Genomic DNA, 72,089 nt, shown 5'->3' with positions numbered 1-72,089 from the left:
GTGTTTCGAGGATGAGGCGTGCGGAGGCGTTCTGTATGCGTTGGTGTCTCTTCGAGTCAAGGGTTTTGTCGTGTAGTCCGGCGTCGCATAGGCATGTGCGTAGGGTGTGGTGGCAAACAGTGTTGAAGGCGGCCAAGAGGTCCAGGAGGATGAGGGCTGTGGTTTTGCCGTTGTCCAGTATGGTCCTGATGTCGTCTGTGGCAGCGATAAGGGCAGTTTCAGTGCTGTGGTTGCTGCGGAAGCCAGATTGGGACTGGTCCAGGATGTTATTCTCCTCGAGGAAGTGGGTCAGTTGCTTGTTGATGATCTTTTCAATGACTTTTGCCGGGAAAGGAGGCGGGAGATGGACCAGTAGTTCTTGAGGTCCTTTGGGTCCGCTGTGGGTTTCTTGAGTAGGGCGTTGATCTCGGTGTGCTTCCAGCTTTAGGGGAAGGTGGCGGCCTTGAAGGATCTGTTGATGATGTTCCGAAGTTGGGGGGCGATGATGCAGCTAGCTTTGTTGAAGATGTGATGAGGGCAGGGGTCGGTGAGTGAGCCGGAGTGGATGGTGCTCATGATCTTGATGGTATCATTGTCGTTGACGTGGGTCCAGGAGAGCAGGTGCTTGGTGGGACTGGGGGGCATTCGCCCTGCAGTGTTGGTGGTTGTTGGGGGGGGTCAGGGTGTTGAAGGTGTCGTGGATGTCTGCGATCTTGCGGTGAAAGAAGGTGGCTAGGGAGTCGCCGAGGTCTCGTGATGGCGGGATGTGGTTGGAGTTGGAGCTGGGGTTGGAGAGCTCCTTCACGATGTTGAAGAGCTCTTTGCTGTTCTGTGCGTTGTTGTCGATGTGTTCCTTTGAAGGCGGTCGTTTTGGTGGCTCGGATGAGTTGGTGGTGCTTGCAGATGGCGTTCTTAAGGGCTGTGTGGTTTTCCGGTATCTTTTTGTGGCGCCACCTTTTCTCGAGTCTTCGGCAGGTCCGCTTAGTTTCCTGGAGGTCATTGGTGAACCAGCCAGCTTTTTTGTCGGTGCGCCTGTTGGAGGGTTTTTTGAGCGGGCGAGAGTGTTGGCGCAGTCGTCGATCCATTGCCGGAGGTTGCTGGCGGCTGTATCTATGTCGACGTTGTTTGACGGTGAGTCCCGAGCAAGGGTGGTGATCAGCTGGTCTTCCGTGATCTTGTTCCAGCTGCGGTAGGGAATTCTTGGCAGGTGGTGGTGCGCGGTGGGTTTCTTGAAGGTGATGTGGATGCAGCGGTGGTCGGTCCAGTGAAGTTCGGTGGTGTGGCTGAAGAAGAAGTGGTTTCTGTCAGAGAGGATGGGGTTGAGGGTGTGATCGGTGGTGTGGGTAGGGGTTGTGATGAGCTGCTTGAGCGGAGGAATTGATGTTGTCTGCATTCCCAAGGTGGAAATTCAGGTCACTGAGGAGGATGTAGTCTGCGGATGCTAGGGCGTGCGTGCTGATGATATCGGAGATGGCGCCGATAAACTGTGGCCGAGTGGTCTGTAGACGAGTGTGCCTCTGAGGGTGGTGTAGGGGTCGGTATGGATCTGAAAGTGTAGGTGTTTGGCGGCGCTGGAGGTGTCTGTCGTGCAGGTTGAGACTCCTAGGGTACTTCTCTAGACAATGGCGATTCCTCCTGCTGGCTTGTTGGTGCGGTCCCTTCTGGTGATCTTGTATCCGTCTTGGATGGCTATGGCGATGTCGGGTGCCGAGGCGGGGTTCATCCAGGTCTCTGTTAGGAAGGCGACGTCCTTGTGGACGGAGCAGGTGTTGAGTAGTATGCATCTGAGGTGGTTGCGCTCTGCGCTGACTGGTGAGGTGGGACATGCCAGTGTATGGTGGCTGGTGAAGCTGTCAGGTGAAGGGTCCGTGGGTGAGTGACGGGCCGCTCCTGAGAGGAGTTTCCCGGTTACACAGCTTTTTCACGCTACAGGAGTAGCATTGCCTTGGGACCTGTTGAAGCACCTTTTGCCAGCGTGAGGAGGGAGGCGTGAGGCCGCAGAGGAGGTGAGAGGCGCGGCCCCGGGACTGCGAGGAACAGCTTCCAACACCTACAGCTGTGTCCTCTTCCCGGGGGAGCCGCGCCCCCTCCCAGTGCCCGCCCCCATCTGACTGCTCTTTACTCCTCGCGGCCCCCGCTTCGCGGGTGCCGCTCGTGAGAGGAGTTTCCCGGTTACACAGCTTTTTTGCGCTACAGGAGTAGCATTGCCTTGGGACCTGTTGAAGCACCTTTTGCCAGCGTGAGGAGGGAGGCGTGAGGCCGCAGAGGAGGCGAGAGGCGCGGCCCCGGGACTGCGAGGAACAGCTTCCAACACCTACAGCTGTGTCCTCTTCCCGGGGGAGCCGCGCCCCCTCCCAGTGCCACGCCCCCTTGGAAACCCTTTCTATATCAGTAGGGATTGGACCGCGGACCGCGGGACGCGCGCGGGACGCAGCCCGGGGAAAGGGCGGGCCCTCTGTGGCCCTCCGGGGACCGAGGGAGCCGAGCCGGGGCCATTTCCCCTGACAAGTTCTTTCCTCATTTTCCTTCAGTGCAAGTATTCATCAACATCGAACGGAAACTGTTCTGGAAACATCACTCACGCTTGTCCATCTAAAGCTCCTAATCATACCCCATAATGCCCTCCAAATTGGTCACCATGGACAATTTCCTAATTAAAAAGGTTGCCCAAATTAATAATAATAGAAGGGCGTCTCTGGGGTTGGACCTATCTTCTACAACTACTCTAGAGCAACCAGTTATTCCCATAGAGACTCCTGCATTAGAGGAACCCCCTGTCCCTGTATGCAAGAGAATTACTGCTGTTGCCCTAATACACGCGGGCCAGAATGAAGAGGATTCCATTGGCCCAGCATTCTTAGGATCAGGCATAGGCTCCGCTGGATTGCATGAGCTTGCAGTAAAGGAATCTCCACGCAGATTTAAAAAAGCTTGAGTGAGGCGCAGGGGGAAGCAAGGGAGAACGAGTTCTAAACATCCAGAAGGAGGGGGGGTTGAGTCTGTATCTTCATCAGTCCTCATAGGAAATAGATTAGGTGCTCCTGGTGAGACGGGAGACACTATTGTGCCGAAAGGGCTTGGTGTTTCTTGTCTCTTGATTGATTTTTCAGACACAGGGGTTGTTGCCAATGGCGAAAGTGCGGCCATTGAACCTGACATGACTAATAACCAGCCATTGTCCAGTACACCTACCAGTGTATTTGTACTGGACTTACTTACTGGGAACGATAGTACTAGGCTGTCAGGTTCCCCGAAGCTCCCTATTGAGTCACCTCCCATGTCCCCTACATCCCCCCTCATCAGGTCAAGCAATGTAAATAGGGAGGGGAAGTAACTGGGAAGTCAAGTACACAAAACACTGGAAGAGGTCGAGATTGTTTCCTTATTAGAAACTGGCGAAACCCTCGGCTGTGAGGAAGCTATGATGGCCAAAATTGTAGATCTAATCAGGGGAGTGATGCAACCTCTCCTTGACAGGACTTCTACGATGTGTGCACATCTAGACCTAATTGAAAAGAAGGTTGCACAGAATTCCCTCCTCCTATCAGATCTGCTAAAGGGGATAGGCAACACTAAGGAAAAGCCGCTATTAAAAGCGAATTTACCTGCGAAATCTTCAGTAATAGGTCCCCCCTCACCGCAAATAATAACGACACCAGTACAAATAATATCAAAGCCTAAGCAAAAATCAGTGAAAGAGGGAGTAAGTTCGGCCAGCCCGGCGATTAGATTAATCACCCCGACCCCACTGATAGCCACACCACAATCGGTGGCTCCAGTAACTAAGGAGCAACCGCCTAAGGCAGGGGGAGGTCAAATTAAAGATCTTAGTAAGGACATGGAAATTACCAAGGCGAAGATAGCTAACAATAATCCCATTGTCCCCCCAAAAACTAAAACTAAAACTAATCATAATATAGACCTAACCCCTGACTCAGCCCCTTATGTTATTGTATTGGCAGGGGTACCAGAATTACCTGCAGGTAAATGGGAAGATCACGGAGCGTTACGGAACAAGGTGGTGTTCTGGCTCCGTGATAATAGACCGTTACCTGCCTCAATAAACGGTGAAATTCTAAGCCTAAGGCGTGCTAACTGGGTAGGAGTGAGGCCAAAGGATAAGATTGGTGATGTAATAATCATCAATTTTAAGGATCATAGGGCTGTGAGGCACATTGGGGACTGGTTTGATGTCAGTAGTGGTGATTCAATTTCTACACATCTCCTTTCCTATTTTTATCCTTATGTACCCCCGAAAAGCGCTAACAACTGGGGCAGGGATAGGCAACATATTAGGAAGCCTGCCCAACAACACCGTAGGTTCGGAAATGCCAGATTATGGGACATGGCTGAGCCAGAGGGGGTACCGCCACTGTTGGGTAATCATGGCTATGTAAATGGTCAATGTTCCTCTCTTTACATCCAGAGACCAGAGGTCTATTATCCCAGAAATGGGTATCTATCCTACCAACACCCCGCCCTCAGTGACCATTACCCATTGCATCTGGAACCCAACCCTTACCAACCTAGATTAGGGAACACCAGAGAATTATTACCAAATATGTATAATTTACCAATCCAAAATCGATACCAGATTTTTTCTGGTTTGGATGGGGTAGATTGATAACAAGCTCAGTTCCCTATAGAATCTTTGGATGGGAATAAGCCCCTGTCTTCAGCTCCCAAAGAGTGCACTAAGGAGGGAGTTTCTTTTTCTAATATCATTTCTAATGGTATAGACGCCCCTAGTGAACCTTTACAAGAACCTCCCATATTAAATAAGATCTGCGCCTCCGATGGGCTGACACCTTGTGACAGTGTTTGTCTGGATCAGGTGAATTCCCTCGTAGGTGTTGATAATAATAATAATATTGGGAGCAGGGGAAAGATAGGTTCTGGTCTAGGGCAGGCGAAGAGTACTTTTTGCGAATTGCTCTTTTGGAATGTAGCTGGGCTGAAGCAAAAAATTATTAACCCAGCCTGGGAGTCTGTAATAGGAGGCAAGGATATAGTGGCCCTACAAGAAACATGGACCCAGGATCCAATCCATATAAATGGCTATAGAACCTTTTTTACTCCCGCGGTTGGAGGCCATTTCGGTAGGGCAAAAGGTGGTTTGACTACTTATGTTTCAAACCACCTTAAAATAAAACAGGCCCAATGTCACTCAAACTCCAAATACTTCCAGTTAATAATTCTTAGAGACTTTAAAAGAGCAAAGGTGATTATTATTAATTTTTACAATAATGTCCCGAGGGATGAAATCGTGGTTGCGATTAAGCTACTTAAGGAGGAAGTTCAATCAGAGGTTAACAAAAACGACAAAGAACTAGTAATTTTATGGGGGGGAGATTTTAACTGTTCGCTTTGTACCAAAGGGAGTCAGGGCCTATGCGGCCTAATGACCGAGAGAGATGTGAATCTGACCCACTTCGATCACACTCTAATGGGGGACTTGTTGAATGAAATATTGTTTATGTTTGACTTAGGGTTTGCCAATGAATTAGCATTAAAACCCACACCCTTTGTCCCGACATTTGTTGGTAGAGGTTTGACTATTATTGATTTTATCATCGCCTCCAGTAACCTTGGCCATAGAGTCGCGACGGTTACTAACATTCCATTGCCCATAAGTGATCATCTTCCCCAATGCCTTAAGATTGTAGATCTCTTCCCTGACCCATCTACGGCCGCGCCACTTGTTGAGGCAGCGGTTGATGTGGTTCTTGGGAGACAAAATGGCTATTCACTTAACTGGAGTAAAGTAATCCCCTCGTCTTTTTTCAAAGAACTGTGGGAGGCGTGCTCTACTAGTTTTTCGATCTGTCTGGGGCATAACTCAAGTGGCGAACAAATAATTGACCACTTTGGCATAATAGCCGAAAATATAAAAAGTAGTTTAAGGGTGGAGTCGAAGCGTAGAGGTAAGGGCCCTAGGAGCTGGTTTGATAATGCATGCACCAGGGCTCTGAAAAATCTAAAATATGCAGTGCATAGAAGCCCCAGGGATGCTGGCTAAATTAGATCATGTAGGATGGCATATAATCAGGCCCTTACAGCAAGGAAATCTGCATTAAATAAGGAGGCCATTGATTCACTCTGTGAGGCTTCAAAGTCAAAAAACCCCGCTGCTTTTTGGAAAGTAATCAACACCCCTCTTCCCTACGAAACCCATAAGGCGCGATTGGAGATTGCCATTACTGAAGACAATTGGGTGGACCATTTCTCCAATCTTTATAAAGCACAGGATGACACTCATAGTAGCGATTCACTGACTAGCTGGGCCTTGGAACCAGGTATAAACCTGGTTGTTTCACTTGACGAGGTAATGCTCGCCTTAAGAGCTACTAAAGGAGGAAAGGCAGCAGGTCCTGACGGGATCCCCGCGGATATTTTTAAAGAAAACCCTGAAATCTGGGGCCCTTTGCTGGTACAACTTTTTAATGCGGCCCTATCAAGGGGCCTAAAGGAGTCTTGGTTCACTTCAGTCATTGTTCCCATTTATAAGAAGGACGATAGGAACAGTTGTGCCTGCTATAGGCCCATCTCCCTTCTCGATTCCTCAATCAAAATTTTGGGTCGAATAGTGCTGGCAAGACTCCAAAGCTGGGCGGAGGAAAATGAAATCATGAGTGACCTCCAATTTGGTTTCCAAAAAGGGATTGGCACAATCGAACAAGGCTTAAATTTGATGTTATTGCAACACAAATATATAAGGATCAAGTCGGAACGATTGTATTTTACTTTTGTGGATCTCTCATCAGCGTTCGACTGTGTGTCGCACACCAAACTGTGGGCAGTTATGAAAACTCTGGGTGTGGATACGATCATCATCTCTTTCCTGAGGGAATTGTACAGTGGAGCCACAGCATCTGTCCGCTACGGCAGGGGGGGCGAATGCTCCAGACAATTTAGTGTGGGCCGTGGAGTGCGCCAAGGATGCGTTTTAGCACCTTTTCTTTTTCTGCTCTACATTAATGGGCTCGAGCACCACCTGCTGCATGAGTGCGGGGACATGCCCAGAGTGGGGAGGAGGGCAATCCCTGCACTAATGTATGCGGATGATGCCGTGCTTATGGCACGCACTCCCCGGGCTCTGCAAAAACTAGTAGTAAGCTTCGAGAATTTTATGCTTAACCTAGACCTGCTAGTTAATTGTAGCAAAACTTTTACAATGAACTGTGGCCCCAAATCAGGTAAACCGATGAAACGAATGATTTTAAACAACGTTCCACTAGACAATACCCCAACTTTTTCATATTTAGGTATTTTATTCCATGAGTCAGGTTCCTGGACAAGTGCCATCAAGGCAAGAACCCTTTTATTTATGAAAACTATCATGGCTTTAAAGAATTTTGTAAGAAAACTGGGCAGGAAGCCGATAAAAGAAATGATAACCATTTATAAAGCAACATGTGTATCGGTGGCTATGTACGGCTCGGGGTTGTGGGGCTACTCAAATGTTGATCCAATTCAGGTTGTGGAAAACAAATTTTTGAGGGAAGTCCTTGCTGTCCCACAGTGTGTGGCCACTTTTAATTGTCACGCTGAACTTGCCCTGTCTCACATAACTGATATTATTAAAATCCAACCCATTTTGTTGTGGCACAGGGTATGGACTACAAATGAATGCGTTATGAACCGGGCTTTATTACAGGACACCCTCAATTTGGACCACGTGGAGAGATCACAATGGCTTGCCTACGTTAAGAGCTTTTTGACTGAGATTGGGTGCTATTCTTATTATTCGGATCCACCAACATTGGATAGCATCTTAAGGCGCTCACTGAAGGTCCTCTGCTTGGCTCATCTTGAAGCTAAGAGGAGAAGAGCTGAATCTCTAAAACATTCAGTACAGTCACATCTCCTGACCTTATGTGAGGTTAAGTCTGTACAGCCATATCTATCCCTGCCTATGACAAACTATGATCGTTTTCTTTTAACACGATTCAGATTTTGTATATTTTTTAGATTGGTGTCACTTCCAAAAATGAACTCATGGACACGTACTTTACCCTTCTGCCCATGCGATGTCACTTCACAACAATCAGATATCCATATCCTTTTCTTTTGTAGATTTTATAGTGCCTTACGTAGAGAAATCATAATCCCTTTTTTAAAAGAAATGAATTTTACCAGATGTCGCCCAGCCTTCTTAGAGCTCCAGAGAATGGACACGGTTTTATCTGTATCTGTGGTCTTAAAATTTTTAAAATTTTTAAAGAGTGTTTTTAAATTACGGAAACATATGATAACAGAAATCTGATTAATGCCTAGTTCTCTTTCCGTTTTAAATATCTGTCTTTTTGGTCTTCGCTATTGAACTTACTCTAAAAGCTGTAGTTATTGTAATTTGTTTTGATGTTTGTCTCTTTCTTGGTTACTTGTTTTTAACCGAATAAAGATCATTGAATCTGAATCTGAATCTGAGTGACGGGCTGGCCTGGAAGCAGTTTGATGATCGGCCGGTGTCGAGTCCATGGAGGAAGTCATCATCGTAGCGTCTTCGGGAGTTGTGGCACTTGCGGGGGCCATGGGTTCTGTCGCCGGGCGCGGTCCAGGCGTGGGCGGGCGCAGACGGGCTTGCCGTAGGCTTGTCTTCGGCACGCCAGCGGCGTGTCCACGCAACGGTCTGTATTATGTAGGGGAGGGAGGCTCAGCTGGGAGGTTTGAGAATGGGCTTAGGAAGAGGGGGGGGGGCCGGGGTAGCAGTGGCAGGAACGGGGGGAGCGCTGGAGGTTGTGAGCACAAAAGGGCAGAATCAACAGTAGTTACTTGGACTAGGTCAAAATGAAGCGGGCATAAAATACAATAAGGTAACAGCGATATCACAATCACAGAAGCACGCGATACCAGAGCCTTGGAGGCAGCAACCTCGAACACCCAGGGCCGGGGCTCTGCAGACAGAGCTGGAGAGCAGGAGCTGCGGGGAGAGTGCAGACCTCTGACTGGAGTTAAGGTCTAACGAGCGCTCCCCCGCAGCGGTCTGCAATATGTAGGGGAGGGAGGCTCAGCTGGGAGGCGGGAGAACAGGCATAGGAAGAGGGGCGGGGCCAGGGTTGCAGTGGCGGGAATGGGGGAAGCGTTGGAGGTAGCGAACACAAAAGTGCAGAATCAACAGTAATTACACGGACTAGGCTGAAATGAAGCAGGCACAAAATACAATAAGGTAACGGCGATATCACAATCACAGAAACACACAACACCAGAGCCTTGGAGGCAGCAGCCTTGAACACCCAGGGCCGGGGCTCCACAGACAGAGACGGAGAGCAGGAGCTGCTGGGAGAGTGCAGACCTCTGACCGGAGTCAAGGTCTTACGAGCGCTCCCTGCAGCGGTCTGCAATATGTAGGGGAGGAAGGCTCAGCTGGGAGGCGGGAGAACGGGCATAGGAAGAGGGGCAGGGCCGGGGTAGCAGTGGTGGGAACGGGGGAAGCGTTGGAGGTAGCAAACACAAAAGGGCAGAATCAACAGTAATTACACGGACTAGGATGAAATGAAACGGGCACAAAATACAATAAGGAAACAACGATATCACAATCACAGAAGCACGCGATACCAGAGCCTTGGATGGCCATCAATTGCCTAAAACTTAATGGCAGCAAGACAGAGGTGCTGGTGGTAGGGAGAGCCCAGTCTGCCTGGTCGTCGGCTTGGTGGCCACCCTGTTTGCGACAAACTGCCTCCCCTTGTCAGGAGGCAAAAAACCTAGGAGTATGGTTTGATGCGAGCCTCACTTTTGGGCCCCAGATCAACCGGGTGGTTGGAGTGTGCTTTGGGGTCCTGAAAAAACTGAGGAAGGTTTTGGACTTACTGCCGATGGAAGCCCGTCAAACCCTGGTTCACGCTCTGGTGACCACAAGGTTAGATTATGCAAACCTGCTGTACTTGGGGGTACCGGAGAAAAGCATGGGGCGCCTTCAAGTTCTACAAAATGCGGCAGCGCGCCTGATCCTCAGACTGCCAAAAAGGGCATCCTCGAGGATGGCCCTGCAGAAGCTACATTGGTTCCCGGTGAGGAGCAGAGTCAAGTACAAGGCACTCTGCACCTGTCACAGGATCTTGAATGGGAAGGCACCCCGACCACTGCAGAGACTGATTGAAGTCTATGAGCCTGCTCGAGCGCTCAGATCTGCGGGGGGGGGAATGTTGAGGATCCCAAAGGTGAAGAAAGCCCGCATTGGAGGGAGATCCTTTAGGTATTTAGCGGCAACCTACTGGAACAAACTCCCAGCAGACCTGCGCCTGGAACCTGAAGAAAAGAGGTTTCGAGCGAAATTAAAAACCCACCTCTATGTTGGATAAATGTCTACCGGGCAGCTGTTCTTCCCTGTTTACCGCCTCTCCCACTTTTTAGCGCGGGGACACGCCGGTGTGCGTAACACAGCGCTCTATAAATGCCCCTATTATTATTATTATTGGAGACAGCAGCCTCGAACACCCAGGGCCGGTGCTCCGCAGACAGAGACAGAGAGCAGGAGCTGCGGGGAGAGTGCAGACCTCTCATTAAGTTTAGCTATATTTAGTTGTGTCTGCCTACTTGGAATCAGACTTATTCTGACCTGATTCTATCCTGACTCTCTTGAATTATTTTGACTTACTTTTGAGAAATGTATTGCTAATTCCCAAATTAACTTACTTTTTGTAATGATCTTAATTTCAATAAACCTTCATTTTTCCACACAATGGAAGAAATGTGCTATTTCAGGTACCAATTCAGGCAGGAGAGCCAACTATGATGCAGACAATGGGCTAGGTGAGTAGAGAGAGGAGCCAGCTACCAGACAGAAATAGACTTGAATCTGTAACTGTCCCAAGTGGTTAGCTGTCTAATGAGTTCAACTGAGGTGGAAGTGTCTGAGTCAGTCTAGGACCCAGAAATGTAATCAAAACAACCAACAATCTTCACAAGTTGCCTTTCCAACTGAAAGCGGCACATTCTTGTCCCCAATTGTTAAGCCTGTTTTAGTTGTTTATGACACACTGTAAAATGACAATATGGAATGTGTTGTGGCTTTAAAATATCAATGAATAAAGTTTCTACAAAAAAACTACCATACGGGGTAGATGCTTATGCATTGTGAACACAATCTTCTCTAATGTCAGATTACGGTGTAAGAAAACTCCAAAGAACATAGGACATAGTATATTCAGATGCCTCTACCCCATGCACTGGGTGTACTGAAAAGGTAGCAGACTTTTACTACTTTGACTGTAGCTGTGTCTGGCAGTATCCCAGTTTTGGAGAGAAGTGCTTCGGAGTGTGGGAGAAATAATCTCCTTCTCCACAGTAATTGGAGTGTTTTTTAGATGTGGAATCCATTACAAAAAAAGAGCAAACATTCACTCCAATTTCTGAGGTTGGCTATAGTTCTGGTGAAATGTCACATAGCCATGGCATGGAAATTCTCTACACCCCTAAGCTCGTCGAAGTGATTTGATTTACAAAATGCCCTATGTGGAAAAAGCCACTAGATTGAGCATTAGGGGTTTGGGATTGAGGGGACGGGAAACAATAATTAGGGTTTACATCTTGAAAAACTACAGGGTAAATAAGACAAACATCCACCATATTGTTCATTCGCACAGGGTCTCAGAATGACCAGTATAATATATATGATTTAGTCAGGTCACATTTTGACTCCCTGTCATTATATGTAAAAGCAGAGATGGAGGCCTACCTGGGGCAACAGATCTTAGTCCGTGTATTTGCATTCTCCATTAGGAAACATGTTAGACCTGGCACCTTGGCGTGAGTTTCCCTTCCACTTTTTGCTGATGTGCCTCAGATGTTTTGCTGGTGTCCGCTGCTCAGGGCACTGCGCCACGGCCAATCCGTGCCTCAGTGCAAGTGCTCCCAATGTAAAAGTGTGTATGTAATTGCTTTCCCTGATTGGCTTATTTGGTTTACTGTCAGTCCCCAGTAACATGCACCAGGAGTACCAGGGCTTGTAAATACAAATGCTGCTTGTGGGCCTTCGGCGCTAGTTGTGCCATCCACAGAAGCGGCCTCTTAAGATGTGTCTAAGGTCTGCCATTGCAGAACCTGCGTGCAGTCTGGTACTGTCCCGCTGACTGCACAAGTGCACACACTTGCCAGTCCCTAAACCTTCCCTTAACTTCATATCAGTCACCTCTATGGTAGGCCCACGGGCAGGGTGCATTGTAAGCATGAGGTAGGACAAACCCTGATGTGTGTGGCATGTCCTAATAGTGAATTACAGCCCTTTTTCGTTCTTCACTGTTGAAGGGCTACCTTGTCTCATAGGCCAGACTGAGCTGCCGGAATTATTACACGCTATAATCCCGGCAGGCTCAGGGAACACGGTGGCACGTCAAGTTTAGTATGCCTGAACTCAGAATAATAAAATACTTCCTTCCGTAAGGTTTATTTTAATATCCTGTGTTTGCAAATGCTACTTTTAGAAAGTTAGCATTTGCTCACCTGACTATTTCAGCCCGCCTCTGCTAGGATGTGTATCTGCTGTCTGGTTTGTGTAAGTGACAGGGCTGGGAAATTCCAGGGGACAGTCTGGGCTACCAGGTGGTGGATAGAGTGCTTACCCCAGGATGGGTGGGAGGAGCAGCCCTTGACTCTGAATAGGGTTGTGCTCCGCCACCACAATGCTGGCTCCACCTCCTGTGGAGCGTCTGATGTCCCTGCCCTGCCCCCTGAAAGAAGAAGGCAGCTTCCTGTAAACAGAGTGCTCCAAAACCGGGTTGAACCAGGCTCAGGCCACCTGGCCTGCAAAGACAAAAGAAACTGTGTATAAAAGTAGGAGCCCTGCTCCTAACAAATCAGATCCTGTTTTGACCACGATGAACATCTGCCCGACTAGAAGGACCACGAGAAGCTGAAGGAAGGAAACCCGTCCCTGACCTTGGGGACTGGCCTGCAGTTATGCCTTGCTGAGAACGGAGAGGAAAAGACCAGAGAGGACTTTGAAGACTTGTGCCTGAAACGATCTCCAAGGGCTTGATCTCGAGCTTGCCCCCTGACCTGAACCCCAGGACCAGTGGGTTCAATTCTGCCTGTGCCCGTCTGCTGCTGGGCCCTTAAGTTCTCTTCCCTCGCCGGAGTCGTTACTCGGGTGCCTTCGCCCCTCCTAAGGTCGTAACAGCTCGGAGCCTGGCCGCCCCGCCGCTGAGAGCCCCGCTCAAGCTTGAGTCGCTCTCCGCACCCTGTGCCGGGCCGCCCAATCTCCTGTCACCTCGCCTGCTAAGGAGCGTGTTGTGCGCCTCTCACACTCTCCCGCCGGAATCTGCACGGAGCGCATCTGATAGCCCCGGACGGTCCGTACGTCGATACGTACCTGACTTTCTCGATTTGCCCTCCTGCATACCAAGGCCCGTGCCGCACCTCAAGAAAGCCTCAAGTACGTTCGGTACCGGAGGCCCGGTGCTGCACCTGTCTGCCCGAGAATGCGACGCCCCACACAGATTTACAGGTACGACCCTGCAACTCGGACTGAGAAGAGTTTGCCGCGCATCTCCTGCGTGCTAAGAAGTAGTACACCCCCCAGGCCTGAACGGTGCCGCACCCCGTGAACTGCTCTAGACCCCGGATCGCCGCAACCCTCCACACCGTCCCGCTCACCTGCCTCGCACATCGAGGGGGCTTCGAGCCGGATAGATTCCTCGGAGAACCGCTGGCCCTGTCCCGGGTCCGCCCTCACCAGCGGCCACGCCTGAAACGCCTTGGACGCTCACAACGAGGTACACTTGAACTCGACCCAGAGTTCACATCGGATCCAGGGTCCACAACGTTTGTTTTCCCTGTCGTCCTTCATTCATCACCGGGTCGCTTCACCAGCACGAAGCGCGCATCGACCCCCAGCGTACCTTGCTGACAAGAACACTTAAGAACTTTTGCCTTTTTAAATCTGGTGGCCTCATTCGCTAAACGTTATATGGTCTTGTGATAATCCTGCATATGAAGTATATCTTTTACATAAAGTCTACGTATTTTTGATACAACTTTACGACTGGTGTCTGTCTGTGGTGGGTCATTGGGTTTACTGTATGTGATCATAAATGCTTAACTAACTATCACAAGTGCATACCTGTGCCAACCAGATACCTCCGATTCTAACAAAACATTTTTTTAAGTTATCAGTTTTCTATTAAAGGGACCATCACTGCTTTAAAAAAAAGTGCTTTCCATTTGGAAACACATAATGAGCAGCAAGCAGCAGTTGTTTGGATAATTGACTGCTACCCAAGAGGCAACTAACACAATTTCCATAGGAGATGTAGACGTCTGCGGACAGCTTCCCTTTTGAAAATTAGATACCACCCCGGTCAATATTTGGGACTTCAATTGTGGACGCCAACCACAAAATTCCTTCTGGAATAGCAAAATGTAGGGAGATGCTACTTTGACACCCTCACCCTCCCCCATTCCTATTGGCAATCTTCAAAGGGACACAAAGATCCTTTTACGAGTTTGAAAGAGTTTTCCAAATCATAATAGGGCTTTTGTAAATAGGAACAATTTATTATAGCTCTACACACCCTGCTTTTATTCAAATTTCAGGTTTGTGACTGTAAAATAACTTGGTACACAAGGCCCCAAGTGTTCATAGGTGTGACCTAGTATCCATTATTCATCATGTACTGATTTAATTCTGCCACGCCAAAGTCATATTTATTTTTCTGATTTGTCCTCGGGCTATTCGCCTAGATCATGGGTACTGACAAACGTTCTCTCGGGGGCCAAATTTACATTGTGGTTTGTGGCCGAGGGCCGCACCGGTGGTGGCGGGGTCAGTGGGGGAGAGGTGCGGGGCTAGAGAGAAGAAAAACTGTGACCATGAGGTTGAACACAGGCCCCTGCAGTGGACGCCTTTGTCCACTGAGCCACCAGACCTGGCATACACACATCTCTCTCTCTATCTCTCTCTCTGTCTTCCTCCCTCACTCTATCTCTCCCTCCCTCTCTCTATCTCCCTCACTCCCTCTCTCTATGTCTCCCTCACTCTCTATCTGTCTACCTCCCTCTCTCTCTCTCCCTCTCTCTCTCTCCCTCTGTCTCACTCACTCTGTCTAGCTCCCTCTCTCTGTCTCCCTCCCTCTCTCGCACTCCCTCTCTCTCTATCTGTCTGTCTCTGTCTGTCTCCCTCTATCTACCTCCCTCTGTCTCCCTCTATCTATCTCGCTTCCTGTTAGACCTGGCACCTTGGCGTGAGTTTCCCTTCCACTTTTTGCTGATGTGCCTCAGATGTTTTTGCTGGTGTCCGCTGCTCAGGGCACTGCGCCACGGCCAATCCGTGCCGCAGTGCAAGTGCTCCCTATGTAAAGTGTAACTGTGATTGATATTCCTGATTGGTTCATTGGATTTACCGTCAGACCCCAGTAAAGTGCACCTGGAGTGCCAGGGCTTGTGAATGCCAATACTGCTAGTGGGCCTGCAGCGCTGGTTGCGCCACCCACAGAAGCAGCCTTTTAAAATGTGTCTAGGGTCTGCCATTGCAGAACCTGCGTGCGGTCTGGGACTCTCATGCTGGCTGGGCAAGTGCAAACACTTGCCAGCTCCTAAACCTTCCCTTAACTTCCTATTAGTCACCCCTATGGTAGGCCCCAGGGCAGGGTGCATTGTGAGTGTAAGGTAGGACATGCTCTGATGTGTATAGCATGTCCTAATAGTGAATTACAGCCAAATTCGTTTTTCACTATTGTAAGGCTACCTGTTCTCTTAGGCCAGATGGGCTGCTGGAATCATTACACTATAATCCCAGCAGGCTCAGGGAACATGGTAGAAAAAAAAGTTTAGTATGCCTGAACTCAGAATAATAAAATACTTATTTTAGTAAAGTTTATTTTAATATCCTGTGTTTGCAAATGCTACTTTTAGAAAGTTAGCATTTGCTTGCCTAACCATTTCAGCCCGCCTCTGCTTGGATGTGTATCTGGCTGTCTGGGATATGTGAGTGACAGGGCTGGGGGATGACAGGTGGTGAATGCAAGAATTACACCTTAGTGGGAGGTGGGAGTGCCCCTGGACTCTTAATAGGGCTGTGCTCTGCCACCACAATGCTGGCTCCTGGCCCAGGAGAGGCGAAGCACTGTCAACAAGGTACTCCTGGCTGCCCCTGTCCACACAATGCTGGCTCCACCTCCTGTGGAGCGTCTGATGTGCCTGCCCCTCACACTGAAAGCAGAAGCCAGAGTACACCCAACAAAGTGCTCAGAGACTGAATGAAGTTATGCAGAGGCCCCCTGGCCTGTGAGAACAAAGAAAATGCTGTATAAAAGTAGGAGCCCTGCTCCTTGTAAATCAGAATTCTGTTTCCCACAACGAACCTCTGCCCAACTAGAAGGAGAAGAAGACGCTGGAAGGACTGGCCTGCTGCTTGCCTTGCTGAGGAAGGAGAGGAGAAGACTTATTGAAAAGACTTTGCTGACTTGTGCTAGAAACTTTCTCCAAGGGCTTGATTGAGTTTGCCCCCTGAACTGAACCCCAGGACCAGTGGGATCTCCTGTGCTTTGGCTCGTCTGCTATCTGAGGCCGAGTATTTCCTCCCGCCGGAGGTGAAGTCTTCCCCCTCTCGCCCCCTCCTAGGGCCGTGGTACCCGGGAGTCAGCCTGCCCTCTTGCCCTTGAGAGCCTCGTTCTGTTCGGAGTCGCTCTCTGCCCCCGGGCTAAGGCTGGCCGCTCCTCTACCCCCGCCTGTTATTTGGAGTGCCTGAGCGCGTCTTCAGCCCCTCCCGCCGGAATTCAGGAGACGCGAGCAGCCTGCAGCCTGGACGGCGGCCCGTGCATATCGTTGCACCCGGCCGCCCCGCTTTGCTCAGTCGTCTCAGGAGAGGTCGCGCCGCATTTTGAAGGGACCCCCCTCGGTACCGTCCATACTGAGGGCTCCCGTGCTTCACCCCGCCTCACGGAGATCCTCCGCCTCGTGAAGAGACCCCAAGCACTCTCCGGAACCGCCGCACCATCGAGTGCGCCGTGAGACCCGGAAAACACCACCAGCGGTACCATCCACGTAATAGGCACAGGGCTGTCTCGGGCTCGGGGCCCACAACGTTGTTCTTTCCCCGTTTGCCCTGTGCGTCTCTGCGAAAGGCCAGGTACTTCTCTCCCCATCAGCGCGACTGAGCGCTTCCCGTGACTGCAACCGAAGCCGGCTCAGCCTGACGTGCCCCGCAGCGCCTCTCCCAAGCGCCCTCGAGCCAGGAACCTCTGGGCGGCAGCGGGCCTACCTTTTGTGAACGGCCCTGTACGCTTCATTGCCAGAAGCAGTACGTCGCGAACCTCGGCTCACGCGAGAAGAATGAGAGTTGGAAGGAGGCCGGGATTCCCCCCGTCCGAGGCGCCGCGAAGCGCTACGAAGGGCAGGATCGAGTCCCTAAGGTCCTAGAGGGGTGGAAAAGTGCATCATCTGGTTAGAAATTACCCAGGTACTGAGAGAACTGTGTTGAAGGGAAAAGAGACTAAGAAGAGACATTTTTGAACAATAAGTTAAAAGAACCCTTACCTATTTACAACCTTGTGGCTAAGAAAACCGTTATATTGGTTTTGTGATAAGTCTACCTGCATATATATATTTTTACATAAAGAAGAACGTATTTTTATATATCCAAAGCCTGGTGTCCATTTGTGGGGGGATCGGTACATTTACTGTGTGTGTTATTACAAATGCTTAACCCAATAACGCCTGAAGAATAGCCTTGGCTGCTCACGCCACGCACCTAGAGGGTGAGCAAGGGTAATTCTAAGGGGTCATCCTTCGCTCTGACTTAGAGGAGAGGGTCCCTGCTTGTCACAAGTGAAAACTTGCGCCAACCAGACACCCCTAATTCTAACATTGGACGCAGCGGTGTGGATTTGCGAATTTGCATTTGTGGTTTACATACAGTGAATTATTGATCACCACATAGTGAGAGCAGACCTATAATGCAGCCACAGATTTCCATTTTTTAAAATTTTGTTGAGACATCTGCCATTATTGAAGCCATGCCTGGCTCACTCCCTGCTGGAAGAGCACCCTCTGAGATCTCTGGAATTGAAGATGTAGATTGGGAACACGGAGGACTGGAGGGCTACAAAGTAGAGCAATTGAGAGGCTACTGTGTAAAGTTCAGAGTTGCACACACTGGGTGCAAAAAGAAAGGCCAATACATCAAGGCGCTGAGAGCTTGGAAGGAGTCAAGAGAGCCACAGAATGCGGTGGAAGTCATACAACCAGATGACATTGTGAATCCCAGCAGAGGCCTGTCACCAGAGGAGCTGGCAGACAGGGCAGCAGACAGGGCACATGCAATGGAGATGGCAAAGTTAGCTGGACAAATGGAGATGGACAAGCAAAGATTGGCCATGGAGGCGCAGCAACGCCAAATGGATCATGACATGAGATTGAAGGAGTTGGAGCTGAGAGGTTTGGGAACAAGTCCTTCTGGTGGCAGCACAACGCCGGTGCAGGTAGAGTCCAGGGTGTACATACCCAAAGATGTAGTTAAGGAGTTCTTTAAGGGGGATGACATAGGACAGTGGTTTAGGGCTTATGAGGTAGCCATGTCCTCCCACCGGGTCCCTGACAAGGATTGGGGAGCGGGGTTGTGGGGGAGGTTCCTTAGCGAAGGGCGGGACACCCTGCTAGATTTTGCCCACTGAAGAACAGAATTCCTATCCCCACATGAAAGAGGCCTTAATGACCAGGTATGGGCTTACCCCTGAAATGTACAGACAGAAGTTCAGGGGGTATGAAAAGCGTCCTGGGAATACATATGTGGAGTATGTGACCGGTTTCTGCAGAGCACTGGATGGTTGGGTGACGGGTAGCAAAGTGAATGATTTTCAGGGGTTTCTTGATTTAATGGCATGGGAGCACTTGTCGGAACATTGTTTTTCTGAGCTACGCCAGCACCTGATTGATAGCAAGCTGTCCAACCCGAGGAAGCTTGCTGAGGAGGCGGACCGCTGGCTCAGCACCAGGGTCCACAAGGGTCCAACGGGAGACTCCGCCAAGGGTGGGCAGGGTCCCCAGCAGAAGAGTGGGGGGGACAGGGGTAAACCAAGAGGGTTCCAGCGAGGCCCCCAAAGTAATCCCCAAGGGAACCAGCAGAGAGGTTCTCAGCCTCCCCCACCCCCAAAGCAGACCGGGGCCCCGACAGGTAGGCCTGTTGCAAAGGGGCCCTTCAATTGTTTCAGGTGTGGTAACCCAGGTCACATTGCCTCTGACCCCAAGTGTCGCCTGTTTGGTAAACCGGCACCCACTGGTGCTCCACCCCGGCAAGTAGCTAGTGTTAATTTGGGGGAAGAAGTAGTAGTCCCCGGGGTTGGAGATCCTGTCCAGATGACCCTAGTCTCTTTAGGAGACAGTGAGATGGTCCCTGAGAACTACCTGCCCTCTAACACTAAGAAATATGGGCAGGTGGTGACCATCAATGGTAAGAAAGCTGAGGCTCTTAGAGATACAGGAGCCAGTGTGACTGCAGTGAGGCAGCACCTGGTGTCTCAAGAGCAGGTTGTACCCCATGCCTACTGTAGGGTTATCAATGCTGATAATTCAGAGAGCCAGTGTCCGATGGCTCAAGTTCCCTTCGAGTGGGGGGGGTCTCTGGTACTCCGCAGGTCTGTGTGAGGAAAGCCATGCCTGTAGACTGTTTGCTAGGGAATGACTTGGAAGACTCCCCTTGGGAAAAGGTGGAGAAGACGACTCACCTGAGGATGGTGGGTCTTCCTGACTGGGCGTGCATGACCACCCGGTCAATGGCAGCCAGTAGGGGTGCTCAAGAGATGAAGGCGAGGCCCAGGAACCGGCCTTAGGGAGAAGGCGCAGGGGGCGCGGGAAACCGGCCCCTGAAGTTCCCATGGTCCAGGAAGAAGCAGAGCTTGAGGGGGATGCCCTGGAGCCTACAGGGAACAGATTGCTGAACTGGGGGAGCTGCCTGAGCTGACCCATTGGCAGCAAGAAGGAGGCCCCTCCAGGGAGGAATCCTGCAGGGAGCAGAAAGAATGCCCTTCTCTCGTGGGTATGCGGCAGCAGGCTGCAGACCAGGCCAATGGTGTTCAGGCCAAGACACATTATGTGTACTGGGAGAATGACCTCCTGTATTCAGAGCCTAAGGCTGCTGAACCTGCGTGAGCCCGTGTGCTGGTGGTACCCCAGAAGTTCAGAGCCTTCCTACTGGGACTGGCTCATGATGTGCCGTTAGCAGGACATTTGGGGATGGACAAGACCTATGACAGGCTTCTCACCCACTTTTACTGGCCCCAAATGCACAAGAGCTCAGATGCTCACTGTAGATCTTGTCAGACTTGCCAGGCAAGTGGTAAGAGCGGAGGGAGGCACAAGGCTCCTCTGCAACCCTTCCCCGTGGCCGGTACTCCATTCCAGCGAGTGGGTATTGACATTGTTGGGCCTCTGGACCCCAAGACAGCCATGGGCAACAGGTTCATCCTGGTCTTGGTGGACCATGCCACCAGGTACCCTGAAGCCATCCCTCTGAGGACAGTGATGGCCCCCGTGGTGGGACGGGCACTGATGGGAATTTTCTCCCGAGTGGGATTCCCTCTAGAGGTGGTGAGTGACAGGGGGACCAATTTCATATCCAAGTATATGAAATCCCTTTGGCAAGAGTGTGGTGTCACATACAAGTTCACCACCCCTTACCATCCCCAAGGAAATGGGTTGGTTGAGAGATTCAACCGAACCTTAAAAGGCATGATCATGGGCCTGGAAGGTCCAATGAGGCGTAAGTGGGACGTCCTCTTACCATGCCTTCTCTTTGCATACCGTGAGGTGCCACAGAAGTCCCTAGGGTTCAGCCCCTTTGAACTGCTGTATGGGCACCCAGTAAGAGGACCTCTGAGGTTGGTAAAAGAAGGCTGGGAGCAATCTCCCAGGAAACCTCCCCAGAATGTATAAAGTTACAGGCTGGCCTTCAGAAGCCAGACCAGGCGATTCAGGCAACTTGCTGAGGAAAATCTGGAAGCCAGCCAGGAAGAGATGAAGCGGTGGTACGACCAGAATGCCACTCTGGTGGAGCTTCAACCTGGGCTAAAGGTGTGGGTCTTGGCCCCAGGGGAGCCTTGTGCACTTCAGGATAAGTGGACAGGTCCATTTGAGGTTGTGGAGCGCAAGAGTCCTGTAACCTACTTGGTGGACATGCAGTCTCCCAGGAACCCTTTGAGGGTCCTACATGTTAACCGCCTTAAGCCCCACTTGGAGAGGTCCGAAGTGGGCATGTTGTTGGCAACTGATGATGGAATGGAGGAGGAGTCTGAGCCTCTTCCTGACCTCTTGGTAGCCTCTGAGAAATATGGGTCAGTGGATGGAGTTTACCTCTCACCCACCCTGACGCCTGAGCAGCAGGAAGACTGCCGCCAATTGCTGAGGCAGTTTCCAGATCTGTTCTCCCTGGTTTCTGGTGTCACAAATTGGTGCGTCCATGACGTGGACACAGGAGACAGCTTACCTGTGAGGCATAAGGCCTACAGAGTAACTGACAGGGTCAGAGCCTGCATCAAGGAGGAGGTCTCCAAAATGGTTGCTCTTAGGGTGGTTGAGTCCTCCAGCAGTCCTTGGTCCAGCCCCGTCGTCTTGGTCCCAAAGGCTGCTGCGCCGGGAGCCACACCTGAACTACGGTTCTGTGTGGACTACAGAGGGCTCAATTCAGTCACGAAGACTAACGCGCACCCTATCCCCAGAGCTGATGAGCTCATTGATCGGCTAGGGGCTGCCCGGTTCCTCAGCACGTTTGATTTAATGTCTGGGTACTGGCAGATCGCCTTGACCGATGGGGTCAAAGAGAGGTCAGCATTCTCTACACCAGATGGGCATTTCCAGTTCCGGGTTATGCCATTTGGAATGAAGAATGCCCCTGCCACCTTTCAGAGGTTGGTCAACCAGGTGTTGGTTGGGCTGGATGAGTTCAGGGCCGCCTACCTGGATGACATTGCAGTGTTCAGTGGCACTTGGCCAGAACACCTGCGACACCTCTGGGAAGTGTTGATGGCACTGCGCAAAGCAGGCCTCACAATCAAGGCAAGCAAGTGCCAGATTGGGCAGGGTTCAGTGGTATACCTGGGACACCAAGTGGGGAGTGGCAAGGTGGCACCCTTGCAACCCAAAATTGAGACCATCCTGGCTTGGGAACCCCCCAAGACCCAGACTGCAGTGAGAGCCTTCCTGGGGCTCACTGGGTACTACAGGAGGTTTGTCAAGTGCTATGGCACTATTGTGACCCCCTTGACAGAGCTGACTTCCAAGAAGCAGCCCAAGAATGTGATCTGGACTGACACCTGTCAGAAGGCTTTTGACACCCTGAAAACTGCCATGTGCACGGCGCCCGTGCTCTTGGCTCCTGATTTCTCCAAGGAATTTCTAGTGCAAACAGACGCTTCAGAGCATGGTGTAGGGGCTGTTCTCTCACAGATGACTGAGGAGGGCTGGGACCAACCTGTAGCCTTCATCAGTAGGAGGTTACTTCCCCGGGAATGTAGGTGGAATGCAATAGAGCGAGAAGCATTTGCTGTGGTCTGGGCGCTGAAGAAGCTAAGAACCTACTTGTTTGGGTCTCACTTCCGGGTTCAGACAGACCACAGGCCCCTCAGATGGTTGATGCAAATGAGGGGTGAGAACCCAAAACTGTTGAGGTGGTCCATCTCCCTACAGGGTATGGACTTCACGGTGGAACACCGCCCTGGCACAGATCATGCCAATGCTGACGGTCTGTCCAGGTTTTTCCGCCTTAGTGATGAGGAACTCCCTGGGGAAGGATAGTTCTCCCCACATTTCAGCTGGAGGGGACACGTGTTAGGTCCTGGCACCTTGGCGTGAGTTTCCCTTCCACTTTTTGCTGATGTGCCTCAGATGTTTTTGCTGGTGTCCGCTGCTCAGGCCACTGCGCCACGGCCAATCCGTGCCGCAGTGCATGTGCTCCCTATGTAAAGTGTAACTGTGATTGATATTCCTGATTGGTTCATTGGATTTACTGTCAGACCCCAGTAAAGTGCACCAGGAGTGCCAGGGCTTGTAAATGCCAATACTGCTAGTGGGCCTGCAGCGCTGGTTGCGCCACCCACAGAAGCAGCCTTTTAAAATGTGTCTAGGGTCTGCCATTGCAGAACCTACGTGCGGTCTGGGACTGTCATGCTGGCTGGGCAAGTGCACACACTTGCCAGCCCCTAAACCTTCCCTTAACTTCATATTAGTCACCCCTATGGTAGGCCCCATGGCAGGGTGCATTGTAAGTGTAAGGTAGGACATGCTCTGATGTGTGTGGCATGTCCTAATAGTGAATTACAGCCAAATTCGTTTTTCACTATTGTAAGGCTACCTGTTCTCTTAGGCCAGATGGGCTCCTGGAATTATTACACTCTATAATCCCAGCAGGCTCAGGGAACATTGTAGAAAATAAAGTTTAGTATGCCTGAACTCAGAATAATAAAATACTTCTTTTAGCAAAGTTTATTTTAATATCCTGTGTTTGCAAATGCTACTTTCAGAAAGGTAGCATTTGCTTGCCTAACCATTTCAGCCCGCCTCTGCTTGGATGTGTATCTGGCTGTCTGGGATATGTGAGTGACAGGGCTGGGGGATGACAGGTGGTGAATGCAAGGATTACACCTTAGTGGGAGGTGGCAGTGCCCCTGGACTCTGAATAGGGCTGTGCTCTGCCACCACAATGCTGGCTCCGCCCCCTAGGGAGCGACTGATGACTCAGCCGACACCTGGCCCAGGAGAGGCGAAGCACTGGCAACAAGGTACTCCTGGCTGCCCCTGTCCACCCAATGCTGGCTCCACCTCCTGTGGAGCGTCTGATGTGCCTGCCCCTCACACTGAAAGCAGAAGCCAGAGTACACCCAACAAAGTGCTCAGAGACTGAATGAAGTTATGCAGAGGCCCCCCTGGCCTGTGAGAACAAAGACAATGCTGTATAAAAGTAGGAGCCCTGCTCCTTGTAAATCAGAGTTCTGTTTCAAACAACGAACCTCTGCCCAACTAGGAGAAGAAGACGCTGGAAGGACTGGCCTGCTGCTTGCTTTGCTGAGGAAGGAGAGGAGAAGACTTATTGAAAAGACTTTGCTGACTTGTGCTAGAAACTTTCTCCAAGGGCTTGATTGAGCTTGCCCCCTGAACGGAACCCCAGGACCAGTGGGTTCTCCTGGGCTTTGGCTCGTCTGCTATCTGAGGCCGAGTATTTCCTCCCGCCAGAGGTGAAGTCTGCCCCCTCTCGCCCCCTCCTAGGGCCGTGGTACCCGGGAGTCAGCCTGCCCTCTTGCCCTTGAGAGCCTCGCTCTGTTTGGAGTCGCTCTCTGCCCCCGGGCTAAGGCCGGCCGCTCCTCTACCCCCGCCTGTTATTTGGAGTGCCTGAGCGCGTCTTCAGCCCCTCCCGCCGGAATTCAGGAGACGCGAGCAGCCTGCAGCCTGGATGGCAGCCCGTGCATATCGTTGCACCCGTCCGCCCCGCTTTGCTCTGTCATCTCAGGAGAGGTCGCGCCACATTTTGAAGGGACCCCCCCTCGGTACCCGTCCGTACTGAGGGCTCCCGTGCTGCGCCCCGCCTCACGGAGATCCTCCGCCTCGTGAAGAGACCCCAAGCACTCTCCGGAACCGCCGCACCATCGAGTGCGCCGTGAGACCCGGAAAACACCACCAGCGGTACCATCCACGTAATACGCACGGGGCTGTCTCGGGCTCGGGGCCCGCAACGTTGTTCTTTCCCTGTTTTCCCTGTGCGTCTCTGCGAAAGGCCAGGTACGTCTCTCCCCCTCAGCGCGACTGAGCGCTTCCCGTGACTGCACCCGAAGCCGGCTCAGCCTGACGTGCCCCGCAGCGCCTCTCCCAAGCACCCTCGAGCCCGGAACCTCTGGGACCTCATGAGATTACTAAATTAACTATAAATTCCTGTGACCTCAGTGCAGACAACATATTTTGCTATTGATTGTGAGCTTATTTTATGCCATAAATGTCCAAACCAAGTCAAAGAGGGGCAGATGCATTCAAATTATCTACAAAAACACATACATTCATTACATCAAAATGGAAATTATATACATAACCAGTGATTGTCCTAAACTGAGTCACAGATTGTGTTCTTGTAGGCCTGCATTGGACATCCCTGTTGTATGCACTGAGGCCAACACAATCAGTTCGTAGCCAGACATGCGACAATCACAGCCCCACTACTATTCAGGCTGTTACTGAATGAAATTCTTTAGCACACTTTCCTGGGTTGTGTAGACCGTCATCCTTCTGGCCTCCCCTTTAATTTACTTCTAGGCTTCAGTGGAGCATATTAAGCATTAGAAGTAAAAAGGATGAAGATGCAAATCTGAATCCTGTAGAACTGTAGGGTCCAATCGGGGTTCACATTCTCCACAGATGTCGAGCATATTCACATAAAACCACGTAAGAAAAATGTGAATACATTGTATCTAAATGAAAAACATTTACAATGTAGTTGCTCTGTGAATCTGGAATTATTTCATCATTCCTGGACCTACAGTTGACATCCCAGGGTTGTAACTGTGAATGAGTTGGCATTGGCAACGTTAATAGGTACTACTATCTTGATCTCCAGGGACCTGGGAGCACCAATCGCCCAGTCAAGGGCCAGAAAACAATTGACCATTGTTTATTTTATTTAGTCATTTATGAATTTATAGAGTATAGTTACCCAGAAAGGTGTCCGGGACTAGCATCGTTAAGTAAGCAGAAACAGAGTGATGAAAATGTTTTGGAAATAGGAGGGTGATCATCGGCTCAGAGGATTTAAGGTAGAGAATTCCAGCTTATGCCCACTTGGATGGAGACGGCATGGCACACATACATGAGCTGCAAAACTGGGGAATCTCTAGCAGACTGCTAGAGGAAGTAAGGAGACCATAATATATCATTAGGTCCCGCAGGTTCTGCCTTGCCTTAGATCACAAAACAAGTTTACACCTCACTCTGATGCTGTGTTGTTAACTAGAATCACCGCTGAACTTTAAAATCCAAATCCTGTAAGAGCCCCTCTTCCCACAGGTATGCCACAGGATCTGGGAGTCTTGCAAGAAAATGTCAGCCTTCTTCCATGAGATTTTATTGACAGCGTACCCAGGACTGGCATCACTGCTTGGCTTTAAGTAACTTAGTGGTGAAGAGTTTGTAAGCCTATGGTTTGGCTACTTCTCGAAATAATAATAATAATAATAATATTATCACTTAAAAAGCGCCTGATTACACCCATTGGTGTCCCCCCGCACTGGTGGCAAAACTCTTCAGAGAAAGGAGACAGAGTAGAGGAAGTATACCTGGAAAAGCCAGGTTTCCATTTTTTTTGATGGTTCCACACAGAGAGAGAAAGAGAGGAAGAGCATTCCAGTTTTCGGCTGCCAGATAGCTGAACGAATGCCCACCCATTCTTACTTTTTGTACTTTAGATAATTTAACTAGATAGGTCCCGGTTGATCTGAGGTGGCGTGTAGGATTATAAGGGATAAGCAGGCCATGCAGATAACTTGGACCTTTGCCCTGAAAGCTGCGGTTACTAATGCATACGGCTTTAAAAATGACTCTTTTCATAATTGGCAACCAATGCAGGGTCATCAAGAGCCTTCCCCGTGGAAGCTCTCCTGGGAAGCTTCAGAACTAGGCGGGATGCCGTATTCTGGATACATTGCAGCCTGTGAAGGCATTTTTTTGTTTTTGCTCCTAAATAGAGAACGTTTCCGTAGTCCAATGGGGATGTTATTAGGACATGGACCAGGGTTTTCCTGGCTGGGGTCGGAAGAATGTCCACAGTTTTCCGTAGCATTCTCAGGATTCCGAAGCACTTCCCTGCTACCTTTCAGGTCTGTGCCTCAAAGGAAAGAGTGAAGTCCAACCACACTCCTAGGTTTTCAACCTGTTTTCTTGGGGTAGGAGTAGGGCTCAATATCTGTGGCCACCATGCCGATGACGAAATGGAGGGGAATTTCCCCACCACTAAGATCCCTGTTTTACTGCCATTTAATTTAAGGCAGTTGTTTGTCATCCAGGAGGCCAAGTCCTTCAGGCAAGAAGAGAACTTATAGCTGCTACATCAGATGTGTGTGATAGCGAGACAACCAACTGCATGTCATCCGCATATGACACAATGGTGACTCCCTACCATTCCACAATCTCTGCCAGGGAAGCAACATAAAGGTTAAAAAGAGCAGGGCTCAATATGGAGCCTTGAGGGACCCCTTGGGACAGAGCTATACTTTGGGAAATATGTGGACGTTGTGCCACCTGGAAGCTCCGATCCTGCAGAAAGGAAGCCATCCATTTAAGCGTGACATCATCCAGCCCTCCTAATCTGAGACGGTGTAAAAGCAGTTTGTGGGATTCCGTATCAAAAGCAGCACCGAGGTTCAATAGGACCAAGGCAACGGTCTGACCTTCATCCACACGTCTGCATATTGTCTCAGTAGCAAGGAGCAGTGCTGACTCCATAGAGTATGTGACTCTGAAGCCCGATTGTGTGGGGTGAAGTAGATGTTGCTGGTTAATATGTACAACTAATTGTGCATTCAGCACCTGTCCTGCTATTTTGGAAAAATAGGTCAGGAGTGGAATAGGGCGCAGGTTCTCCAGCTGACTCAAGTCAGCTCCAGGCTTTTTCCTTAGGGGTAGGACAACTGGCTGCTTCCATAATTTTGGGACCACACCATCGGAGAAGGAGAGCTCTAGAAGCTGCCGTATATAAGGCATTATAATTTCCAGGCCTCCTCTCATGACCTTAGGTGCTGTTGGATATGTGGGAGAGCCAGATTTAATGTTTGAAGCTATGCCTTTGAGATCTTCGAGTGAGGGTGGGTCAAATTTAGAGAGGCAGTTGGCCCTGTCCACAATGGTCCTCTCAAATTGGCAGAGCATCTCAATTCGAGCCTCAGCTGGAAAGATATCATATATTTTGGCATCCTTTTTGACTAAGAAATCTGCAATTTGATTACATGAGCTAGCAACAGGAGTCACAGTTCTCGCAAGCGAGGACAGATCTTTAAGGATTTTAAACAATTCTTTGGAAAAACTATCAGCCTGCTCTTTTCTTTCATTATAGTAGGCCACACAGGTTTTTTTGATAAAGGAATGATAAATCTTTAAGATCAGTTTATAGGCAGTCTTATTGTAATCTGAGAAATCGCTCCTCCATATGCCTTCCAGGTGCTTACAAGATGTTATAACTGATTTTAGGGCTTCCTTAAACCATGGGGCAGATTTGGTCCATCTGCACGGAAAGGTGGAGGTCCCAGAGGCCAGCATATCCAATGCTTCCTTAATCCACTTAATCACAGAGCTACATGCCCCCTTAATATAATTTCCCAGGAGAGGGCGACTATGCTGGAGGGCATGAATAAAGCTTGCCGGGGTAAATCTGGACCATATTCTGTGTGAAGTACATAATCCTATTGTAGCTGTAGGGGGGATATTAGCTAAAGGAATAGAGATGGTGGTCAGACCAGGGGACTGCAGTCGGGGTTCAATTTCTAAATCTACACAATTAGTGAAAAAAGGGTCTAATATATGGCCTTGTTGGTATGTTGGGTGAGTGGATTTGAGTGTTAACTGAAGAGCGGCTAATTCATGCCATAGGGATTGGGCTTCCCAGTTAGTTTGGTCATCAAAGTGGAAATTAGAATCACCTAAAGATATCAATTTCTTATAGTGAAGTGCTGGTTGTATCTACTGCTCCACTAAGCTAGAAGTAAAATTAGTGGCGTGACCAGGAGGTCGGTAAATCAAAAAACCCTTCACAGTGTGATTACCAGCTGCTGTCAATGAAAAAAAGGCTGCTTTACTTTTGTCAATGTTGTTAATATCCAGAGTACATTGGAAGGATAATTTATAAACAATGGATATTCCTCCTCCGTGTTTAATTTGACGATCCAATCTAAGGATGCCATAATCCTGTGGGAGGGCTTACACTATCTCAGGGGCAGAGTACTCATTCAACCAGGTTTCCGTGAGAAATAAGACAACAAGATTATTGTCTAGAATACAGGCGTGGATTTCAAACTTGTGTTTGTTAAGAGACCTGCAATTAATGAGCTTAGTTTTAGCTGATGCCTTGCCCCAGGCCCTACCTTATGAACAGTTGTTTTATATGGGCAGGGAGTGCATTTCAGAGACTCTGCATCCATAAATAAATTGTGCTTACACATATCAAGAACACGAGGATAAGGGGCCATATGTATCATAGTACCGTTTTGCGAATTACAAATAGCGAATTTTAAGGAATCCCTATTTAGAATTCGCAAAACGGCATGTATGTACAAAATCGCTTTTTTATAGCGATTCCTTACCATTCCTAATTTGCGATTAGCAAATTGCTAATCGCAAATTACCCATTCATTTCTATGGGCCAGGAGGCCCATAGGAATGAAGGGGCAATTTGCGATTAGCAATTTGCTAATCGCAAATTAGGAATATTTTCAAGGGTGCAGGGGTGTCTCAAGAACACCCTACTGCACCCCTGAAAACGACATGTGGGGGCATATGGCGCACATACATGCCCTAAGAGCATGTATGAGCGTCATATGGCACCTTTGTAATTTAAATAAATTGCTTATTTACAAGAATTCACAATTTACCACCAACTTGAAGTTGGTGGTAATCTGCGAATCCTTATGGGCCTTTTTGCATAAATATTTCTTTGATACATTGCATTCCTTAAGTGCAATCGCAAAATAAGGAATGGCAAAATTTGCGATTCCTTATTTTGCTGAGAAAATGTTTCCTACATACCATTTAGCTAATTAGCATTCGCAAAGGCCTAAATTCGCCGAATTTCGGCCGTTGCGAATGCTAATTAGCTTGATACATATGGCCCATAGTTCTTTTAATTGCTCCGCAGAATATATCAGGCGCTGATTTACACCAAAACAGACAGGGGTTCTGGCCCCTAGCCGCAGCCGGCCACGCACGGGCCCAGACGGGCTTGCCTTTGGTGCCCTTTTGGTGCACTGGCAGTGCGTTCGCTGCGCGTCCACTCTTGCATGCGTCTGAAATAGGTGCAGAGCCGCCAAGACTAGTCTGCCAACTCCCATGTACAACAGGCCCAGCGGAGGTGAGTAAAAGCCTGATCCCGCCCTCTGCTCAAACGGCACTGCAGTTGTGGCGGAACAGGGAGAGAGCAACAGCAAGGATCAGAGGAAGATGCAGGTAAGAGTGGTAAACAGAGTATAAGACACAAAATTACACTAAATGTATAAGGTTAAAACCAGTTAAAAACACGGTCAGAACCGACGTGCTTGTTCCCCTTCACAAAAGAGTCATGCACTATGCAGACACTGCCACTGTCTGCTTCTGCAGACAGTGGCAGTATTGAACTCAGGAATGGACACTTGGACTCCAGCTGTGGATGTCAAGAAGTGTTCATTTCTCACTAACTTTGACATCCTTTGACAAGTGCATACACATTTTGGCATGACACATTTCATTTTATGCTGATATGTCAAGTTAAACTCAGAACACCGGTCCAAAGTTTCATGCAGACCAGAAAAGGAGTGTACAGTTAAAGTAGGGTTAAAAACACATTGATTTGTTAATAATACTGGCACTATTTGGTAGATTTACAGAAATGTGGAGGTACATAATTGGTTTTAAAATGTATGTGCAGCTGGTGATTGCCCGCCTGGCAGTTTGGTTGAGTAAAGCAAACCACCATTACACATGACTAAAGGCTATGTGCAGCTGTGGTTAGCCTCAAGGTGGTTTTGTGCAACATCCGGCCTGTGGCCAGAATCTGTAGTTAACTCCCAGTGCACACAGCTGAAACCAATGCAGCATAAGAAGTAGTCTGCTGTGTAATGCACAGGCTATTTTATTAACTGTTACTTCTAACATGCACCCACCACTTATATCCACAAGGCCATCAGTAGAACACTTTTACCATGCCATATATAACGTACAGTTAATATGAAGTTATGTTACAACTAAATGCATTTAAAAAGTAAATCTGAAAAAAGCTTGAAAAAATAGTGGTAAAGATCAGTTATAGTTAAAAAAAATAACATTGTAAAAGCCATGACATTACAAGCTCGTCAAACCATAGTATGTCACACAAGTCATAGCTCACAGACAAAATGCAACTCTTATGACCTCACAATGTTTAGAACAATAAATAAGAATACTTCATAGTCATTCCGAAAGTTAATTGTCTGGCAAAATGTCCTGTTTCTAATTAGATCCTTTATTTTATTTATGAAATGATCAGTTACGTCAAGGGTAACACCATAAACAGTGCATTACTCTTGGAATTTTAATGTTTCTCCTTTAAAGCAAGTATCCCAAATTGTCAAATAGTAAAGGGGCCACTTCAGTTTTATGTTTTCTTGATTTGAAGAAAACACATTTCATTATTTTCAACTTTGAAACAACATTTTCATTCATCTCTAGCCAATAAATCAATCAACTCCGATTTGTAGGGCGTGGCTAATCCTTAAGAGTGGGCGGTGCTGGCGTAGTGCCTCTACGCGGAGCTCCACAGAGTTTGAAAACAACTTCATGGAGCTCCGCTTCACTTTGCTCCACTCTGCTCCCTTCCCCTCCCCCTCCCAAATTATTTAACATTTTAAAAAGAAGGTACTTACCTGCGTGGCTGTCGCCTCACCTGCCTTGCCGCTCTCCTTCCTACTCCTCGCGTCCTTCTTCAATGAAAACGCACAAGACATACAACGTAGGGTTTTTTCATTGAAGATGGAAGCGAGGTGCAGGAAGGAGAGCGGCCAGGCATTGGAGGCGACAGCCACGCAGGTAGGTGCCTTCATTTTAAAATTTTAAATAATTTGGGACAGAGGATGGGTTGGCTAACTCCGCTCCACCATGTAGTTGGAGTTTTGCCTACCTCCACGTTTGCAACAGTGTGCGGAGTATACAAATCTCCGCAACTCTGCTGGTGGAGCGAAGTTACCCACCCAGGGTTACTAATCACCCATGAGGGTATCTAGGCTCTGGGATCTTGCTGGGATCAGTCAAAGAGCTGGATGTTGGGTTTGTTTCTGAAATTAGGGAGAGAGGATGATGTTTTGAGGTGTAGGTTGTTCCTGGTCTTGGCAGTGAGGTAAGAGATGGAGTGTCCTCTACTCTTACTTCGGCAGATGCGGGGAGTGCGAGCTAGGGCGATGGAGGTGGAGTGCGGGTGTCTGGAGGCTTGGTGGAAGTTCAGGCGTTGATTGATTTATGCTGGTCCATGGTCATGGAGGGACTTGTAGACGTGTGTTAACATCCTGGATTGGAATCTTTTCTGAATTGTGAGCCAATGGAGGTTCCTGAGGTAGGGAGTGAAATAGGTCAGTTTGAGGAGGTCAAGTATGATTTGGCAGCCGAGTTCTATATTTGTTGGAGTCTCTTTAAGAGTTGGGTGGTGAGTTCTGCGTAGAGCGCGATGGCATAATCCAGCTGGCTGGTGACTAGGGCTTGAGCAACGGCTTTCCTGGTGCAGACGGTGAGCCATTTGAAGTTCTTTCAGAGTCTGGGGAGGATGTGGAAGCAGGCGAAGGGGACTGCGTTCATCTGACATATCATGGTGAGTTTGATGGTAAGGATAATGCCGAAGTTGTGGGCGTGGTCTTTCGTTGTGGGTCAAAGTACTGAGGACCACCAGTTGTCGTTCCACAGGGAGGTGTTGTTCCCAAAAATCAGCACTTGGGTCTTGTCTGTGTGGAGCTTCAGGCAGATGGCCTTTATCCAGCTGGCAACTCTTGTAATGCAATTGTGGAAGTTGATCCTGGTGGTGGCGGGGTCTGGGTGTCTTCTCTGTAGGATATAATTTTGAGGCTTTGGCTCTGACAATGTCAGCCAGGGGTGTCATGTACGTGCTGACCAGGGTGGAGCTTAGGGATGAGCCTTGTGGGACTCTGCCGATGATGTTCTTGGGTTCTAAAGTGATCTTCTGGGTTGCTCCTGTGAAGAAGATCATCCCTTTGCGGATGTCTTTCTGGATCCGATGTGGCAGAATCTTTTGATGAGGGTGTGGTGGCATACACATCAGGGCAGCTGTTTCCCCGTGGTCAAGGAGGGACCTGATGATGTCTGTAGTGACGATCATGGCCTGTCTTTGTGCTGTGGTTAGTGCGGACACCGGATTGGGAGGTAACCAGCAGATTTTTGCTCTCCAGTTACTCAGTGCGTTAGAAGTTGCTGACCTTCTCAGGGACTATAGCAGAGCGTTTCTTGATGAGGTGTCTGACCTCCGCGTGTTTCCATTGAGTGGGAAAAGTGACTTTGGTGAAGGATCCATTGAGAATGAAAGTGAGTTCATAGCTGATTTCCTTGCTCCTACAGTTAAAGAGGAGGTGGGGCAGTGGTCTGTGGGGGCTCCAGATGTAATGGAGTTCATGATCTCTGTGGTGCTCTATGTGGTGAGCAGATGGTTGTGGGTGGTGTCGGTTGGCGTAAAGAGGCTGTAGAGGTCTGTGGAATGGGGTTCTTAATTTCTGTAGATGGTGGATATCTTGTGGAAGTAGTGAGCCAGGGTGATGTAGAGTTCTTGGAAGGTAAAATGCTGTTCTCAGTGGCAGAAAGGCAGGCTAACTCTCTTACGATTTAGAAGAGTTCCTTGCTGTGGTTTGAGCTGACTTCAATGAGGTCTACCAAGGAGCATCTTTTAGATTTTCCAGGCATCGTTGGTATTTGTTGAGGGTCGACTTGAGGGTTCTTTGCTGATGTGCCATCATCTTTCTAGGCATTTGCAGTTGCATTTCATGGTCAGGGAGTGATGAGGTGTAGCAGCCCCAGCTTAGTCTGTCAGTTGCCACCTCTTCCACAGATGACGTTTAAGCTGAGACCAATATTAAATGCTATATATCGCTAGACTGCCACATGTTTTTTTACAGTTGTCCTCCCTGAGAACGGCTGTGTTGCTTTTGACAGAGTCTGGGTTGGACACAAACCAGTCTTACCGTTTGCACGGATGTTGGACTACAATGGGATTGATCTCATTGGTGAAGAACTGGTATCACATATCACATGCTGAGTTTCTCTTTGCATTGGACTTCACCTGCAAGAAGGGTCATCACAGGTTCCCCCAGTAGAGACGTAGTGCAACCACAGGGTGTCATGGCTGAGATATAATATGTAGGCTTCATCCCTTCTGTTGCAGTGGTGACTGCTGCTACTATATCTGACCATTGACCCCCCAGAAGCACTGGCAAAACAAGTAGGTCTGGCATTAAGCTGCTAATGTATGCAAACATGGGTGTGCACACAGGAACTCAGCCTGTTTGTGCTGAATCTTTGTCCAAACTGTGCATTTCTGTGCTTGCTATGTCTACCTGTTTGTGGTTATTTCAATGCTATTTCTATAGTTCTTACTACCTGGATGGAGTATTTTGAAGTGAACTCAATGACTAAAGGAAATAAAGGCAGATGGTTGTAAATCCCTTTCTGTTGTCTGGATTAGCAGGAGGTTAGTGGCTAGTATTCATGGTGGATGTTGTCATTTACCAATGATGTCCCAGGGATCAAGATACTATTTCATTTCAGTTCAATAACTAAATGAGTCCCATGACTCTGCAAGGGTAAGACAGGTATATTTTACCCAGACTAGGTGCCAGACTTAGAAGGTGTTATGGGATGAAACACCTAAATGCACTTGGGTTCTAAAGTAAAGGGTGGTAAGCACATCTTTTTGGTTCCTCCAGTGAGGAACAATGTGATCCATTTGAGGATGTCTCTCTGGATTCAAAGTGGAAGATTCTTTTGATGAGGGTGTGGTGAGATACAGATCAGAGTCACTGTCCCCTGGTGGTCAAGGAGGGACCTGATGATATCTGTAGTGGGGATCATGGTGGTCTTGGTGCTGTGATTTTCATGGAACCCGAATTAGGAGGTGTCCAGTAGAATTTTGTTATCCAGGTGTTCGGTGCGTCAGCATTTCATGGTCTTCTCAAGGACTATGACAGAGGGTTTCTTGAGGAGGGGTCTGACCACTGTGTGTTTCTTTTGAGTGGGAAAGGTGACTGTGGTGATGGATGCCTTGAGAATGGAGGTGAGTTCACATGCGATTTCCTTACTCCTGAGGTTAAAGAGGATGTTGGCAGGGGTTCATGTGTGCTCCAGAGTGGATGAGTTCATGATCGGTGTGGTGCTCTGTATGGTGAGCAGTTTCCATGTGGGGAGCAGATTGTAGTGGGTGGCATTAATTGGCGTAAAGAGGCTGTAGAGGTCAGTAGGTTGGGGTTCCAAGTTGCTGTAGATGGTGAATATCTTGTGGAAGCAGCCAGCCAGGGTGTTGTAGAGTTCCTGGAAGGGAAGATAGTGTTCTCAGTGGCTGACATGCAGAAATAATCTCAGATGATTTAGAAGAGTTCCTTACTGTGGCTGTAGCTGAGTTCAGTGGGGTCCATCAAGGAGGATCTTTTTGTGTCGGCTACGCATTGATGGTATTTGGTGAAGGTTGCTCAGTCTGTGGGATCTTTCATGATGCACCATCATCTTTCTAGGCATTTTCAGCTGCTTTTCATGATCGGGAGTGATGAGGTGTAGCAGCCCTATTTTTGCTGCCTGCCTCTGGAGACCTGGATTCTAGCTTCTGCTTCCCCACTTCATTAAGCTATATGAACCTGGTCAAACTTCATCAGTTGCCACCTCTTCCACAGAAGGGGTTTAAGCCAAGACCAATAATAAACACAGTATAACACTAGACTGACACATTTCTTTATACTACTTGCTCTTGATAATGGATGTGTTACTTTTGACAGAGTCTCAATTGGACACAAACTAGCATTCCCTCTTGCTTGGATGAGGGACAACAATGGGATTGATCACATCGGTGCAGTACCGGTATCCAATATCACATGCTGAGTTCCTCTTTCAACTGGACCTTACCTGCAACCAGGAACATCACCGGTTCCCCCAGTAGCGAAGTCAGTGCAACCACCACGTGTCAGGGTTGTAATATAATCTGAAACCTTCATCCCTTCTGTTCCAGTGGTGAGTGCTGCTACCATATCTGACCACTGACCCCCAGAAGCATTGGCAAAGGGAACACAGGCATGCACAAAGAAACTCAGGCTGTTTGTGCTGAATATTTGTGCAACCTGTGTATTTCTGTGCTTGCTATATCTACCTGTATGTGGTGGTGTCAATGTTATTTCTATAGCTCTTACTGCCTGGAAGGAGCCTTTTGGTGAACTCAACGACTGAAGGAAATAAAGGCAGATGGTTGTAAATCTTTTTTCTGTGGTCTAGTTCAGCAGGAGGTTAGTGGCCAGTATTCATGGTGGATGTTCTCATTTGCCATTGATGTCCCAGGGATCAAGATACTATTTCATTTCAATTCAATAACTAAATGAGTCCCTTGACTCTGTAAGGGTAAGACACATACATTTTAACCAGAATAGGTGAAGGATGTAGTAGAATGTGAGAAGCTGTTATGGAATGAAACACCTAAATGCACTTAGAGACTCATGCCACCCCACAAAGGTGCTCTTATGACTCTGTGTGCACAAAGTGTCACCAGCGGCATACAGTGACTATATGCAGGCAAAGTGTCCGATGAATGGTGCTGGAAAGTTGCCCATCATACAAACCATGTGATCTTCTAACTTAAAGATGTAATCTTTTCTTTAACTACCAATTTAGGTGCAAGTATAAATGTATAAACTTGCATAGCACTTTCACCCTGTGGTGGGGTGATCCTATTACCTATTTGATATAACACTTGCAACAATCGCTGACTGAGGTCAGGATCTCACTCTGTGCAGCTAGTCATGAAAGGGCTCTTACACATCACCAGTTCCTGCTGATCCACGTCTGTCTAAACTGAGCCACTTCTGTGTCACATAATCTCAGCACATTGGACAGGGTTGGTTTATTGACACTTGTGACTTTGAGAATGTATTCTGTGTGCCTGAAGAGATGTGCTTATATTTGCATTATTAGACATTTCAATGAATGCTTAGAAGCTGATTCGATTAGAGAGCTGCTTAAAACTCAGCTGGGGGCTGTTTACATATGGAAAATAGTGACCCAGTGGCCTGGGAGGGGCAGAAGCCAGGCCTTATATAGTGGGTGTCTGGTAGGCAAGTGCAAGGAGAGACTGAAGAGGGGACATCTATCTGCTGGTGAGTACTGTGCATGGATGGTAGCACTCATTTTTGTGAACTAACATAGTCTCAGGGAGGGAGTAGGTAGAATAGGTGCTACTCCTATCCTCATTGTGGCGGTGATGCCTGTCACTCTGCCTATACTGGGGCATAAACAAATCAGACACATCACATAAATGCATTTCACACACATACTCATAAGCCTAACTCGCATGCATGCTGACATACATAACACTCAAGCAGATACACATGCAAATACAGATCTGTAAACCCACACAGACATGTCATATCTAAACTGAATTACACAGATACAAGAGTGCGCTCACACATGTATACACACCCACACATACACACAAGCACAGTTATTGGGAGAATGATTAAACCCTCGTTTTTATTCCTGTGAGGTAGGCACAAAATAATAAGTATCATGTGGAATTGCATTTACTAATGAGTGAGTGTCTGCACAATTGTGTATATTCTACGGTAAAATCCCTGAGCAATGATGGAAATGGCCAAACCCATACATTGCTTGTCTTAAGATCTTTTGAACAACACAAGCTGGTGAGTTTGTGGACATTCACAAATTACACCCATTCTCATCCTGGAAGTGGTCAGAGAATTGATCCAGCAAAGGGTTGGAGTAAATTCGTATCCAGGGTTGGAAAGACAATGGAATGCAACCAAACCCATGTGAGGGGCTTAGGGAAAGGGATCTATCCAAGGAGAAAATGTTAACAAGCATTGGCAACGCCAATAGATCTGGATTTAAAGTGCCAGCAGCTGCAAATTAGGCCTGGGTGGTAAATTCTGTTCCATTTGCGGAATTTGCGGAATTTAGGTAATTTCGCGTTCCACGGAGAATGCAAAATTCCCCATAGTTCTGCGCTCTGTGATTTCAAGAAATTTTTTTGCTTCTTCGAGTGTACAAAATGCGTGTTCGCAAGATATTTCCCCCCGGAACACGCAAACAGCAATTGCGAACAGTAAAAAAGCGTCGCGAGCAAGCAATTCCGCGTGCTCTCGGAATTTCTGCATGTTCGCGTAGATTTTATACCATTTCGTGGAGATTTGCGTAATGCGATTACGCAAATTCCACCCACCCCTACTGCAAACAGCATTTGTCATGCCAGTGTTTGCATGTGTTAGTGCATTAAAGCCAGGTAGATATTAAGCCGCAGATACTACGACATTTACTTTGTTGTTCACATTGACATTAGTGCATGTTGTGATACACTTTCTCATACTAACAACCACTTCATGATACAAAGTAATACACTGAACAACACAACGCACTGTGACCTTTAAACACTAAGTGGCATCCTCACGCAGCTATACTAACATACAATGCAAAACCAATATATGAAGTTAATAATGATAATGATGATGCTGCTGATGGATAAAAAGTTGGGACAACAGAAGAAGTGAGAGAGGGGCCAGGGACCTCCACATCTCAGGTGTAGGTCAGGTAGAGAGAAGGACAGAACAATGCCTATGGGGCAACAAGTGACTGGGAGGGTGGGAGCTTTCACTGTGTGTGTGTGCATACAAGTGAACATGGAAGTCGGTGCATGCCCACTTTTGTGACACTGACGGGTCCCACCAGGTGGGCGGATGTGCAGTTTTGTGACATTGAAGGGTCAAACTAGTGTCAATAGAGGTGTTTATGTGTGTGTGTTTGGGATTGACTACAGGTGATTGTAAAGACTGTGACTGAGTGTGGAAAAGTGTGGGTGCGAGAAGTGTGAGCGTATTTCAAGTGTTAGTGTGTATTGCAATGCTGAGAGTGCATATGTGGGAATTGGGTGATAGTTTGATTTGTGGCTTCTCTTTATGAATAGTGAGGTGTGGATAAGTAACTGAATATGGCACTGAGTGTGTAAGTAAGTGAATAGTTGAGTGTGCACTGAGCGAGTGACGGTGGGATGCAGAATGCCTTCGTGAAGGTGAAAGCAAACCCTTCTGCGGGTGAGTTAGTGAGTGACTCAGTGAGTGAGATAGATAGTATCAGTGAATTAAGCTCATGGTATCCAAGTGTGCACCTGTGAAAGTGAGTCAGTTGGTCATGTTTGGACACAATGGAAGCTCTGGATCAACTTTGTACCTTTCTGGGCAGAAACGTTGCTGTAGCTCATCAAAATGATGCCACGGTGTGAAATGGATTAAGTGAAGAGCTGATGGTTAGCAGTGGGAGTTCAAGCATGTTCTCCTTAGTGGCAGTGGCATTGCCAGGATCTTACGGGCCGCAATGCAATGAACAATCTCGGTGCCCCATTCCCTGAGTGTTGCATTACAGCCATTAATTGGGGTGAGTTGACTAGTGCCACCGCACCTGCTGCACCTCTGCTTGTACACCCCTGCCTAGAGGTGGGTGTGTGGTGAAGATGCACAAATCAGTGCAGTACTTCCCATCTTTCAGCATTATTGACTCATACTAAAGGCGTGCTGACCTTTTGCATTATTTTGTGTTATAGGACAGACAGACAAGCTGGAAACGCAGATTCCCACTTCAGACAGAGAAAGAGAGCGACTCTGAAGGTAACTTTATTTTACACATGCTCCTTTTCAAGACTTAATGCCTGTTTTTAGTGCTAGTCCATTAAATAAACACATTGACAAATGTAATGATTTTCATGTTTCCTTTGCAAGACCAGTGCAGGAATTGTTTTTGCTAGATGACAGAAACAATAATAAGTAATAAAATACCACTTTTCAGACATTTAACAAGGAACACCTATTACCTCCTCTTCCTCATCCAAATCCTTATTTAGTCGAGTAATATGCCAGCTTTATTCCCCTTTGTTCACCCATTCCTAAGCCTTTTTACACTTCCCATAACTCCAAAGGAGCTCAAGCCCCTCTTATTCTGCTGCACATCCAGTTTCTTTTTTGTGTCACTCCATTCACTTTCACTGGGGATGCTGGAGCCCCTTTTCTTGTAGACAGAGTGAGGTAGAACTCTTTAAAGGTATTGAACTTTATTTTATCAGCTGTAGCTGCTATTAGTGTCCCGGCTCTTCACTCTGACAGGGGTCATGTGGCAGTGAAAGATTCTCCGTTCCATTTTATTTCTATCAGATGTAATTGTATATGTAGTGCCTACTACCCAGGACGAGGCATTAAAGCACTTTTTGGTGAGTAGCATGATACTCCAGAACCCAAAAGGATTAGTATTCTGCAGGGGTCCATTTCTCTGCCCATAATAAGTGGTGCACTGGCCCACTTGCTCTATATGTGAATACTTGTGTGTTGCCCCTGCCTTTGTCCAATAGCCTCACTCAATGCACCAGTCTGCTCTTGTATTAGCCACAGGCGGTAGCCCCCCCCCCTTATTCTATTAGACGTGGGCAGCAAGGGTTTGAGCTGGAGCGTAGACCGGCTGGGGCAGATTTACAAGTCCCCTATGCCACTTTTGCGCCGCCATTGCGCCACTTCTGTGACACAGCAGCAGCGTAAAGCCAGCGCCATGCTGTGGTGTATTTACAAAGTGACGCATCTAGGGAGATGCGTCACGTTGTAAAGCCCTGCGCCACATGAAACCTGCATCAGGTTTCATGTGGCGTTCTGGCGCAGAAACACCTCAGAAAAGTAATGCAGAGCCACTTTTCCGACCCGGCTGCGTCAAAACCTTGCGCCTGCTTCAAGCAGGAGTAAGGCTTGACGCACCACGTTAGACATAGGCAGGGTTGGCACAGTGCTGGAATTGCGTTGCGCCCACGACTCAACTCCAGCACTGCGCCAACGTTATGGCAGCAGATGCGACACACATGTGCATTTCCTTGCACCATGATGCGCCGCATTTACAATGCTGCACATCGGTGGTGGTGCAAAGATTGAGATGCGTGTCGCAGGTTTCCTGGCGCATCTCTGCTGATTTGCAGGTATGCGGCAGGAAACGTAAATCTGCCCGCTGTCTTTAACCTTAATCAGACAAAGGGGTGGGGAAACCCAAATTTACCCTTGCGGGCTTGGGCTAGTATAAGCAGTATAGAGTTGATAGTGCCAGCAAGGGACTTTATTTCGAATAATTTCTTGCCAACATAAGATTTTGTTTTTAGATACTAGCTCAATCTTGTCTGAATAATCAGATGCTGCATACATTTAAATAAATTCAATATATGAAAAGGAGCGTTAGACCAACTTAAATGTATAAACACTCAAAGAAATAGGAGATGAGGAAGACACCGAATACTACATTTCTGATAATAAATACTTAGTTTATATATTGCTTTCAAAAGTCAAATAGGGTACATTTTCAACAATCACTGCTAAGAACACAGTATTAAACAAATGAAATCAGTTTGTCAAATCAACATGAAGTTCATTTGCAGAGAAAGTCCAATCCTGCATTAATCAAGAAAGATGACAACTATTCCATCATAGTATGAAAATCATCAGTGCAAATTAATCAAAAAAATCAGGAGAAGGACTGTATGGTCGACGTTTCGTTCTTCAACGGAATAATTCCTTAAGACCTTCTTCAGGACAGTACAGTGAATAAACAGTTGTGACCCTTCACAAAAGTCAGAGGATAACTTTGCAGGTCTCTGCCTAAGTAGAGGCGAGTTTCCTTAATGTTTCTGTATGTGAATTAATCAGGTTACTCTTTGTGCGTATTCAAATCGTCACAGTTTAATTGGCTTGATAAAAACTGCTCGATCTTTGAAGTTTCTTATGATTTCTACAAAGAGAAACAATTCCCGCAGTGAATGTCGGTCATCACGGCAAAACGGCATCAGGAAAATACCTCAACATTGAATATATTTAAATGTATGCAGCCTCTGATTATTCAGACAAGATTGAGCATGTAACTCCTGGTAACTCCTGAGGCACGGCCGGGAGATTTTAGCTGTTGTGATATTTTAAAACTTGTGTAGAATACTGTGTTTTTACCTGAAACGCTGCTAGCTTAGGCACTCACTCTGGCTTGACCCCCCCGCGCAGCCGAGGTCAGCGCTGACGCGGGAGAGGGAATCCCGGTGCAGGCACAGCTTTCCCGCCCGCCGTGGAACCACGCCCCCGTCGACGACGGCCACGCCCCCTCCCCATATTTAAACGCGCTGAATACGAGTCGCGTCAGAAACCCGGTAACTCCTGAGGCACAGCCGGGAGATTTTAGCTGTTGTGATATTTTAAAACTTGTGTAGAATACTGTGTTTTTACCTGAAACGCTGCTAGCTTAGGCACTCACTCTGCCTTGACCCCCCCGCGCAGCCGAGGTCAGCGCTGACGCGGGAGAGGGAATCCCGGTGCAGGCACAGCTTTCCTGCCCGCTGTGGAACCACGCCCCCGTCGACTTAGGCCACGCCCCCTCCCCATATTTAAACGCGCTGAATACGAGTCGCGTCAGAAACCTGGTAAACTCCTGAAGCACAGCCGGTAGATTTTAGCTGTTGTGATATTTTAAAACTTGTGTAGAATACTGTGGTTTTACCTGAAACGCTGCTAGCTTAGGCACTCACTCTGCCTTGACCCCCCCCTGCGCAGCCGAGGTCAGTGCTGACGCGGGAGAGGGAATCCCGGTGCAGGCACAGCTTTCCCGCCCGCCGTGGAACCACGCCCCCGTCGACTTAGGCCACGCCCCCTCCCCATATTTAAACGAGCTGAATACGAGTCGCGTCAGAAACCTGGTAAACTCCTGAGGCACAGCCGGGAGATTTTAGCTGTTGTGATATTTTAAAACTTGTGTAGAATACTGTGTTTTTACCTGAAACGCTGCTAGCTTAGGCACTCACTCTGCCTTGACCCCCCCGCGCAGCCGAGGTCAGCGCTGACGCGGGAGAGGGAATCCGGTGCAGGCACAGCTTTCCCGCCCGCCGTGGAACCACGCCCCCGTCGACGACGGCCACGCCCCCTCCCCATATTTAAACGAGCTGAATACGAGTCGCGTCAGAAACCTGGTAAACTCCCGAGGCACAGCCGGGAGATTTTAGCTGTTGTGATATTTTAAAACTTGTGTAGAATACTGTGTTTTTACCTGAAACGCTGCTAGCTTAGGCACTCACTCTGCCTTGACCCCCCCGCGCAGCCGAGGTCAGCGCTGACGCGGGAGAGGGAATCCCGTTACAGGACACGCCCTTGCACCTAAGGCCTCTCCCCCTCTTATAAAACTATGTGTTTCTACCGGCGCAGCGGGCGCGACGTCTGTGCGCCAAAGGCGCGCCTAAGGCAAGCCCGTCTGGGCCCGTCCGGGCCCAGACGGCCCTAGGCCCAGGCACTACGCCCGATTCACCTAAGCGCAGGATATCATATACTCACGACCAGCTTTGTGCATTGAACTCGACTAAACACCTTAATTGTAAATATATCTTCACAGGAGAGAATCTATTTACGAGCTGTAACCTTTGCAACCCGCCCTGTGCCGAGGCACAACCTCATGCCTTCCAACTTGGCCTTCTCAATTGTATGTCCCTCGTTAAACACGCTCACGAAATAAACCTCCTTATTCGAGACTCTGCCATGGATATTCTGTTTCTAACAGAAACATGGCTTACGCCCAATAACGACTTTGATATCGTTAATGCCTTACCCCCTGGCTATCAAATCTGCTTTTTGAATAGACCTCTTGGCAGAGGAGGTGGCCTAGCCATTTTATTCAAGGCTCACCTTACTTGCAGAATTGAAAATGGTAACATCAAAGACTGTGAAAGCTGCTACTTCACTCTACAGATCACGCCCGCAATCTCTCTCTCTGGGTTGTTAGTCTATCGGCCCCCAGGCCCACTCGGAGAATTCCCCAGCAAGCTTATTGATCATGTTACCCTGAGAGCAACCACAGCCTCTAACTTCCTTCTCCTAGGGGATCTTAATCTCCATTTCTTGGATCCCACCGACAACACCGCAGCCGAATTGCTGACGGACCTCTCTTCGGTTGGCCTGTGTCTTCTTAACCCACAGGCCACCCATGATAAGGGCCAGCTCTTGGATCCTATCTTCACGAACATCCAAGATTTTAAAACTCGGCTGCCTCTTCCGCTCCCATGGACAGATCACTTTCTGATCCCCATTGATTGGCATCTTGAGACTACTCTTTTCCAGCTGCCCAAAACCCGAGCCCTCATCAGACACTGGCACAAACTTGTACCAGAAGCTTGGGCATCTAAGCTCAAGGAATCCCCCCCCCCTCCCCTCTCGGGATCCCAAAACGGCGGATACCGAATTCAATGACTGGCTTACCCAGTCACTGGACAGCCTCTTACCTCGAACCAGCACCTTTAAACAAAAAAAGAGGATTACTCCCGCTCCATGGTACACTCCTGACTTGAATGCACTACGGAAGGAGTGTAAGAAGGCTGAACGCATGTGGAGGAAGGATAAGTCAGTTGACAAAAAAGACGTGTTCTGGATAGCTATGAGAACATACAAGCTCGCTCTCCAGAACACCAAAAGAGCATTTTATGAGGAAAAAATAAAAAATTCCTCCTGCTCTGCTAGGGAAACCTTTAGTATCCTGAAAGAACTCCTCCATGTCCCCGACACCCCAGCAAAATACCTTGACTCCAACGCTGCGGAGGACAAATGTAACAAACTGGCAACCTTCTTTGATGAGAAAATAAAAAAAATCCTCGGCTCTCTACCCCTTATTGAAGTTGATTCCATTGAAGATGACAGAGGCAACTCCCCCCCTTTATGAATCCTTACTCGGAAGTTGATTACACTGAAGGTGACAGAGGTAATTCTCCCCCCTTGAGGAATCCGCACTCGGAACCATCTGGTCCCCACCTCGATTCCTTTGGTCCGGTAACCACAGAAGAGGTAGCTGCGGTATTTGCCACAATTAAGAGTGGCTCCCCTAGTGACCCGGTCCCCATGCGTTTCCTCAAGAAAGTCACCCATACTATTGTCCCTCCGCTCACCGCCCTTATCAATGCCTCTCTGCTCCAAGGAGAAGTCCCTCCCAGCTGGAAGGCGGCGGTTGTGAAAGGGCTTCTTAAAAAACCCTCCCTGGACCCTGAGGACCTAGTAAACTACAGACCCATCTCCCTTCTCCCTGGGAACAGTAAAGTCGCGGAGAAATTAGTGAACAAAAAGCTGTCGCTATTTTTGGAATCCAACAACCTGCTCAGGAGCTCCCAGACGGGTTTCCGCCCAGGTCAGGGCAGCAGTGGAGAAGGCCAGAGACATTTTAGACACAAGAGGATCAGTGGCAGTGATCCTCCTAGATCTCAGTGCGGCCTTCGACACTGTCAATCACCAGGTTTTAATCCAGCGCCTGGGAAATATCGGAGTGAAGAGCAGAGCTTTGAAATGGCTCTCGTCTTTTCTCAGTCACCGATCTTTTCAAGTCTGGGAGAATGACAGCCGCTCCTCTGCCATTCCCCTCCAGTGTGGAGTGCCACAGGGCTCGTCACTAAGTCCTACGTTGTTTAACGTTTACATGTCTCACCTGGAGGAGGTATTCACGCCATTCGGAGTGACGATCATCAGCTACGCTGATGATACCCAGCTCGTGGTAACCCTCTCCCATCCCAAGCAAGAACCCTCCAATCTCCACAGCTGTCTCTCCGAAATACACGGATGGATGAACAACTCAGCACTCAAACTGAATGGGTCTAAGACTGAAGTTCTGCTTCTTGGACAAAAAGGGCCCTCCCTGCCTCTTAACATCTGGCCCGCCTGCCTAGGTGAACCCCCGGTCCCCAAAACGGAGGTCAAGAGCCTGGAAATATGGCTTGAGAAAGACCTAACCTTCAGAACCCAGGCTAAAAGAACGGCGGGTACCTGTTTTGGACTCCTTAGGTCTTGTAGGAAAGTTCTCCCTCTGCTGCCCCCCACCTCCCGAAAGCTGTTGATCCAAGGCCTCATTGTGTCCAGGTTGGACTACAGTAATGCCATCTACCTAGGAGCCCCAGAAGCTACTTTTAACACACTTCAGAAAATCCAGAACGCCGCTGCCCGGCTGCTTACCGACACTCCGGCCAGAACATCGGCAAAGCCGGCCTTGAGGCATCTTCACTGGCTGCCAGTCAGAGAAAGAGTGGTGTTTAAGGCTCTTTGCCTGGCACATAAACTCCTCCATAACAAAGGTCCTTCCATTCTTAAAAACTGTATCACTCCCTACATACCTACTAGATCACTCCAGTCAGATCATGAGAACCTCATTGTAGTACACAGAGTGAAAAAAGCCCGTGCAGGTGGACGTCGCTTTTCCGTGAATACGGCTAAGCACTGGAATTCTCTGCCCCGGAAATTGAGAACAGAACCAAACCTCCTCCACTTCAGGAAATCCTGGAAAACTCTTCTCTTTCCCTGACTCCTTAAACAGTCCCGACTTCTGTGTTCTCTTGACTTACTAGGCCTAGCGCTGGGATGCTCACGGGTTACTACGCGCTCTACAAAAACTTTAAATGAATCATAAATATAATAAAAATAAATATCTAAATAAAAAATCTTATGCTGGAAAGAAATTATTCGAAATAAAGTCCCTTGCTGTCTTTAACCTTAGGCAGCTGTTCTTGCCTACTCGCATTCTCGGACTCAAGGTATACAGGCTGGGAGCGGCTTTTGATTTATAGTAGGTGGATGTCTGGCTCACAGTTTACATGTTATGTTTTGTTGCATAAACTTAATTTGATCTTACGTTGACTTCCTTGGAGCTCCCTTTAAAATAAAAAAGATTGGAGTTTCTTGAAAGGGGTACATGGCCCTTGAGGACAAGGTAATGCTCGCCTATGGTATAGGACCTCAGAACTATATAAAGTATAAAGAGGATTGAATTTCGGCTGCTTTTTTTCCATGCTTGAGTACATCGGCCGACAGTGTATCTTAATGGAGTTGTACATAGAAAATGTAGGTACCCTTTGTTCTGCGAGAAGAAGCTGCAAATCATGTCAGATCACTGACAGCTACCACCAGCGGACACGTCCTCTCCTGCGCCTGCATCCCCTCCTTTTTCATGGTGGTGATTTTTTCTCAGTTTCTCTCCGTACTCTCTATTCTTGGGTGTCTTCTTAGTATGATGACAAAGTACTGGTTTTGCCATAACTAAGGGAAAATATATGCAGAAGGAGCATTTCAAACCAATCATTCCTTATCTTTCCTTAAAATTTCAATTGCCTGTTGAAGTGTACCAACCTAGAACTGATAGCGATTGGTTCTGTCAGTTGCAGAAACATCTCCTTCCAAATGCTCAGATTATTCCAGCAGTAAGGAATCATTTCAGGAGGGAATGGAAAGATCCTGAAACGATCTTGATACCAAAGTTTATGGAGAGCCTATATTCTTTGGGCAAGAACAAAAAAGAGCTCCCTCAGAATTTAACAGTGGATCCTCTCTAGGCAAGTCTCCTGGAGAAACCTTCCCGGCTTTCAGAGGATGTGATGTTTTCAGTCCCAGTTGACAAGATTGAGGAGCTTGCCCTTAAAAGATCACATTCAGGTCTTGTAAGGCATTTCGATATTCATGCAGTCTATACCTCCCACTCACTTGCTAAAGACTTCCAGGCTCTATCCTCCAACATTCAAGAAATTGAGGATTACTCTCAACTGATGGGGTGGATGAAGATTCAAGCCAAGTATCTCTCAGACCTGATGTTTGACATCTTAAGAGCACCTGCATTGCAACAGTAGCTGTGGGGCACCATCGATATCTCAGATATCTCAGAAGCCGGAAATGGGTGCCATCCAGAAGAATTGTCCCTTAAGGTTGTCTTATTCAGGCAACAGGCTGTTTGAGGAGGAACTAGTGGGGGTGTTGTGGAAATCACAGAAGCACACTCAGCCTTTTCACTACACACAAACGTCTGCTCAGTGTGACAGGAAACGGTATGGCAAATGTAACCAGCTCAAGCCCTTTGTACTGAGTATAAGCTTTCCAAAAAAGCTACCCTCTGGCATACAATCTTAAAAATCAAAATGTATACAACAATAGAGTTGGCAAAGCAAAATGTTCTCTCTCATAAGAAAGCAAGGACTAGCAAGGATCATTTTAGTGTATATATTCTATCAACACTAGGGTAATCTGTGAAATTATGTATATCAAAATACCTGCCAGTAGGCGTTAGCACAGAGTGATAATATTCCATCCTCAAAAGCTTATTGTCTTCAGTCATGGTTTTCAAAATAAATGGGTCAGGCATATTGGTTGTGTCATAAAGTGTCATCATAAACAGATAAACCTATGAAATCTGGCAGGAAATTCCCCATTAACTGATGAAGGCTTTACCCTTTAACATTGACTCTACACCATACCTCAAGTGCACATAAACTAGCAACCATGATGCATACATATAGACAACCATAAATATGTAGACTAATACAGCATGGAAAACAACAGGGTCTAACAAGAAACATCACAGTGAAACTCCCCACGGTTTGTCAGAGTTGGTGGCTAAAACCAAAACCATTGCCTACCATTGTGATCTGCGGGATAAAATGAACCAACATTCTAATTTATAGCCTGTGCCACTATCCGCTAACAACCAAATTTTAAATGCTTATTGATTTTAACACATGCCTTTCACAAAAACTAGACCAACTGCCTATGTTACAAAGTTTCCTAATAAGCAAACAAGAGCTATGGCATTGGACATAACGGTTCCAGTGCACCAAACAGGTATACAGCATTTCACTGTAGCCAACTCAGGCCTACAGTTTTCAGCGTAAACATTTCCACAAGACACATATCAAACACACAGTCATAAAATTAGAAAGGTATATAAAAGTAGAGCTGACTAAGCAAAAGATTATCTCTCCTTAAACTGCCTATCAAGGATTCTCACTGAGGAACTTTCTACAACCATGGTTTGTCACCCTGTATGACCAACACCAAATCATTGCCTACAACAGTAATCTATGAAATTCCATGCAACAAAATACCTACATGTAGGGGCTTTAAAGTAGAATAGTAACAATACACACTTAAATGCCTATCAATGTTAAAATATGCTTTTCTCAATAAATATGTCAGGTCTAGTGCCTTAACCATACTGTTTCGTAAGAAACAGATCAGGCCAATAGCCATGATCACTGGCTTGCACCATAATCAACTCCGTCCTGCGGTATTGGCTAATACATTTGACACAAGCCAATAACTGCAATACAAGCAAGCTTTTTAATGGGAGAAACCCTGTCCTGTACTCAGTGACACTAACATGTCAGTGGAGTCTAAGCTCCTTCCAATGTATGACTCTGAAAGCCCTTGTTTGTGTTAATCCCATAAAGTCAGGTGTCAGATGCACTGTCAAGTCAGAATTGAAAATCCATTTCGATGAGTGTACATCTGGGCTCTCAAAACTGAAATCTAGGACTGTGCTTCTCACACCTGTACTGCCACTAGAGAAAGCAAACAGTGTACATATCTAGTTATCTAAGACACTTTAATGGCATTACAATGTCACAGATGTGTTCCTGGCAGGCAGGAGTATAAATAGCAAGTTTTTCTGGAAGCACACAACTTCTGTCAAATCAAAACATGCACTCTCAGCTACCAAGATGTGAGTGGAGCCAAAGCCCCTCTTTTGGCAATGCTTCTCAAGCTTTTCTTTAGGTTGATCACTTAATGTCTGACAATCAGTTGAGCTGTCAAGCTAGACATACAATGGTTTCCACTGGTATATGGGGTCCACCTGAAATGTCCTGTAGAGGAAACATAATGAAATAAAAGGGCTACCTCTGCAGTAGTAAAAGTCTACTGAAGGGAAAACGTGAATTATAAAGAACAGTAGCTATATTCACTCTTCCAGGAAAGCACACAGCTTCATCCAATCAAATCATGTACTCCTGTCTCCCAAGATGTGGGCAGAGACAAAACCCTTCTCTCCTGGTGGATCTCACACAATTGTCTGGCACTCATGAAAAGTAGAATTGCACAGCCAGGTTCACTTTCCTTGGTGCTCATTGGTGAATAGTGTGCCTGGACATCTCCTACTAATTCAGTTTTCTATTACCAATGTTTCTGGATTCCAAATAGCAGTACATCTGTACCTGTTCTTATGAGTACATTTACTGTTGCAGATTTACTAATTCTGATGAATTGAGACAATGCCTTACAGTATGTTGTATGTCTGTGATTGGCATGGAGAGTAAAATGGATTCTATGAAAAGTTGCATTATAAGAAAACCTTAAATTTTGTGGCTGCATTATACACAGACTCTGTGTAAGCACACACACTTTCACTTGCACATGCATACAGGTAAAGATCCACATAAACAAGCACTGCACAGAAAAAAACACACATACAACAAACCGGGGAACAAATTCACAGGCAACACAGGGCATAACAGGATTCAAACTTTGGGGGTGGAAGGCTAACACTTCAACTAGGGGGTCCAGCAATAGGCCCATATTCAGAAATCTTCTGAGACCCAGTCAAAATTACTCATGGAGCTTCTATCCTGGTTCAATGTTGAATCTACATTATTGGAAAAATAGTGAATTCTCACTCACAAATGGCAACTTACAGCAGTCTAAATGGAATAGTTATTTTAGCAAAGAAGTTTGGGAAAGTCAGAAACCTGAGAGTGGAAGATATTTACCCTAGAGTAAAGAGCTGCAATCTTCTTTATTTTGTGATCAAGACATTGGAGGGTCACATGCACTCGAAATCAAAAAAGCAAAACAAATGAATGTGCAATGTAACTGCTGCTCATTTAAAGTCATTTGGGTCAAGTTTGCAGTATATATGTAAAAAGAAAATCAAAATACTGCGGATGAGATGTGGAGGAAAGTATAAAAAGGGTAAAAAAGACATCTGCATTCACAAATCTTTTAATTTTTGAGACAACGATGAACAAAACAAGCATACACTTTAGCCGTCCTTGTATTTATATGTTGGTTTGAGAAATCAAGGAATGCAGACATATCTTCAAGCTTACAGTTGTAGTGCGGAATATATAGCATAGAATATCAAATAGCCTCAATATAATAGGAAAATAATGAAAATGTAAATAATGAGTATGTAATATCAAGTGGCTGCAATATTATGACCAAAATATCAAAGCCCAAAATATTGAGAAGATAAGGGCATATAGCTAAGTTTAGATTTACTATTCACAACTCGAAATCTATATCCCTTGAATATATAAATATCGAGAACTAAAATATCGATATTTTAGTCCTTGATATCTTGGTCACATATTCTATACTTGATTTTCTGGATCTGCACCAATGTTTACCATGCAACAAAGTGGGTGGTTCAGATCCCACTTTGATAAACAAGTGTTCTTTCCAGGTTGTACTCCAGACAACAACAGATGCACTAAGAGGTGTACCATTTCTGGACCTCAATGTGATCTGCCAAGCTAAAGCAATAACCAGGGAAAGACAACGGGGTAGGCTTAACATAGAGACTTCCTTACCTTTCACCAGTCTTCAGTTGCACCCTTCACACCTGCAATCCACCAATTGGCAGTAATCAGAAGGCATATCAGCAGCAGCATCTTGCTAACCAAAAAGGCTTATGGAATATATAAAGGACCACTGTCTCCACACTCCTCACTTCACTGTCCGGGTCTCCCCACTCCAGCTGAGGGAATATATGCTATATACTTCGACTGTCTGGGAGCACAGTTGTCACCTTCCATTTTGTGCAAGGACATGTCAGGGGTATTTAAAAGGATACCACTGATCTCCGCTACTCTAGTTCACTCATACACAAAATGCATGTGCTACATTAGTGTCAAACACCAACAAGCTGGGTGCTAGTGCAAATACTTCTAATGTTTTTGTTGAATCTGTGTCTTCACACTTATATTTCCTCTCCCTAAGAAAACAATCACTGGGGGGATGGATGGATGAGAATACAGGATAGAATGAAAGGAGGACGATAACCAAGGCAAAAGAGGGAACAGATTGGTGACTAGTTAGGTTAGGAAGGTCGTGAAAGAGTTAAGTTGAGAGAGATTCAAAATAATGACAAGAGAAGAGAAAGAGGGACAGAAGAGAAGGGGATGTTCGGTGAAGAAATAGGGTTAATGTGAAAAGACCTCTTTGAGATGTAAGATTGCATGCGAAACACTGGCAACATAGAGGGCCCAATTCACAAAGACAAACTTAGACCTGAAGTCTAAATTTAGGCCTGAATTAAAATGGCCATATTCACAAAGGTCAACTTAAACTTAGGTTTAAGTTTGCCTTCGTGAATTGACCCTTATACTTCAAGTCAAATCTTAGACTTCAGGGCTAAACTTAAACTTCAGGAATAAGTTTACCTTTTTGAATTGGGCCCATGGTCTCTTTCTGATTTCAGAGTGCCATTGTAGATACTGTGGCTGTAAGGTGAAGGGAGACAGCCATACCACTTGGAAGATACAGGTTCCCAAAACCACCAGTTATCATTAGTCTATGGAGTTCAACCAGGAGTGGCTTAGTTGCGAAAAATTGAAGGGTGCAGCTTCCCTGAAACAATTAATGATTGTCTGTTGGGTCTATAGAGGTGCATCATAGGCGTATCCAACAGAAAGTAGTGTCTTTTATGGGGTTTATAAGGGTCCAACCAGGAAGATGCAAAAGCACAACCCCCTAAGAGGCACAGGTTTCTAGACCCACCAGTTAATAAGGGTCTACCAGGTCCACCTAGGAGCAGAGCATCTCCCTGCAACAGATAATTGAGGGTTATAGACACAATCAAGCACCCAGACAAGGTAGTACGCAGGAAAGTACAATAGGAAAGTATCAATATCCAAAGAGTGGATTATGGGTTATCATCAGGTCAGTGTTCTTCAGGGTCAGAGACCCTGGTCGAGTGCCAAAGAATGTATCTGTTTGCTTCCATCTCCATAGCGAACAGTGGAGATTATGCAAGTGTGAGTTTGGGAAGATGGGGTGGAAGGCTCCAAAGTGTAGCTTTGGATGCTGGCTACAGGGCAGGATTAATCTAACAGGCTGAGAATTAGCACTCACCCTGGCTGAGAACACTCAAACCTAAATTACACATAGATATTGGCAATGTGACATAGTTCTCGATCACAGTATAAGACCGATATTGGTTTTATGCGCAAATTACTAGAGCATTAAATCTGTGGATGGTAAAAAAAACTTGGGCTACCATCTTTGACAAGTATCACATGTTTAAAGTAGGTTTAGCAATTCAGCAGACTATGGGCCAAATATACCACCACAATTTAGGGCATGGCCATGTACAAACCTCATTTTGTGAATCAGTACATTTTATTGATTCGCAAAATGAGGTTTGAGACTTGTTATTAGGAAGGGTCGTGCCAAGGGCATCCCTTCCTAATAGCAAATCGCATTTGTATGGATGGATGTTTTGTGACCGCAATTGGGGTCTCGCAATATAGCACCTACTTCAAGTAGGTGGCAATCTATTTGCAAACAGGAAGGGGTCCCCAGGGTACCCCTTCCCATTTGTGAATGGGTCGAAAAAATATTTTTAAGGGCAGGTAGTGATCCCAGGTACCACCTACTGCCCTTAAAACATGAAACTGAAAAGTTTTACTTTTTTTTTTCTTCTTTCAATGCATTCAACCCATTTGTGAATGGGTCGAAAAAATATTTTTAAGGGCAGGTAGTGGTCCCAGGTACCACCTACTGCCCTTAAAACATGAAACTGAAAAGTTTCACTTTTTTTTTTCTTTCAATGCATCCTGTTTTCCTTTAAGGAAAGTGGGTGGCATATAAACAACTACTGCTTTATTTAAATGCAGTCACAGACATGGTGGTCTGCTGATCCCAGCAGGCCACCATCCCTGTGAGTGCTAGCCATTCCTAATGGGGTCATAAATTGCGCATGTCTCAGTCATATTAATGAGGCATGCAATTTGAAAACCCATTAGGAATCGCAAACAGTGTCTGAGACACTTTTGTACATCCTAATTTGTGAGTTGCAAATTGCGACTCGCAAATGCAATGCAATTTACGAGTCACAAATTGGGGGGAACATCCTTTACAACACAACTTTTACTCCGCACTACCATCACGACGCAGCTATTACAACGCAAGTCGTTACAACGACTTGTGCTGGAGGGAGCTGTAGGATAGGGAGGGAATAGTTTAATTTTTCTATCCAACACCTTCCCTATTATCCACGGGGACTGGAGTTGGAATAGAAAATTGAACTATTCCACTATCCAGCGCCCCCCAACACATGTCGTTGTAACGACTTGTGTTGTAAAAACTGCGTTGTAATGGCATGCGGAGTAAAAGCATGCGTTGTGATGTCATACATCCCAAATTGGTGCGTCGTTCACCTGGCCCTAGGTCTATTGGGGTAAATAATAAAGTGTGTGGATAAAAACACTGTAAGAACATTCAGTTATACATGAGCAAATACTCACTTGAAAGCTTGGACACATTATTTGATAGTGCACTGTGGGTCTTCTCCTAAAAATCCAAAAGTAGAAGCTATTTTGGGATATAATAAATGTTAATAAAGGAATACTTTCTGCTGTTGTACATCTACATTTGATGATTTGGGTTTAACTGCTGTTAAATTTCAAGAATTAGCTTTTGGAAATTTCCCAGTGATCTTGTCCAATCCTGTCACTTTCTTATACTATTTCTTAAGGGCTCTTTGTAACCTACACTTTTAACAAACCCCGAGCCAACTGGTTTACCTGAAACAACTTTATGTGTGAGGGCTTTACATCATTAGGAAATAAGGGCCAGATGTAGGTGGCCAATTACCGGTCGGTAACGGCCGAATTCGGCCGTTACCGACCGGTAATTGGATTTTGAGATGTAGGGCATGCAATTACAGAATCAGTATTTTACCGATTCTGTATTTACCGATAAAGGTAAAATTACCGAATCGGTAAATACAGACTCGGTAAAATACCGAATCTGTAAATGCAGATGTAGCTGGCACATGTCAGAGTGCCACAGGGCTTTAAGAATCGGTATTTTACCACCCAATCCAATTGGGTGGTAAAATACCGAATCCAGGTGGAGAAGTGTGGCTCACTGGTTAGAGCAGGCAGACCCTGAAGCAGAGGTCAGACCCGGGACCAGGGTTCAATTCCCGACGCGGCAGGGTCTTGAGCTCAAATGTCTACGGACTCGATAATTCTCGCTTCGGTGCCTGACCTAATCATGGGTTCACACTCTGCAACTCTGGGCATTAAGCTTGCTTAATCTCCACAACGGCCCCCTGCGGCGGGATGCCTGGCTTTCACCTTGGGGATGCCCTGTAGGGGCTATCTCACAGGGAAAAGCCAGGACGGGTTCCCAAGGCAAGCGCTTAGAGACCCCTGGGTTATAAGCGCTATTTAAATCCAAACATACATACATACATACATACATACAGGTGTGCATGCACATGTGTGCATGCACACCTGTGCCATGTGACACACAGACATGCCCTTAGGGCATGTCTGTGTGCCACATGGCGCACATGCCTATTTTTGGGGTGCCAGAGGGTGTCACAGTGACACCCCCTGCACCCTTGCTAAAATCGGTATTTACCGATTCTGTAATTACAGAATCGGTATTGCCCATTGATTCCTATGGGCTGCAAGGCCCATAGGAATAAATGGGCAATACCGAATCGGTATTTACAGAATCGGTAAATTCCGAATCTTAACGATTCGGTATTTACCGAATCTGAAATACCTACATCTCCCCCCCTCTATTTTACCACCTCTTAAATACCGATTCGGTATGAATCGGTATTCAAGAGGTGGTAAATTAAAATTACCTACATCTGGCCCTTAATCTCTTAGTCTGACAATACATGTTCTAATGTTCCGGGAGTTAATGCAATGGGCCTATGCAAAAGGCCTACTACCCTTCTATCAAACAGGCTTTTGTGAAGGAGGGTCAATGGTAGGCAGTATAGTTGTCCTCTCATTCCTTGCCCATGAAGCCACGACCCACAATTCACTGCTGCTGTTTGTTTGTTTCATCAACAACTCAGCAGCATTCAACAGAGTTGCCCGGAACATCTTATGGCATGAGTTAGTGGATTAGAAGCATCATCCCAATTGCTACTAGCAATCATGTGCTTTTACCCCAGGACCTGGGTACGAGTTAAGTTCATGAGAGAGATGGCGACCGCCAAGATTGACACTGACCGTGGTCTGAAACAGAGCTTTGTGCTGGCGCCACTGCTTTCAATCTTCACACCGCAAATGTAGGCCCAGCCTTAGCAGAAGCCAACCTAGTCATACCTAAAATTGGAGACTGGAGACTTCCACTCATACAATATGATGATGATCTAGTACTGTTCAAACACGCAAAATCTGGTCTGCAAAAAGCCCTCAATGCCCTGAACATATACAATCTCAGGAATGAGCTTGTGGCTAATGGGAGGTAAATAAAAGTAGACATTTTCTGGAGATATCCTAAGAAGAGGCTTACCAGTTAGGACAATGAGGCTGGACTTTGTTCAACATTATATCCATCTGGAAGCATGACTATGTGAAACTGACTGACTGACTTTGCAGCTAAACAAAATGAAACGCAAAGCAATAATGTCAACATATGCCTTGTGCATATTAAACTCAATACATGACAGCCCCACAACTACTGCCATTCGGAGGATGGTTCGTGCCAAACTTCTCCCTGCCCTCAACTATGCTCAGCAAACATTTCCGGGCATGATGGGCACGGCCGTAGAAAAGATCCAGTGCAAAGTCCACAAGAAGATATTCCACTTTCCATCTCACACAAGGAGTACCTTTGGCTGGTGCAACAAAACCAGGAACGCTAGGCAATTCTTGCTAAATACTGTTTTCAGGCAACAGCCCCCAACAACACCATGAAGGCCATAATAAAAAAAATGTTTACATCTACAAACTAGCACAGGTCCAATAATCTGGTGGTAGCTAAAGAATATCTACAACTTGCAGGGGAGGACTGGGACAACAATTTGATTATTTATACTTGCATTAAAACCGCAATAAAAAACAAATGTGACATTGTTTATTAGAAAGTGGGCATAGAAGACCTCCCTACCCGGACTTTTCATGGCGCCACAACTGCACAGCTCAGCCAAGTCCCATCTCCATCAAGCAGTATAAAAGCACATTTTAAAACTTATACTTTTGGCTACATTAGTCCTGCTTCCAATCAGAGATTTGAACCCAACTTGGAAATCCATTGATAATGTCAACAGTTGTAGACAATGTAACTCCAGAAGAGAATCCTTGACACACATAATTCCCTGCAGTCCGGCATTGCAACATCCCCGCTTACTCCTACTGAGGCCTACCTACAGCGTGGGATTCCGTCGGCCAAAGAGGTCATCCCTCGTTTGTACAGCATGGAGTCAGTGGCAGACAAGGCCAAGTTTGGGAAATTCGTAATGCAAGACCGAAACTTGTTAAAGAACATGAATAGTCTACAGCCTTCACACTTTGGGGTTCATCTCCCACTGTTGATAACATTAAATGGGCTTTGTATTGAAGTAACAAGCATTGACTAACCCTGTCGCTGGGTCTTTACAAACTACGGAACTTTGTATCTGAATAACATAGACCTCAATTTGTACATACAACTAGTACCAAATCTGCTGTGGTCCCCTATCAGCCATCATGACCGGCTTGATCTTGAGATGTCGCCCCCACAAGAATACTTATGAGGCTGGCTGCCCTTTGGAAGTCACACTATCCTAGGCACATAACATCTTAACTATAAGGCCCGTTGTTGCAACAAATCTTGATCAATTCTGCTGCCTCGGACAACAAATTGGAGACCTTTGGTACATTCTGTATGGACCTGTCACCACGTAATTGCCATTTTATCAAACATACATTTTAATGCACTGCACTTTGGCTCTATGGGTTGTGTCACCATGCCCAGTAGGATCATGAGCCGTACTCTCCTAGGCACGTGTAGCCTCTGTATACGACCCTTCATAAAGCCATCCACACTTTACAAAATGAACTTTAAAAGACACCACACTTTGCATTTATGGTTTGTTTCATCATGCCCAGTATGCCCTTGAGTCGTACTCTTCTAGGCACATCAGCACCTTATTTACGAAGTCTCGAAAATTGTTGACACTGTATCATTTCCATATATAAACTTTTATTATGTTTTCTGCACATAAAAAAACACAAATTCCTTCAGGCAGTGTTCTTTGGACTTTAGCTTTAGGGGTTGTGTCATTATGCCTAGTAAAATACTGAGAAATCTGTGCCTTATAAAACACAGACCTTGTGCAGTTCCTGCATATGATTCTTCATTATGTAATCTGCACTTCACATTTAGGCTTGTTATTTTGCACCTTAGCTCTATACTTTAGCTGTACACTACCTGGCAGTACACTTTACACATTAACGTCCCGAGTCCTGTGGAATTTCATTATTACTACCTTCCGCACCATCATGATATGCTACATATATATCATTAGCATGCACTATCAAAATGTAATGATTCTAAGGAAAAAGTGGAAGCTGTTTTGATCAGACTTTTCTAATGCACTGCATTAAAGTTTTGTTTTAATCATATAGTGCTGTATAATATGTTCTCATATAAGAAAGTTATGTTATTTTAGGAGTGTTTATTGTCGTGTTCTCTCACACTGTGGTATTTGTGTTTTATGTAACTTATAAGTTAACTAAGTAATCGTACAATAGATTGAACATTGACATCAAAGTATACCTTATTTCCTTTTTAAAAAGAGAAGACAGTGATGTGAGTTTTCACACAATCACGTATGATGTTTCTCCGCTGACCAGCTGTTGTTTTGTATCACAGGGTCAGCTACAGTAAACACATTGGAAACTTCATAGCTGATCGCCATGAACACCATCACTGTCTATGAAAATGGCCAGTTCAAGGGGCTCAGTAGAACATTTACAGCAGATGTTGTGAATCTGGTATTGGAGAACTTCGGAGACTGCATCTCGTCTGTGAAGGTGGTGGGGCAGCCATGGCTAATGTACGAGCATCCAAACTACCAAGGAGGGTTCATTCTTCTAGAGGAGGGAGAACATCCTTCGCTTGACATGAATGACAAGGCATCTTCTCTGAGGCTGATCACTGATGACCTGACCAATCCAAAGATCACAGTCTATGAGCATCCCAATGCCGCTGGTAGTCAAACAGTTCTGACTCAAGAGACCAATCTAATGTTTGGAAACATGAGTGATAAGATATCCTCCCACAGAGTCCAGAGTGGGGCATGGCTTCTGTACGAGCATCCAAATAGAGGGGGGAGGTATATTGTAGCCAGGACTGGTGAATATCTGGCAAACTACTGTGATATTGGTTTCAACGATCAAGTATCCCATGTGTATCCTTTGCGCCGTGGGAAAGCCTCTGTGACCGCCACACTTCTGTGGGGCAAGAAAAAGATAGAGAGTGAAAAGAACATTCAGGCAGATCAGTATTTTTACGTTAACAACACAGACAGTGAGCAGGAGTTCACTGCTGCTTCTTGCAAAGAGTATGAGAAATATGTCTCCCATAGCTTTGAATTCAGCAATGAGTCTTCAATCAGAGTGGGTGCTGAATTTAGCTTGGGAGGAGTGGCCAATATTTCAGCAGAGGCGTCCAACACCTTCTCAGTAAAGAAAGATGAGGTTGAGGCAGTCACCACGAGGAAGAAGGCAGAGTTAAGTGTGCCGATGAAGGTACCACCACGCTCAAAAATAACAGTCAGTTTCATGAGCAAGGAGGTTACCATCTCAGTTCCAGTGGAGCTGAAAATTTTCCAGGGGAGTAAGACGGTGACTGAATATGGCACATACCGCTGTGAGTCTGGCACAGATATCTACATAGATGTGCAATCTGAAACCATTAGTAAATAGTAGTGCCTGCCACACCTTCTTCTTGTTAGCGGCTATACCTCAACATTGATTTGCTATTTGTGCTTTTTTTTTTAAACTGAGAAATATTTAAAGGATTCTTTTAGGGCTTTCATTTTCACACACCATATTTCACAAAAGATCATTAGCTAGCAGGCAGTCGTCCTGGGACCCAACTAATGCTCGATGCCATAAAATGTGTTTTTCTGGTAGGTTAACAATGAACGCTGACCCCTTACAAGAATGTCAACCAATGGCATATATGAACTGGGTCGTTGGTTGTCATTGCTACATAGCAGTAAGACTGTATCCTCGAGTCAGAAAGACAAGGCTATACTCTTACCTCTCAATGTCAGTCACTGGGGTACCGATGTAAGACTGGTTGTTTTATACCTTAAGGCTGTGCTGTGATTGGCCAGTGTGCATTTATGATGCACTTCAAGCTGACTGCACACTTGAGGTGCTTTGCGGCAGTGATTCGCTTGTGCCTTCAGGTGTGCCATACCTTGCTACTGATGTTTACTGCTGCATCAATATCTGTCTGCTCTCAGCAGAAACTCTGCTAGGACAATAGTCTGGCCATTTTGTGTCATTGCAGCAACAATGGCTGTTTTGTACCGTACATGGCATAACTCCATGCTATACATGTATATATATCCCCTAAGCATCTCTGCTTGAAAGATCTCTTGCTGAAAACGTGTGCAAATCAAACTAATTCATACCCTAGAACCCAATTGTCAGAGCTGCACATGTAATAATCTGCTGTCCACAGGACAGGAGCCAAATACATACTCTGACTGTGTGTTACTGTTCTCTGGAGTCGAACATCTGTCCCAAAGGCTTTAGTTGATGTACAATATATTAGATTACTGGTGCCCTGCTCAATGTTTTTGTATCAGCCAGATACTGGAAGCAAGAGCATAAGTCTCTGGGTGAGTAGGACCGTCTCTATGGTTTTCAATATCAGAAGATCACACTTGAAGAATATGAGACCAATTCCCAAAGAAGGGCCTAAAGCTGTAATCGTAGATTTACACCTACATTCAATTGTAGATTTACAGCTTTCTTGAAAGCTTACATTTTCCAGGAATATGCATGGTCCCGGTATAGAATTTCCAATCATTGGATGGTCATGTGACATTCACAGATATATCCCATTCCTCTGCAGTTTTACCCATAGCAGCGCACTCTACACCGAGAGAATAGAAGCCTCTGTGCAATTCAAATTTTTGGTTTTCCTCCTTGGAAACCTACATTCCCAGCAAATTTCCAGATGATAATTCCTCTTCTCACGTGGCTGATCTACAACTCTTTCCAGGCAAGAACGAGGAAGAAGAAGAACTTGTGAATGCCCACAAACATCACTAACCATGCCTGGAATGCCCACTTCCTACCCTTGATTGGAATGTGTAGCTGCAGAGCACGCCAATCGGCTAATGCCTTCCTGGAATGACTTTATGAGTTCCTGGCAGCTGCAACTGAAGTACATTAATATATGTCAATATTCATCCAATCAATGAGACAGTGGCATAACAAGGTCACCGTAGGGCCCAAATGCAAGCCTAAAAAATGCCCCCTTTTGTGGAAAAAAAAACAGTGATATTTCTGGTGCAGAGTGCCCTCCTGGATCCTAGTCCCAGGTGCAATTGCACCTGCTGCTCCGTTGGTAGCTACATCCCTGAATAGAGAAACATTTAAGTGCAGCTGGACTGGATTACTCGACTTTAGATTGTTTGCCATTTTTTCTCATTATATTACATTTTAGCTGGTTTAAGTAGAATATTTGTGTACTTCTTTTAAATCTAAACAAATAACACCCCATGAAATGTAATAGACAAAGTACATTTTTTTACATTTGTGTGAAATAAGGATTACTTTCTGTTGTGGGTTTTTCTCCAGTATGGGAATCTAGTCAATGATCAATGTTTTCATTTCCTGTATGATTATATCTGTTTCTGGTTGAGAACGAATGAATCGCAATTTTCAACAGTTTTCAAGCATTTGTGTGATCAGTAATTTGGATTGGAAAACGTTATTGTCACCATCACAGCACTGATATACTGGATGTTTACCAAAGTGCCAGGGTAGCTAAAATTATTTCAATTACTTTGACCTCTCTCCTCATGATATCAGGGGAAATTACCATACATGAACTTTGACTCTGATATCATCACAGGAAGTTGCTCTACCCAACCTTTGGGCCTTATGATAATACAGGAAGTGACATCACTCAACATCAACAAAACGTACAATAATAACATGGTAAAAATAATTATACTAAAACAGATGAAAGGTTACTCATACTACCAGCCATAAATTAACTATGGTCCTGCCATAGTAAGTAAAAGCTGCAAATATAATAGACTAAGGGCAAGCAAATCATTGGCTAGCGGAACAGTCATCTTCTTCTAAAATGTAGTCCTCATATTCCCAAGTACAGCCTCAAATGCTCCATTCCACCGCAATCCTCATATTCCAAGACATTGCCTCAACTGCCCAGTTATAGCGCCAGAAGAGGATTTTTGTTGGATCTGCCCTCTATCTGATCCAGTCTGGACACTGACTGCATGGGGGCAGCTCCTCGGTATAAATGTATCTGCCACAAGGTGCAGCTGCCAAGCTCACTCTAGGTGCCAGATCCTCAGCATCTTCTTGTAACTACCTGTGGGTGACAGGAAACCATAGTGTCTAGTCTAGTAACAGCAGGCTTAATTTAGTGACTGAATTGTTATGCGTTATCACAAAGCCAAGGTATCCAGGTACTTATAATAGTTTGGATCTACAGTCACAACATCTGTTTGGAATGTACAGTGCACCCTCCACAATCTGAACCGCTTCCAGTGAATTGTTTAATCACGTTGGCCCATGTGATTTAGACGATGCGCCTTCACTCTAGAAACTGCTACTATGAATAGAAGCATTGTTCATTTGTACGAATGAAAGCTTTGTACAGTTGTAGATGAAAATATTGCTTACTGAAACATTGAGCTACCAAAATATATTGAGAAAACATAACAGAACTATCACAGAAAAATATATAAATACAAATGCAATGCATTAGAGGACTAAATTGCCATCATGCAGTACAATAGAACAACAAGATATATAACACTCTGCCAGAAATATTACAGATCAAAATCATTATTTATCAAGATATCTATCATGGGATTCATTGCATTAAAAATTGCAACAAGATATAATAAGGTATGGGTTCTCTGTCCTCATTGTTCACACAGAGGGGTGGCAAAGAGAAAAAATGTGTGTTAAGAAAGAAGGGTAAGCATGCCACACACAAAGAGCAGTGGAGGGCCAATTGCTGAAGAGAAAAAATCTAGGAATCAGTACAGAAAGGTAAACTTACATAGAGTGTAGCCAGGTAGTAAACATTAAAAGTAGGTATCAACCTACCACAAGCGTCTTATAGATTCACTTGCAAAAAATGTCAAACAAGAGCCTGATAGATGTGTTTTAATTATCATAACAAATGCCAATGGCACAAGGGAAAAACACGACACACAGGTTGAAAAAAGGGTGACGCAGGAGGAGGAACTTACCACTCTCAAAGCCCAGTTTGCTGGAAAAGTCTAAAAATAAGGGAACACATTTAATCAAATACCCAGCGAAAAAATATCAAGGAATATATCTAAAGGTGCCAAAGGAAAAAGGAACTTACCCAAACTACTGATGCAGTAGTTGGCTCAAAGGCTGGATCCTAACGGTTGCACTTTTCACCCCTGACTGGAGGTCGCACCTCTCAAGATCATCATCAGTTGTGCAAGTCCTGTATAGTTTCCTTCCATATGTGGATCCCCATAGATATAGCAGTGATTATAGGTACAACACTTTTCCCAATTTTAGCACAAATTCCACCCTTAAGGCCTGATCACGAGTAGCTCATAATGTTCCGACCCATGAATTAAACCCTGCTTACACATTGGCCGGAATTATGAGTTTGAAGATATTTAACACATCCAATATTTATCAGATACATTAAATACCTCAAGGATTATTACATTTCAGCAGGCCAAACGTGCTGACATTTTACAGGGGAAAACATACAGTAATTACTGTAGCATGCAAATCTTGGGGCATTAAACACCAAAATCAGCATGTTATTCTCATAAACTCATTATATGTTTTATGTATTGCACCCAATAAATAAAGTACACTGAGGTATTGTTGTGTATCGAGGGCAATAAATAAAAGCTATACTCATAATCAGAATCTGTGTAGCTTAAATATAACACAGAGTCATTCTGCGAGATAACAGTTTGTTGATGCATCAAGCAATCGGATATTAGCTCAAGTGCAGTCAAATTGGCCACTTCATTGAGTGTTTTAGTACCTCAACATTTCTTGTGGATGGATAAATGTATTCCACAAAGTCAGATAAGGATAGCATAGAATTGTGAGAAGGACATCTATTAAATAATCTGATAGTAGGTGCATTTTATCCAGGGTAGCAGGATCTTTAGCTAGCTGCACAAAAACCTGAGTACCACAAATCTAGTGTGCAACCACAAATTTATTGTGCTCCTGTTTGATCAGAGACAACCTTTGGGTGAAGTGGAAACTCAACTTGGAAAAATACTTTTTTGGAAACTCAACTTGGAAAAAGAGTGGAAAAGTGAGGGCTCTTTGTTTCGTCGTGGTAACAAGTCACTGTGTTACCCATGAAGATCCTGTCACATCCTTCTTCATAAACCACTCCATTGACAGCTATGGCTGGATTGCAGGAGCAGCATTTATTGATTGGGCAAGGGCACAATCATCAGGGGTAACATGGGTGTTATGGTTATCATGTTTAGGAATTAAGGGCTAGATGTAGGTAAATCTTTTTTACCGATTCTAAAATACCGAATTTTACCGATTCGGTATTTTAGAATCAGTAAATTAGATGTAGGTAATAATTCTGTATATTTTACCGAATCAGTAAGATTCGGTAATTACCAAATCTGTATTTACCGATTCGGTATTTGCAATTGATTCCTATGGGCCGGGGGGCCCATAGGAATGAATGCCAATTACCGAATCGGTAATTACCGATTTGGTAAATACCGAAAAATTCAAGGGTGGCAGGGTGTAACTTTGACACCCTGTTGCACCCCTGATTAGTGCTTGTGTGCCATGTGGCACACATACATGCCCTAAGTATGTATGTGTGCCACATGGCACAGGTGTAAATGCAATTATTTGCAGTTACATAGGAATTCGTTATTTACCAGCAACTAATAGTTGGTGGTAAATAACGAATACTTAAAGCCCTGTAGCACTGTTTACAGTGCTACCTACATCTCAAAACACAGATTCGGTAATTTTACCAAATCGGTAATTTTACTGAATCGTTAATTTTACCGAATCGGTAATTTTACCGAATCGGTAAATTTATCGATTCAGTAAATTTACAGAATCTGTGTTTTTAAATGCCCTACATCTCAGTATCCAAATACCGGTTGGTAACGGCCGATAATCGGTATTTTTGGCCGTTACCGACCGGTATTTGGATACCTACATCTGGGCCAAAGTGTAATGCAGGTAATGAATTGCACAAAGTGTCTCCATTTTTTCAAACAAAATCAGAATAATAGGTGCACACCACCACTGCAATTGGAAGGCTTGTGCAGGTATCACCGGCCTCAACAGAGATTCAAGTCCTGCATGTCTTGATCCAAGCCTTGCAGGAAAGTATGTTCTTCGTATTTAGAATGCTCTTACTGTAACTGGGCAGTGTGCTCCACGCAGTCACTTTCCTCCAGCCCATGGCCAACACCCACCAGATAACACTGTGGGAAACTGTAGTTCTTTACTACTGGAGAAGTATTTGGCAGACTGCTGCTGGTGTTTTACTATGCATGTGAGAATGTTTTACTTAAAAAGATGAGGAACATATTTGAGAACAAATAGACAATATGCCATCATTTTAGCTTGTGGGAGAACTAACCATAATTTTCATGACAAAAATAGCCCCCTCAGACTGTCATTCCTAATGGAAATGCTTTAGGTTTTACAGCCATGTTCTAGATGGGTTATTGTGTGATACGCTTTTGTCATAAACGCAGATTGTTAGCGATATGGATGTTCATTTGAACTCTGGCAAAGCTGTAGTATACCATTGGGGAGTTGAGAGAGCAGAGAGAGCCAACCACTATACCCTAGGCCAAAACAACCCAAAATGTACCTTAATTCGATCTCCCACATTCATCTGGATCAGAAAGGGTGTTAAAACTCAAATCCAAGAAGCAATTTGTCCATGCATTAAGACCGCTGCTAAAGCATCAGAATCAATACAATCTAATTGGATTAAATACTTTCAATGTAAAAATTATTTGTGCTCACTCAATTAATCAATAAAAAACGCACTTTATTCGGTTTTCACATATCAAACCATAAACGTATTCTAAAATGCCGTAAATGATAAAAAGGATAAAATATGTTTACAGACGTCACATTGAAGACAATGCTACCCTAAAAATTCTTATACCATGCATACAATCTGTTATAATGCATATATCATCAATCATGAGAGATACAAAGACAGTCGAAAGGATGATTCTAGAAGCCTCCTCTAGACTATATCTATTGGCAGAGTGGCTCAAATAGTAAACATATGCCCTTATAGCTACAAACATTTAATCAAGGCCAGTTCTGAGCTTCACTGCAGATTTTAAGAAATTAAGAACAAAAAAAATAGAATATTTATACGATAATTGTAAATGAATAAAAGCTGGGTGCACCTGCTTAAATTTCAACCTCATTAGGACCGGAATAATAAAAGTTTTCCGGGGAGCTATATAATAATTACAGAATATGTGGAGACTCACTGTCGCAGCCACAGGATTCTAAAATCTGGCCTCTACTACTCCCCCTTGGTGGGCCCAATAGGAAGTTAAATTAGTCCAATCGGAACCTAGTCAATAGAAAATGTTCATAAGTGCTAAAGGTTCCCAGAAGGTGTGGCTCGATTATGTGTGTTGTTCTTAGAATCAAAAATGTACAGACACTGGGTTTCCTCAGTTCCAGCTCTTCCCTCTCCATTTTCCTTAGGGTGCAAAAGGACTCCCTGACCCAACCCAGATCGCTCTTAATCACCGATTCTCGGTTTGTAAAAAGTTTTACTCTATCCAAACTTTCAAGATTACTTTTGATGTGTCTGAGCCAGGGAATGTAATGGGCATAATCAAGGGACATACATTCCTTCAGGATTAAACGACTCAAAGTTGTACCCTCATTCAGCCAAATCTTTAGCCAAAATGTTAAAGGGCGTGAAGGCCAGTAAATCACAACGATAGCGCACCCCAGTTCTTCATGAGCCACGATCTTCGACATTTCTCGAGGCACACCCAGTAAACTCTTCGGGAATGTGTAACTCATTTGTGGAAACATAACCCCATATTTCACTACCGTAAGCTGCTTTAGCGACCCTCTTGGCCTGGTATATCTTTAAAAGTGCAGCAATCAGTCTTCTGCCTAATTTGGAGCAAAATGTAAAACAGCTGTATTTGCACACACTAGGTCTCACTTTTCCTCTGTTTTAATGGGCCCCAGTTAATTTGATCATCCATTAGGACTCCCAAGTATGACAAAATGTCAGTTTGAGGAACTTGAGCAGATTCATCTATGAATTGAAAAGACTTTTTCGGGCAAAGTCCCACCTACATCACAGATGACTTAGAATCATTTATTGTCAAGTCCAAATTTGCCATAAAGGAGGAAAAGGAGTCGGGCAATGCGTGTAACCCCCTTGTGGTCCTAGATTAAAGTACTGCATCGTCTGCATATAATAAAACAGGCAGACCACGTCTGCCTACCTGCGGATAATCTACCATTGTGCTCACTCAATAACTTAGTTGCAGACAAATTAAAAGTTAAAGAGTTTTAATCACAACATTTGAAAACAAGCAACACATATTCAATGCTATAAAAGATCTCAAAGCCAGAGTTATATAGAGTAAGTAAAAATCAGAAAATATTCCCAATGTACAGCTACAAAGAAAAGGCCATCATCCAGAGTAGAACAAGAAAGTATTCTGGCTCAACCCAAAATTTAAGGTTTTTTGTTTGTACAATACTTGCATGCGAAATAAGAAATTTGAAAGAATCATTGTGGGGTGAGCAAATGCATAATTTTTTCCCAAAATCAGATGAGTACATAAAATAATGCCATTACCTTAACACCTAAGCATTGTCCCGTTTTCTTGAATAATTATTGAGCATCCTCTATGCTAATTCCATCTGGAGATATCTGAACAAAAAAGTTACATTTACAATGTCACGCTGCTTGAATTAATAGATTTCATTGAAGTAGCAGAAGACATCATAATATGTTTATAGTTACATCTGAGTTAGAAAAGTTCCCCTTGAATAGAAAAATAACAGAAGTGAAAAATATTCTAATGCATTCTAGCTTAACTGTCTTTTGCAGAACTTGCAGGGAATGGATGTGCATGAGGGGAAAGCACTTACTGAGTGACACATATGGCTTGCATCCTAATTAAAATTACGTTTTGCTCAGAAATGAGGCCTAACTAAAACATATCGTAATATACACTTTAACATATCATAGGAAATCCATTTAAAAATCAATTATATGAAAACCATGTTTGTATGTGAAATTGTGTGTGTAAATGCATATTGCCCATTGTTAATGATGCACAAAAATATAAATCCAGAACATTTTTCACAGAGTTAACTGACCTCTTGCTGTTAGTGTTGAAAGTGCATGTTTCAGTCTGCATGTCAGAATGTTTTACTGACATGAATGGGAAAGATATTTGAGAACTCATAGAAAACTTGTTCTAATTTTAGCCTTCAAGCACTCAAACCATCATTTCTACAAACAAAAACAAACCCCCTTATTTTGTTTATTTCTAAAAGTAATGCTTCATGTTTTACAGCTTTGATTCCATTAAGATGGCTATAGGTGTACCACAGTTTTGTCATAGATACAGAATCCTAGCACTCGAGTTGTTTATTAGGACACTGTGTTAAAGCTGCAGATGGACACAAGTAAATCAAGTGACAAACCACTTCTGGTGTTGGAGGTACATGTTTTACTAAGAATATCAGCTTTTATTTCCCCAATAATAAGGAACATAGTGTAAACATATAGAAAATGTGCTCTAATATTAGCTACCGTAGCACCTTTGATAACCGCTATGAGAAAACACCCTTCTTGCAGCCCGCCATGCAGAGTTTTCTGATCAATACCTTATTTGCAAATCTTATAGTGATATTATCAATGGTGTCATAGACGTCATGAGTGATGTATTATGTGGGTAATTAACAGTGCATGGCAAGGGACAGAGTTACGTTAACTTAGGGCACGGGTTAGAGTTATAGTTACCAGAGAAAAGCCTAACTGGTGGATATCGGTGGTTTTGTACTTTTAATATTGACATTGTCACTTAACTACAATGGAAATGTAACCTTTGTTTTTTAAAGTGAATTTCTAGTGTATTTTATAACATAAGTAATATTGTGTTACCAGCTGTAAAGCCAACCCCTGGCCATTTGCAGTGGGAGTTTTGCCACTGTACCCTCGCCATGCACAGGTTTCTCATCTATAATTTTACTGAAAAAGTTACAGTGATATTTTAAAGGATATCATAGTAGAAGCCATGAGGGTGCATGGTTTTACACACACCCATTTCCCCTTAGTAGCCTGTGTTATGGCTGGTTGTCGGGCAGAACACGAGCTCCCAGAGGGAACCATGGGACTCCGACCGAACAGTGCTCCTTTGCATTGTAATCGGGCAGGTGGAACTGCTGACCACGAGTCAGTGTCGGGCAGAGGATTTCCGCCAGACACAGCATTCAGCACCTTAGTGTCTGATTTACAATGGTAAACTTAGCTTTTGTCTAAGTTTATGAATGTTAGGTATTCACAAAGAGATTTATGAGTTGTATCCTTACAAGCGTGGAGACCTCACACATTAAAAGATAGGAAGGTTGTATCTTTTATGTGCGGTGACTCTGTACTCTTAAAGATACTATGCACAAATCCCTTTGTAAATATCAAACAATCATAAATTTACACAATGGTGTAAGTTTACCTTTGTGAATGAGACCCATGGTGTTTACACTCCTATGAATTGTATTTAGCTATTATCATGAACAATAAAGTCTGATTTTAGGTTACATTTTTGAAAAATGCCACTTTTAAAACCTTGGCATTTTCCTTGCCAAAAGTTTCTAAGTCCTTCTATGAATTTCCAGCTGCTTGGATTTGTTAATGACTCCCCAACTAAGAATGTGTATTGGGCCCAGACAGTGAACAATAGCACCGAGGTTTGAACAAGATGAGGCATCCAACCAGGATGGATGGGCATGGTGCTGTACCCCGCCCCCTTGTACTTCAAAGTTCTTGCCTCCGGCACACACAAAGGACCTTGCCACCAGTCTTTTGTAACCCAACACTTCTTGGAGCCTTGACTGGAAAAGGGAAGCACTTTCCAGGGAATATATAGGGAATCTCCAACCTCAAAGCTGCCCTCGGTATAAATATTGGACTTCCTGGCTACTCCTCAATACACTCTTGGTCTTGTGGGCACTACACAGGAAGTACTGCCTACTTTTCCAGAGTGCTGCCTTTCTGATTCCAGAAGGCTGATCTGCTGCCAAATTCATGCCTAGAGTACTGCCCTGTTGCTTTAAATGTGCCCTTCTCTTTGAGAAGGAAGACTGGACCTGCTCCCTTCACCCTGGACTAACGTGATCTTCGGTTCTGAGATACAGGGGCACAACAAGCTCCAGAGGTCTCTAGGTAACTGCACCGCTGGCCTGCTGGAATTCACCTGCATGGACCTGCACCTTGACCTGCCTGATGGCCTCTGGTAGAGTGAGCTCCTGATCCCCAAGGGAAGCCACCCCAGATCCTGAACCCTTCTCTGGCATCAGAGAGCAGTCTTCTCAATGAAAAGGAGAAATCCTAAAGTTTGAGCTTCGTAGTAACCGTGAAGAGGCCCATTGTACCAAAATTGTGCTGGTTGCGATGACCGCCAACGTGAAACTCCAGGGAACCCTACACTTTTGTCTTTAGTGAATGCCCGCGATATCTGGCAATTGAAGATCTTGACTCTGCGCTACAGCAACAAAACCCTGCTGTGACCTCCAATGAGAAGCTCTAGGCCCTGCACCCAAAATCGCAACACACAAGGTGAAGGACATCTTACTCTAGTTGAAATAATATGCGACTTTACATGTTTTTGAAAACGTAGAACTCATAAAAATACCAAGATTGAAGGGACATTATCATTAGGTGTAAATGTCAGTGTAAACATACAATTTTTAATTACCAAAACAACCAAAATTCTTAAGGAATTATAACTTACGTCCTCCCCATGACTGCTAAATGCCTCACATATTACATCACTTCACTCACCAGTGTGAATTACCGGTAGGACCTAGTTATCATAGGACATTGATGTTTTGTCTGCTAATAACTGTGGCTCTGTTTCGTGAATCTTCAAGAAAGTTTTCAAAGAAGGTCATCCTCCTCAGCTCCTTCCTTGAAAGTTGTAGGGTAATCAATCAAGCGGGGCTGAGAAAAAAGGATATCCCAAAATTGAATTTCCCAATGTGATTTCCCCAGGGAATTGTTGACAGTACTACAGCAAAAGTGGCTGAGCGAATTGCACCAAATTTGGCAGAAAGCTAAATCTCTTCCCAGAAAGCATATTTTCTTTCATTTGGAAAAATTTGTTCAGTAAATATTTTAAAATTGAGGTTCAAAAGTTCTACACGTCAGAACGGTTATGCTCATATGAGTCCTGTGGGAGTTTCGCAGGCCCACAACTTCAAAAAGTGGAGTAACGTGACTGGCTGAGGGTTTATTTCTCATTACCTTCAGCCACCTTGTGTGAAGTTCTTCCCAGAGCCGCAGGAGCAAGTGTACTGAATGTTTGGCTGAAAAATGAAGACAAATGTTGTGGCCACCCTTAAAAAATGTAATAAATAAAAAAATGCACAAGGGGTAATGGTGGGGGTATGTTCACCCATGGAACTTGTCAATGAGACCCAGAGGGACTCCACTCAGGCAAAAATATATATATTGTTTTTGTGTGACTGAGATCCGACGGGACTCTGATGGGAGCCGATGCAGCACCTTTACTCTAGTGAGAATCCCATAAGTTGGAAAAGCAAAACAATCAAAATGAGGGGAGTGTGTGCTCCTTAGAGGCAAGCAGGCAGTACAGCCAACTCCACACCATGCATGGCGGAAGGCCATCGGTGTTGGAAGGCGATCAGACACCTGTAGCATGTGTGAAACAGGGCTTGGCCACGGACAGGCTTTTTGACTAACCACACGCCATGCATGGCCGAAGAAGGGTGGACACAGGGCCTGCTTGCTCTTAGACCAAATCCTCCCAGGCACGGCTTTCAGCCACTTGTACAGGGTGATCTCTCAAAATTAGCACATTTTGCAAATGCCTTCAAATGAGGAATCATAAAGAAATAGGGG

General features: G+C 45.7%; 1 pseudogene across 1 annotated transcript; it reads left to right on the top strand.

Annotated features, from left to right (window-relative positions):
* The first annotated feature begins 36,980 nt into the window (after positions 1–36,980).
* LOC144768043 (epidermal differentiation-specific protein pseudogene) lies at positions 36,981–59,759 on the top strand (annotated as a pseudogene). The gene is made up of 3 exons (XR_013598430.1): positions 36,981–37,001; positions 39,455–39,518; positions 58,578–59,759. The product of XR_013598430.1 is annotated as an epidermal differentiation-specific protein pseudogene (transcript).
* Positions 59,760–72,089: the final 12,330 nt, after the last annotated feature.

This window comes from Lissotriton helveticus, chromosome 7 (assembly GCF_964261635.1).
Source record: "Lissotriton helveticus chromosome 7, aLisHel1.1, whole genome shotgun sequence".
NCBI classification, from domain to species: domain Eukaryota; kingdom Metazoa; phylum Chordata; class Amphibia; order Caudata; family Salamandridae; genus Lissotriton; species Lissotriton helveticus.
Note: the sequence above shows the minus strand (reverse complement) of the source record. Positions and strands in the feature narration are given on the sequence as shown.